At 38.1% G+C, this 72089-nt stretch overlaps 2 pseudogenes and 2 gene segments (V, D, J or C); all 4 read right to left on the bottom strand.

The window, feature by feature from the left end:
* Positions 1-3924: 3924 nt before the first annotated feature.
* LOC138821320 (vacuolar protein sorting-associated protein 29 pseudogene) lies at positions 3925-8927 on the bottom strand (annotated as a pseudogene).
* Positions 8928-18729: 9802 nt separating this feature from the next.
* On the bottom strand, positions 18730-28856 carry LOC138820627 (vacuolar protein sorting-associated protein 29-like; annotated as a pseudogene).
* Positions 28857-32099: 3243 nt separating this feature from the next.
* LOC138819845 (T cell receptor alpha variable 22-like) lies at positions 32100-32764 on the bottom strand. The segment is given in 2 exon segments: positions 32100-32524; positions 32713-32764. Coding segments are annotated over 2 exon segments (477 nt in total).
* A 9145-nt stretch (positions 32765-41909) lies between these two features.
* Positions 41910-42502, bottom strand: LOC138840815 (T cell receptor alpha variable 9-1-like). The segment is given in 2 exon segments: positions 41910-42277; positions 42421-42502. Coding segments are annotated over 2 exon segments (381 nt in total).
* Positions 42503-72089: the final 29587 nt, after the last annotated feature.

Below are 72089 nucleotides of genomic sequence, written 5' to 3'. Positions count from 1 at the left end.
CAAATGCATGAAAGAAAAAAACCATTTGAATACATATCTTAGGGTTCATTTTCCTAACATCACCTTGTCTGCCCTTTTCTGCTTGACTCATACATATACTAGAAGAGGCAATCCAAAAATTCATATGGAACAATAAAAGACCCCAATAGAAAAAACGCTCCTCAATGGAAAGAACACTGATGGAGGAATATCAATACCAAATTTTAAACTCTAGTATAAAGCCATCGTAATCAAAACAGCTTAGTACTGGCACAAGAACAGACCTCATGACCCTGATTTTTTTTTATTTCCCTTATGAATGGGAGGTAAGTTCCAAGGCCTCCCGTCTATGCCAGAAACCATTAGTAGTACTTGACTCTATGTATGATACGTTTTACCACACAAATACATATATATGTAGACATACACATAAGATTTACTTATAAAGTTAAGTATTTTGCTACAACAGGTTGCTGTCTACCAGGACACATGCTATATTCAAATCACCCACAGAGTAGAACATTTTCCATCTGACTAAGCACTCACTATGATCTGCAACAGTAAGTTTTTCAGTGAGAGTTACAACCAAAAGAACTGGCACATATTTACTTGACAAAGTACTTAGCAAGGTCTAGTGATACAGCTCAATGATGGAGCACCTATCAAAATATTCAAGACCCTGAGTTTGATTCCCCATCTCCACAAAAACAAATAAAACAAAGAGTAAACAGTGACTAAAGGGTAGCTAGTTGTGCCCTAGGGACATTTTGTACAGGATGGTTCTCTCCTGAGTGGCAGAGCACAGGGGTGCAAGATTTCACTACAATGCAGGGTGGCATGACACTGAAAACTCATAAACTTTTTATTTCTGGAACTTTCTGTGTAGTACTTTTGTATTTTAATTGATGGCAGGTGATTAAAAACCATGTGAAGCAAAGCATCCAATGCAGGAACTGCTATAAGACAGCTCCGGGGAAGGTATATGCAGAAGGAAAACAGAATCAAATTTCAAGAAGAAAGCCATGGATATGTGCTTTACATATTTACAAGCGTACTTAGGATGCTATGCAATTATTCAGAAATTCATTAGTCATGCAATTAACCCAAATCCATAAGATCTGCTCACATGAGGCACGCCAAGACTTCTCCACTCTAGACCTCCAAGACTCAGCCATCTCTTGAGAAAAGCCAATCATCTATCCATGGGGCAGTGCCATGGGGAGTTGTTTATCTCTAAAAAGCTCTGTCTCCCACCAGGACCACACTAGGGATCCAGCCTCATCACAGGCCTTAGTGAGTCAGACCCCATTCAAACCACAGCACTGCTTATGTTGCTTAAATGTTGTAATACAGAAAAAGCTAACTGCAGTTGCCTGAAGGGTGAGAAAAGTCACATTACACAAAGAATCAAAGCTAATAATAACAATTAACTTTTAAACAAAAACAATGCAGGACAGAACACAACTAAATGACCAAAAGAAAAATATTTTAAATGGATCATGGTTTAAAGGTAAAACTATAAAACTCTTTTGGTGTTTTGTGTTGAATAAAATATGTGACAGCAGTAACACTAAGGTGGAGGAATATGGTAAGTTCCCTTTGACCCAGATCAATTCTGCATTAGAGATACTATAAGGAAGGTCAGGGTCTCAGTGATGTGGATATAGGAATGTTTCAGGAAGAAGGATCACTAGGAAGCAGCAGGACCTGGATCCTGACTGACATTATCAATCATCTTATTCACAGTGGGTGGAATATGTCTTTGCTATGTTGCAGGTTGTAATGGTTTCATAACCCCAACCAATAAGCTCCTTGAACTACATCTCCTGGTTTGGTCCTGATCTCCTGTAATAACTATGTTGTCCGGGAGACATCAGTAAACAAAACAGACAAGCCTTTATGGGCACCAAATTCAAGGGAGTGAGATGAAGCTGTTAATTCATATAGTGAAGTAAAGAGATCTAATTTAAATAAAAATTTGAGTTAAAATGACTATAATCAGTGTATGTCTAAGCAGAAGGCTAGATCTCAGCACCAGAGGATCTAGTGTTCTCAGATATTCCTATTTTTGGGGGGGGTGTCCGGTGTGGGGCCTGAACTATGGGCCTAGGCTCTTTCTCTCAGCTATTCAGCTCAAGGCTAGTGCTCTACCACTTGAGCCACAGCGCCACTTCTGGCTTTTTTCTTTTTGCTTATATGGTGCTGAGGAATTGAACCCAGGGTCTCATGCATGCAAGGCAAGCGCTCTACTAGTGAGCCACCTTCCCAGCCCCATTTTTCTATTTTTTGTACACCTTATTCTGAGAAATATGTGTGTGTGTGTATATATATAGGTCACATGACATTTCTTATTCAATACTATTAATAAGGACATGACCTATCATGCAGAAAAAGTTAAGATTCCAAAAACATGTTTCTCGACAGAAACCTTAAAAGCCAAGAGGGTATGTAATGATCTGTAACAGTCAACCTAGATTAATCTACTCAGCAAAGCTCTCATTCTGAAGTGAAGAAGAACAAACTTTCAATATTAACCAAAAGCAAGAATAAGTCTTTATTCTCTAGATCAAATCCTTCTTTTGGTGCCTATGCTGTGTTATACCCTTTCTCTAGGAAACCAGAATCACTGTGCTCCCATCTCAGCTGGGTCAGGGGCTCCTGTGGTCGATGCTCCCCATATCTCCATGCTATACTTATTATGGCTTAGGAAAGGAATTCCAAGGCCTACTCAGACCTTACACCAGTACACCAATTTAGATCCACTCTGATTTTTTACCTTTTCCATATCACATTTTTTGCTTTAATTTGTGTCTTTTACTACTCCAGACCTGGTTGCAACTGAGAGTACAGCTAAGTTTTAAACTTGTAATAAAATAACTTAAGACTAAAAGTCTCTTTCAAAGTAGATTGTTATTGGGTGTCTAGTCCTAGATAGATTTGAAAATTGCAGTTCAAAGCCAGCCCAGGAAAGGTGAGTCCACAAAACTCTTCAGAAGCAGAGCTGTGACTCCAGATAGAGCACTAGGTGTGAATGCACAGGTCCTGAGTTTAAGCCCCAGTGCTGGCACAATAAAAGCAAAGTAGAGTATTATGAAGCCTTTATCTCATTTGCATTTCTGTTTTGCTATTACATTCATCTTGAAATGAATGAACATCTTGAAAAGCATAATGGAAAAAGCAAGGCATGTTAATCACTGAAAGAGAATATCTATTATCATATAACATTTACTTTTATACATAAAAGTATCAAAAACTATGGTTAGTAAAACTGTGGTATTAGACTGGGTTAGACATCAAGATGGATGAACAAAGTTGGTGTACATTTATGCTTGTCAATAACATCTCATTTTTTTAAAAAAAAGAAGATAGAGAAGGAGGCATAATGTATACTGCTTATGGTAACAGTTTCATAGAGGTTTCATATGCATCTTCTTGTCAAGACATATGCATTAATTGTGTGAACATTTTGTGCATATTTTGAAAGTTTAGAATTGAAAGAAAAAACTGGAAAACATGTCAACTGTAGAATTTTAGACAGGTTTCTTTACAGGATAGTGTGCTTGTGTGCACACAATTTGAGGGTGGATTCTTCAATACAAGCTGGGCACAGCCTGAAAGCATTTGTTCCATCCAGGCCTTCAGTCTATTGGATCTGTCCTGCCCACTTTTAGAGGAGCTTTTCACACTGTGCAGAGTGCTAATCACCTATGGATATAGCTTCACACACACATAGAAATGTGCATTACAAATTGAGACATCAATCTACTCAGACTGATAGTCAAAGTTAACCATGACAGAAAACAGTATTGTGTCTTTAATTTCCCTTCAGGCTCAAGTATTTTCACAATGATAAGATAGTAAAATAATCAACCCCTGCCTGCTATTACTCTTAGCTTCCATCACATCTAGGGCACAGAATAATTGCCCTGTGCTACAGCTCAGGCCTTACTGGGGCCCCCATAGGTTTGGGTGCAGACTGCAGGTGTTGGGGGAGCACTGTGCACTTACTGCACAGAGGTAGGTGGCTGAGTCACTGAGCTGGGAGCCTCTAATGTGCAGGGAAAGATGAAGGCTGGCTCTATTGAGATGCGCTGTGAATCTTCCTTCATGTTTATCACCATTGGAGTATGTAGACATCAGCAGCTCAGGTCCCTTCCCAGAATACTGTCTGTACCACATGAAGTTCTGAGAAGCACTGTTCTTGTAAGTGCAGTTGAGAGAAGCAGTGGCTCCCTCTGGAACACTGAGGGACTCAGGATGCTGCTCCACCTCCTTTTGTTGGCTGTTCACCCCTGTTCAGAAAGACAAAGGGCAGACAAAGACAATGGTTGAATAGTGGATGCTTTCTCTACAGGCTTCTTACCCTCTCTCACTGACTAGTGAGCACTTTTGTGTTTCTCCTTGCAGACCTGAAATATAAAACAACTACCAACACTGGACTTCATAGTCCCATAAAAATGTTAAACTCACAGTTCATGTGAAGATACAGAATCACTAGTAAGACACTCAGGGATCTCATCATTCTTTCCCTTGGATTCACTGAGGACTCAGAGAATAAACTGTAAAGGAAAATGTGTCTCACTGAGATATTCTCAGTACTGTGCTTTTGGAAACATAAAAAGACTCTTTTACCAATCAGAAGAACAAGCTTCTTTTCTTCACCCCCCACATCACCAACTAGCTCCTCCCAGCATCCCCTTCACATGCATTCACTCCCCAACATACAGTGCACTTGAGAAGGTCCCTTGGGATCCTTGAGAAGATGCTGCCCTCTAATGGTTTCTCAATAATGACTAAAGAATTATTCAGCATCCAGACCCATTTTATGTGAACCATTGAAAGTAAACCCCATGTTTTAGTGTATAGTAATTGTGCTATGGCTTTCCCTATGGTATTGCCAATGGGCATATATTATATTTTAGTTGGATGAACTTTTTACATTTTTCTCTCTGCCTATCCCCCTTTCCTACTACTGTTTGACAACTCTGTTTTTTATGCCTTCATCATGCATGAATGCTTATATTTCACTATATTATCACCATCTTTTATTATCTTTTACTCTCCCTCTCCCAGTTGTTCTTGTGAGACAATCCCACAGGAATAATTATGTTATATATAGATTATGTATAGAGATAATAGATAGATAGACAGATAGATTGATCAGATGGAAAATTTTGGCAAAAAATTTTGGTGCCAGTCCTGGGGCTTGGACTCAGAACCTGGGCACTGTCCCTGAGGTATTTTTGCTCAAGGCTAGCACTCTACCACTTGAGCTACAGCTCAACTTCTGATTTTTTTCTGGGAAATTGGAGACAACAGGCTCACAGTCTTGTCTTGCCTAGGCTGGCTTTGAACTACTATCTGAAGATATTAGCCTCCTGAGTAGCTCGAATAACAGGTATGAGCCACCTATGTCTGGTATGAAGTCCTTTTAAGAGAGAGGATGGGAGGGAGAATGACAGAAAAAATGAGTTTGATAAGGGTACAATGAATGTTTGTCTGAAATTCTCAGAAGGAAAACCCATGTAGAACTAGTATTTGCCAACAAAAATGTGAAAAGATAAGGCTAACACTAACTTATTAACAGTAAAAGACTAACACATTTTTGCAAACACTAACACTCAAGTTAAATAAATATTTGAGACTCAACTGCTGAATATTATTGTGTGAAATTATTGTTGGATCTAAACTTCTTGAGTATCAAGAGTATCTAGAGTAGGCATGAGCCACTTTATCTGTTTACTTAGTGGCTCTTTTTTACATTTTTCTATTGCAAAAAAGCTGTACAGAGGAGTTACAGTTACATGAGCAAGGTAATGAGTACATTTTCTATTGAGTACTGTTGTCTCCTCATTTGTTTTCCCCCTACCATCCCTTCCCTCCCACCTCCACAACTATCCTCCCCCACCCCGCTGCCTCAAGTTGTAAAGTTCATTTTCAATATAATGTTTTGTACATCTCGATGTTTTTAATGGGTCAACCTGTATCCGTATTTAGTATTTTGTTTTTTTCCTTCCCCTTCCCGAATTAGAGAAGTCTAAATACAAGACTCAGGGCACCGAAATCAAATACAGTGAAAATGGGTTATACATGGGGGAGGAACATACAAGCATACAAGCAACAAAAAAATCACATGGTACATTAAAAATACGTTAGAAACAATACCAAGAAAGAAAAAAGATATTAGTACACCTATCTTGGATTTCATTCCGCTTTACAGCATTTTATATTGTCATTTGTACATAGCTTTTGGCCTTTTCTGCTTGACCTACATATGTACTAGTTATTGCAAATAAGGGGAACCATGGGATCTATGTTTCTTTGTGCCCAGCTTACTTCACTTTACTTAATATAATTTTCCCAAGTATTTCCATTTCCTCACAAATGGGGCAATACCATTCTTTCAGATGGAGGCATAGAATTCATGTGTGTGTGTGTGTGTGTGTGTGTGTGTGTGTGTGTGTGTGTGTGTGTGTGTGTGTGTGTGTGTGTGTGTGTGTATCACATTTTCTTGATCTACTCATCTACTGAAGAGCATCTGGGTTGGTTCCATATCTTAGCTATGGTAAATAATGCTGCAATAAATATAGATGTGCTAGTAGCTAGTCTTGGTATGGTCTTGTTTTTGATCATTTGGGTAAATGTCCAAAAGTAGGATTTCATGGTCATAGGGGAGTTCTCTGTGGAGTCTTTTTTTAAAACAATTACATTTCTTATCAAGCATTGTTGCCTTCTCCTTTGTTTCCCCATACTATCCCTTCCCTTCTCCACTCCTCCACCCCCACACCTCCCTACCACCACTCCTCCAGCCCCCACCCTGCCAAAGTTGTAAAGTTTATTTTTTGAAGTAAGGTCTTGTACATCTCATTGTTGTAATGGGTCCACCTATAACCCTATTTAAACTTTGTTTTTTCCCTTCCGCTCTACAAATTATACCAACATCAAATACAGTGAAAGCAAGGCTTATAACCTGGTGAAAGTACATACAAAGCAACAAAGAAATCATCTTATAAATATGTTGGAAACAAAAACAAGAAAGAAAAAAAACATTTGAATCCTTATCTTAGGGTTCATTTCACCTAACATCAACTTGTCTGACTGTACTGTTTCTGTTTGTCTCAGATATATACTAGTTATTGCAAATAAGGGAAACAATGGGACCTATATTTCTTCTTTTTACATGAAAAGTAAACATTTATTACTGGAGAAGAGAAAAATGTACACAGAAAGTCTATATTCTTTGTGTTCAAGCACTGGTTGTAAAATAAGGTCCAAATGCCAACTTTGAAGATATTTACAAGAATAACTTTTTCTGAATACATAACCATTTCCTGTGAGGTGGACTTCTTAAAATACAAAGTCTATACTGCAAACTAACTACAGTTTCTAAGAAGATTAGAGGAAATAGTAACAGAAGATGTATTACATTTTACTGCTAAATATAAAAGGGATACAGTTATGTGACTCTTAAATGTTTAATTGCTTGATTTGAACAGAATAATGAAAAAAATCAAGACAGACTGGCTTTAAGATTTTTTTGTATTCAATTCTTTCTACTTTCACATCATCTCCAATTAGGTGATAGATGTATGTGACCACTGTATAAGCCTGAATGTCCATCAACACAAACGATGGAATAATATATGTGTCCAAGGCATTATATGCCTCAGTGGCAGAACCTGGGTTAAAGTAGAATTTATTTTCATGCTCAAGTACTTCACATTTGTGAGTGTGTCCTGAGATAAGAATGTCCACATCGAACTGCCTCTGCAGCAGGGCCAGGCTGGCCATGTCTCCCCACCAAATGACCTGATGTCCGTGGATCAAACCGATTTGGGGCTGTCCCACAGTCACAAATTTCTGTTCCGGGTAATTCAGGTTGTCATCGAAGTGTCCTCTTACGATATGGAAGTCACCAGGCAGTCTTGAGATAGTCATAACTCTCTTTGGTGCAAAGGTTTCCAGTGCAGATAATGTGCTGTATCTTCCCCGGTGCCAGCAGTTTTTGGAAATTAGCCGGCAAACTGTTACACCGGTGAGGGATATGCAGATCTCCTAACACCAACACCAACGTGGCATACAAAGAGCAATCTTCACTCTATGGAGATTCTCTTCAGATATGGATTGAAGTACAGTTATTGTGGGAAGCATCCTGTCATGCTGCTTCGCTGGCTCACCGCTAGCACCCCAGCCCTCTTCCTCTAACTTGACCTGTATTTCTTTGGGCCTGGCTTACTTTACTTAATATAATTTTTTCCAATTCTTTCCATTCCCTAACAAATGTGTCAATGCCATTCTTTCTGCTGGAGGCATACAATTCCATTGTGTATATATACCACATTTTCTTGATCCATTCATCTACTGAGGGGCATCTGGGTTGGTTCCATATCTTAGCTATGGTAAATAATGCTGCAATAAACATAGTCGTGCTGGTAGCTTTACTACGATCTTGTTTGTGTTCATTTGGGTAAATGCCCAAAAGTGGGAATGCTGGGTAATAGGGGAGCTCTATGTGGAGTCTTTTGAAGAACCTCTATACTGCTTTCCAAAGTGGTTGAACAAGTTTACACTCCCACCAACAATGTAGTGAGGTTCCCTTCTGTCCACATCTCCTTCAGCATCTGTTGTTATTAGAGTTCTTGATTATAGCCATTCTAACTGGGGTGAGGTGGTATCTCAATGCTGTTTTGATTTGCATTTCTTTTATAGCTAGAGAGGTTGAGCATTTCTTCATGTGTCTATTGGCCATCCTTCTTTCCTCTTCAGAGAAGTTTCTCTTTAAGTCTTTAGCCCACTTATTTATTGGGTAGTTGTTTCTTTGAAGATTTGTTTTTGGGAATACCTGGATATTTGAAATAGCTCACTTTGGTGATTTGTCCCATGTCATGGGAAATGTTGACTGGGATTTCCTCTTCTTGGGAAAGAGTGGGGCCTTTTTGACTGAGCATTGACACTTCTGGAGATCACAAGCTTGTGACAGTCATCCTATCTTGCCTCAGAGTGATTCATAAGCTCCTAGGAGTCTATGAATTCCACCTGAGATTGGATCTCATTCTGGACGATGCTACATCAACTCTACCTGGAGAATATTTTCTCCTCCCAGGACTGTGCCTATCAGCACCCTGGTTTATGAACAGCTGAACCTACAGATTTCTCACTGTGTCTCCCAGAGCGCAGTGGTACAGAGCTGAGTCTGACAGCTGGAGTGAAGATTTCTGCAGGTGGAAGGAGTTGTCACTCTTAACAAGAGTTGCCTGGAAACCCCGGTTCTCTGACCTCAGGCTTTGTGTTGAACTCTTCAGGAGTAGCTGAGGGGCTTTATTGAGATATTGGACATACCAGAAAATAAAGACATTTGAGTAAGTGCTCTGGTAAGTACAGTTGAGGATCAGAGGTGCCCCCTCTGTGAAAGTAACCAAGCCTTCTGTCTGGGTCACTGAGTCTCCACTGGTCCTCCCTGAAAAGATAAGTAACATTGTTATATGAAGAAAAAGGCTAAATATTATCAAGATTGTAGGACAAGGACATATTGTTAATATATAGGATAAAATGTTACTTACTGCACACTAAAAGGATCACAAGAACAGAGCAGGTGACAGAAAGCATGTTGTTAGAAGGAAATGATTCTTGCTCCTTGTGATTCACCCAGTCGTACAGAGCCCTTTACTAGCAGGATTATATTGAAACTCCTCACTCATGAATAAAACCTTCTTTCTGCACATCACTCTGACTTGTGACCACAAAGGGAGTAGGGATGTTATACCACCTGAATGCAAATGCGACCTACATTTGAGAGTGCAGCGCCTTTTGGTGGTTTTCTGGAAAACTGCAATACAGTATGGCTGGCCCTGATTTTTCTATTTCAGTAGACTCCTTACATGCAGGAGATAAGTTCCAAGGCATTCCCGTCCATGTCAGAAATCAGCAATAGTACTGGACTCTATGTATGATATGTTTTCTCACACACATAAATATATATGCATACATACACATAAGATTTACTTATAAAGTTAGGCATTTTGTTACAATACATTGCTGTCTACCAGGACACATGCTATACTCATATCACCCACGGAGTAGAACATTTTTCCATCTGTCTAAGCACTCACCATGATCTGCAGCAGTAAGTTTTTCAGTGAGAGTTACAACCAAAAGAACTGGCACATATTTACTTGACAAAGTACTTAGCAAGGTCTAATGATACAGCTCAATGATGGAACACCTATAAAAATATGCAAGGCCCTGAGTTTGATTCCCCATCTCCACAAAAACAAATAAAACAAAGAGGAAACAGTGACTAAAGGGTGTCTAGTTGTGCCCCATGGACACTTTTTACAGGGATGGTTCTCTTCTGAGTGTCAGAGCACAGGGGTACAAGATTTCACTACAGTGCAGAGTGGCATGACAGTGAAAACTCATAAACTTTTTATTTCTGGAACTTTCTGTGTAATACTTTTGTATTTTAATTGATGGCAGGTGATTAAAAACCATGTAAAGCAAAGCATCCAATGTAGGAACTGCTATAAGACAGCTCCGGGGAAGGTATATGCAGAAGGAAAACAGAATCAAATTTCAAGAAGATAGCCATGGATATGTGCTTTACATATTTACAAGTGTACTTAGGATGCTATGCAATTATTCAGAAATTCATTAACCATGTAATTAACCCAACTCCATAAGATCTGCTCACACCAGGCAAGCCAAGATTTCTCCACTCTAGACCTCCAAGACTCAGCCACCTCTTGAGAAAAGCCAATCATCTATCCATGGGGCAGTGCCATGGGGAGTTGTTTATCTCTAAAAAGCTCTGTCTCCCATCAAGACCACACTAGGTATCAAGCACTGCTTATGTTGCTTAAATGTTGTAATACAGAAAAACCTAACTGCAGTTGCCTGAAGGGTGAGAAAAGTCACATTACACAAAGAATCAATTAACTTTTAAACAAAAACAATGCAGGGCATAACACAACTAAATGATTAAAAGAAATCTATTTTAATGGATCATGGTTTAAAGGCAAAACTATAAAACTCTTTTGGTGTTTTATGTTGAATAAAATATGTGACAGCAGTAGCACTAAGGTGGAGGAATATGGTAAGTTCCTTTTGACCAATGTGAGCTGGCAGAAAGATTTTAAAATCAGGCTGTGATTAGTTAAATATGTCTTCTACAAACCATTCGTTCCAAAAGTTAGTGGCCTCAGAACTACATGTATGGTCCAGAGGAAAACTCCAAGGAATAGAGAAATGTAGAGGGCTATCAGTTAATAAAAATATTTATAAAGTCCACTAACCACCACACATCACATATCACATAGGCGCTGAAATTCTTCAACAGCTCTGTGCTTATGATAGTGAAAAAGACAAACGATGCTTCATCCCTTACACACAGAGTTCCTATAGGTCAAGCTTCATGAGAAAAGGCTACATTTGGATGACAAAAGTCTGAGCATATTGAACTTAGGACATGTAGGTGAACTTGCTCAAGTAACACAGTTCTTGAAATGCCATCTTTTCATTTGTTGATACATATGTTGTAATTGTTTTAAACCTAGTATTTCTTTTGGAAGCCCAGTTCTATGTGCTCAACTTTACTAGCCAGTCTTTCTTTACTCTAGAGATTCTAATATTTGTCTCTTGGCTATGTATTTCACTAAGGAGTATAGGAATCTGTTTAAGATGCTGTTTACTCTGTGTATGCTGGCCTGTTTTATCAACTTCCTTTTAATATTTGTGTTAGTGAAACAAAGACCTGCATGTGGAAATGGGCAGTTTTCATGGCTTATTGTTTTAAGTAATGTTTTGACTTAATACAAGGCATGCTGGTAGAAAGGAAGTAGTTCTCTGCTACCTGCCTGGATTTTATTACTGTTGCTTATATAGGCCTTTATAGGCTATGATATTCCTGTAAACAATATGACCATTACTAAAATGAGAATGTTAGTAATAATCCAATCATGACTAAAATTATGACTAAAATCATGACTAAATCCAATATGGGCAACTATTATAAGATACCTTGAGGAAAAGTGTATGCAGAAAGAAAATAGAATGTGATTCCATAGAAAAAGACCTGAACATAAGAATAATCTTCAGAGGATAGATGTTCACTCTAGTAGCCTTATCACCAGTTAAAATGCATTTACACTGTTTAACTCAATAAAATTTATGTGATTCTTTGTATTAAAATATTGAACAATTGTTCAGAAGCTATGATTAAATGACTAGAAATTCACTGTCCCTGGAGATGTTGAGGTGCCAGGAGAGACTAACTGACTTTACACGCAGCAAAAATGGTTGAGATCATCTCCAGGATTGGGAGATAGGAATGAAAAGTTAAGATATCAGAAGATGGTGGGAGCTTCCCAATTTTATTCTTGAAATAGACTGTGTATGCTAAAGTACAAAGTCAGGATAAGTGGCACATAAGAGCCACATCAAGAAATTCACCTGCAAAATGATTTCACTGAAGTGAAATCCTCTGGGAACAGAGGTGACCAAGGCTGTGTCTTGTAGGAGGGCAAGTTGCACTTTGGGAAATGAGATAGATTATGGGGAGGGGACCTTGGGAACAGAGAGGCAGTTAAAATGCTCTCAAAAGAAACCACATGTGAGGTGCTGTTCTCAACTGAGGACAGACTCAACAGGTGACAACAACAAATTCAGTCCCACCTCATTACATACTGCACTCTTGGCACTGGGAGCAGAGCATCTTGGTGAAGACATACAAAAGTAGCCAAGCCCTTTACTGAAGGATTATATTTACATAGCATCTCTAAATGAGGGCACAGCATCAGAGGCACTGGGGATAATAAGGATGATGTGAAATGTCTTCTCAGAAGAAGATAATAAGATACATAGGACAAGATTTGAAACTTTACTGAAGTATAATGTATATTCAGAGAAATGCATAAAGCCTTAGTGCAGAACTTGTGAATTTTCATAAATTAACTCACCCATGTAACCAGCATGCTGATAATAAAGCTAAGCATTACCAACATCCTATAATCTTTGTTTGTTTTAACTCCTAGCCCCATCTCTTTATGGAAATAACCTCTGTCCCCAGTCTCATAATTTATAACTTGACAGATGAGTTTTACCTATTATTTAATGTCTTTTCTATCTGACACTTTCACTTTATAATGTTTGTGAAATATATTCCACATTGAGTATACATAAAGTTTATTAATCTTTGTTGCTTCGTTGTCCCCCATTTTCATTAGTTAAAGGTCCTCAAAACTGCCAGTGGGCACCTGGGTTGTTCTTCCCATTTTAAAAACTATAATTATTGATACAATAAATATCTTCACTCTACACATTTTATATCTATAGGGTAACTGTTACATATTATTGAGAATATGCCTAGAAGAAGAATTTCTGGGCCATGGGGAATATATACACTCATATTTAATAGATACCGACAAATGGTTTTAAAACTTCTATCAATTCACATTCGCTGTAGCATTACATGTAAATACTTTTGGCCTTATGTTTCATCAACATTTAAGGTTGATTGTATGTTTCATTGTAACCATGCTGTTCATGATATAGTTATAGATAAGAATTTTGTCAGACATACCACAATGCACCAAACAGCAAGTACCACTCAAGGATAGAAAGTGATTGGGAAGCTGAAAGAGGAAGCATATCATCTGCTGTGTCAGATCTTGGGAAACAAGGGTGGTGACTTTACAACTTCCAGAACCACAGTACATTTCCTAGATCTGCTTATAAATTATGAAATGGAAATATTTAGAGATTTAGGTATTTCTCAGACTCCCAAGCACAGAAAAAGAATCCATTCCTCACCTGCTATGCCCCCTTTTTCTCTAGGAAGTGAGTTCAGTCAGAACCTTAGCCTGCAGAGATGGAGAGAGGTCCTCTGTGTAGTCCCTGGAAGAGACTTGGATCTGTGAGGGACTTGGGAGCTCCTGTGCCCTATGGGCAGAAGGCAAGGAGGAGTCTGTGATCAGCAATGGGCAGCACTTTCTCCTTACTTCCCAGACTGGCTTGTAAATTTCAAATCTAAGACAACTGTGTTTGAACCTGAGTATGGGATAGGACTGTCCTCTTCGCTGTTACCTCACTTTACAAATGAAAGGAATTGAATTAGTGACCTGTCCTGCTTTAAGGATATTGAAAATGTATTCATCTCTCTTTTCTGTTTATGTGGTACTGAGGAATCAAACCCAGGGCTTCATGAAAGCTAGGCAAGCACTCTACCACTCAGCTTCATTCCCAACTCATTCTCTCTTAAGAGTTGAAAACTCTACAACATACAGAGATTTAGTGTCTCAAAACATCTAGTAGTTATATGCTTCTCAAGGGAAAGATTCTTGTTATTGGGAAGCTTTGCTGGGTTGTTTCCTTCTAAAATATGAAAACGCTGCAACCAAACCAGTTGAAGGTTGGCATGGATATTGATAGGGATTTGGAGCATTGCTTGTTGGTCTTCCAGCAAATATAAGAAATTTTGTCTTAAGTTACCTGGCCAGGGGATTAAAACAGCCTGCTGACCCTGAGAACAGCACCTACATGCTAACAGCTGTCTGTTTTGGTCTATTTGGGGCGTGTCAGGAGGGTGAATGTAGGCAGAGGGGCAGCTGATATGGGGCCATTTACCACACAGTTGAGTTTGTAGGTAGTGACAGGATGCTGCATGGTTCAGGTGGTTTTGATTCTCCCTCTGAAAGCATGGCAAGGAGAGGTATATTGTTATGGAAAGAGTACAGGATTGAGAATGTGACACTGGCCCACTAAGCTCTACCTGTGTCTTAACAATGAGTGGTGTGAACTGACTCTATTGTGTCAGGAGTCAAGCTCTAAACCTGGGTAATACTCTGTGTGTGTGTGTGTGTGTGTGTGTGTGTGTGTGTGTGTGTGTGTGTGTGTGTGTGTGTAAGTTTATATTTATATGTAATTTTATTTAATTCTTGAATCCACAAGCCATTTTACAAATGATAACACTAAGGCACTAACAGGTTAAAGAAGAGGTCAAAGGTCAGCCGATATCTGACAGGTTTCAAATTATTCAATTCTAGAAGTTCAATGAGCTATCCACTGCACAACAGAGCCTCTGCTATTCACTGGCAACACAAAACCAAACACTCTCCATTGGGTATAGGACTAATGGGAGGTTTATCCTGCACTATGAAATGCCAGTTTGTCACTGACAATTTTTTGATTTGTTATCCATCTATGAGTTACACATTGTGGTTGGTATCTCTCTCTCTCTCTCTCTCTCTTTATATATATATATATATATATATATATATATATATACACATATATATATGTATATGTGTGTGTGTGTGTGTGTATTGCCTTTTTAATCTGTCAGTTCCCCAGCTAGTTTCATTTTATTTCTTTTGTTTATTGGCTTCTGGCAACATAGAAGGATACAAAATTAACACACAAAAACCAGTAGCCTTTCTGTACACCAACAATAATGAAAGGAAAATTGGTAAACACCCCTTTACAGTAGCTGCAATAAAGACCAGCAGGTACTAGTGGTTTATATCTGTAATCCTAGTTTTTTAGGAAGCTGAGATCAGGGGATCATGGTTTTAAGCCAGACCCAGCAAGAAAGTTCACAAGATTCCAATTTACCAGCAAAGGACCAGAAGTGAAGCTGTGATTCAAGTCATAGAGTGTTAGCCTTGAACAAATAAGCTACCCAGGCTCTGAGTTCAAGTCCCAGTATCAGCACACAGAGACACAGACACAGACACAGACACAGACACAGACACACACAGTACCACCTGTAGGGATAAACTAACCAAGAGGTAAAGTATCTCTAGAATAGAAGTTAGGGAATCATAGTGGTTCAGGAACCTAGACAACTCTTCTATTTTTCTATTTCGTTTTATTACTTGTTTATTTTGTTTCTCCTCTTGTTTTGTTAGAACTTCAGTTTTGATTTTGAATTCATCTCTAGGCAAGGGATACTAGACCAATTCTGCATTAGAGACACTATGAAGAAGGTCAGGGTCTCAGTGATGGTGGATGTAGGAATGATTCATTTTAAAGGCCACTTAGACAGGAAGAAGGATCACTAGGAAGCAGCAGGACCTGGATCCTGACTGACATTATCAATCATCTTATTCACAGTAGGTAGAATATGTCTTTGTTATGTTGCAGGTTGTAATGGTTTATTCATAACCCCAACCAATAAGCTCCTTGAACTACACCTCCTGGGTTTGGGACTGATCTCCTGTAATAAGTATGTTGTCTGGAAAGACATCAGTTAACAAAACAGAAAAGACTTTATGGGCACCAAATTCAAGGGAGTAAAATGAAGCTGTTAATTCATAGAGTAAAGTAAAAAGATTTAATTTAAATAAAAATTTGAGTTAAAATGACTATAATCATTGTATGTCTAAGCAGAAGGCTAGACCTCAGCACCAGAGGATCTAGTGTTCTCAATTATTCCTATTTTTTGTACATCTTATTCTGAGAAATGTGTGTGTGTGTGTGTGTGTGTGTGTGTGTGTGTGTGTATTTGTGTATGTGTGTAGACAAGAAGTCAACATTGGAAAACAACATGGGTGTTGGTGGCCATTGCATCTGTCATTGTGGCACTGACCCTTTCTTACTTTCAAACTGGCCTGAACCAGATAAACAGAGTAAGGGAGACTCAATAGCTCTGGAAAAATTCTTACCTTAAAAAGGTAAGGCTTACCTTAAAAAGGCTTGGAAGGTGGCTCAGTGGTAGAATAATTGCCTTGAATTCATGAGGCCTTCAGCACCACATAAGCAGAAAAAGCCGAAAATGGCACTGTGGCTCAAATGGTAGAGTGTTAGTCTTGAGCTGAAGAGCTGAGGGACAGCACCCAGGCCCAGAGTTCAGGCCCCACAACCAGCAAAAAAAAAATCAATTTGAAGACTATAATTTACTTCACTTAGGCTTGTCACAGACATTATTAAACACTGGAATTCCATTGAGATGCTCTAGCCTTCCACAGGTAGACAGAATGGGATCGGTGGTCTCAGGCAGGGATGAATCTTCACTGTCTCAGGCTGCTGGAGGTAAGTATTACAGAGGGAACAAAGGGAGCTGGCACTTTAATTTTGGTAAAAAAGTGAGTTATATGAGACTTATATATATATATATATATATAAATCTACAAGGTCACATGACATTTCTTATTCAATACTATGAATAAGGACATTACCTATCACGCAGAAAGAGTTAAGATTCCAACAACATGTTTCTTGAAAGAAACCTTAAAAGCCAAGAGGGTATGTAATGATCTGTTGTAGTCAACCTAGATTAATCTACTCAGCTAAGCTCTCATTCTGAAGTGAAGAAAAACAAACTTTCAATATTAACCATAAGCAAGAATAAGTCTTTATTCTCTAGATCAAAGTCTTCCTTTGGTGCCCATGCTGTTTTACACCCTTTCTCAAAAATCTTTCTCAAGGAAACCAGAATCACTGTGCTCCCCTGTCAGCGAGCCCCCATTTCAGAGGCTCTTTGTGTCTGTGGTCGATGTTCCCCACATCTCCATGCTACACTTAGTATGGCTCAGGAAAGGAATTCCAAGATCTACTCAGCCCTTACACCAATACACCAATTTAGATCCACTCTGATTTTTTTTATCTTTTCTATATCACATGTTCGCTTTAATTTGTGTCCTTTACTAATCCAGACCTAGTTGCAACTGAGAGTACAGATAAGTTTTAAGACTTTAATAATATAACTTGACTAAAATCTCTTTCAAAGTAGAATGTTATTGGGTGTCTAGTCCTAGATAGATTTGAAGATCGCAGTTCAAAGACAGCCCAGTAAAGATGAGTCCACAAAACTCTCCAGAAGCAGAGCTGTGACTCTAGATAGAGCACTAGGTGTAAATGCACAGGTCCTGAGTTTAAACACCAGTGCTGGCACAAAAAAAGCAGAGTATTATCAAGTCTTTATCTCATTTGCATTTCTGTTTTGCTATTACATTCCTCTTGAAATGAATGAACATCTTGAAAAGCTTAATGGAAAAAAAAGGCATGTTAATCACTGAAAGAAAATATCTATTATCATATTACATTTACTTTTATACATACAAGTGTCAAAAACCATAGTTAGTAAGACTGTGGTATTAGACTGGATTAGACATCAAGATGGATGGACAAAGTTGGTGCACATTTTTGCTTGTCAATTGCACCTCATTCTTTTCAAAAAAGAACATAGAGAAGTAGGCATAATGTACACTGCTTATGATAATAGTTTCATAGATCTTTCATACACACTTTCTTGTCAAGACATATGCTTTAATTGTGTGAACTTTTTGTGTATATTTAGAAAGTTTAGAATTGAAAGAAAAAACTGGAAAACATGTCAACTGTAGAATTTTAGACAGGTTTCTTTACAGGATAGTGTGCTTGTGTGCACACAATTTGAGACGGGATTCTTCAATACAAGCTGGGCACAGCCTGAAAGCATTTGTTCCATCCAGGACTTCAGTCTATTGGATCTGTCCTGCTCACCTTTAGAGGAGCTTTTCATACTGTGAAGAGTGCTAATCACCTACAGAAATAGCTTCACACACACATAGAAATGTGCATCACAAATTGAGACATCAATCTACTCAGACTGATAGTCAAAGTTAACCATGACAGAGAACAGTATTGCCTCTTTAATTTCCCTTCAGGCTCAAGTATTTTCACAATGATAAGATAGTAAAATAATCAACCCCTGCCTGCTATTGCTCTTAGCTTCCATCACATCTAGGGCACAGAATAGTTGCCCCGTGCTACAGCTCAGGCCTTACTGGGGCCCCCATAGGTTTGGTGCAGACTGCAGGTGTTGGGGGAGCACTGTGCACTTACTGCACAGAGGTAGGTGGCTGAGTCACTGAGCTGGGAGCCTCTAATGTGCAGGGAAAGATAAAGGCTGGCTCTATTGAGATGCGCTGTGAATCTTCCTTCATGTTTATCACCATTGGAGTATGTAGACATCAGCAGCTCAGGTCCCTTCCCAGAATACTGTCTGTACCACACGAAGTACTGAGAACCACTGTTCTTGTAAGTGCAGTTGAGAGAAGCAGTGGCTCCCTCTGGAACACTGAGGGACTCAGGATGCTGCTCCACCTCCTTTTGTTGGCTGTTCACCCCTGTGCAGAAAGACAAAGGTCAGACAAAGGACAATGGTTGAATAGTGGATGCTTTCTCCACAGGCCTCTTACCCTCTCTCATCAACTAGTGTTTCTCCTCACAGACCTGTAATATAAAACAACTACCAACACTGGACTTTATATCCCCATAAAAATGTTAAACTCACAGTTCATGTGAAGATACAGAATCACTAGTAAGACACTCAGGGATCTCATCATTCTTTCCCTTGGATTCACTGATTACTCAGAGAATAAACTGAAAGGAAAATGTGTCTCATTGAGATATTCTCAGTACTGTGCTTTTGGAAACATAAAAAGACTCTTTTTTTCCAATCAGAAAAACAAGGTTCTTTTCTTCACCTCCCTCTCCCCCCCCCCCCCACTTCACCAACAAGCTCCTCCCACATGCAGTCATTTCCCACCACACAGTGCACTTGAGAAGGTCCCTTGGGATCCTTGAGAAGATGCTGCCCTCTAATGGTTTCTCAATAATGACTAAAGAATTATTCAGCATCCAGACCCATTTTATGTGAACCATTGAAAGTAAACCCCATGTTTTAGTGTATAGTAATTGTGCTATGGCTTTCCCTATGGTATTGCCAATGGGCATATATTATATTTTAGTTGGATGAACTTTTTACATTTTTCTCTCTGCCTATCCCCCTTTCCTACTACTGTTTGACAACTCTGTTTTTTATGCCTTCATCATGCATGAATGCTTATATTTCACTATATTATCACCATCTTTTATTATCTTTTACTCTCCCTCTCCCAGTTGTTCTTGTGAGACAATCCCACAGGAATAATTATGTTATATATAGATTATGTATAGAGATAATAGATAAATAGGTTAGATAGAACATTTTGGCAAAAAATTTTGGTGCTAGTCCTGGTGTTTGGACTCAGAACCTGGGCACTGTCCCTGAGGTATTTTTGCTCAAGGCTAGCACTCTACCACTTGATTCACAGCTCAACTTCTTAATTTTTTCTGAGAAATTGGAGACATGAGGCTCACAGTCTTGTCTTGCCTAGGCTGTCTTTGAACTGCCATCTGCAGATATTAGCCTCCTGAGTAGCTAGAATAACAGGTGTGAGCCACCTATGTCTGGTTTGCAATGATTTTAAGAGAGGATGGGAGGGAGAATGAAAAAAATGAGTTTGATAAGGGTACAATGAATGTTTGTCTGAAATTCTCAGAAGGAAAACCCATGTAGAACTAGTATTTGCCAACAAAAATGTGAAAAGCTAAGACTAACACTAACTTTTTAACAGTAAAAGACTAACACATTTTTTACAAACACTAACACTCTAAATAAATATTTGACACAACTGCTGAATATTATTGTGTGAATATTATTGTTGGACCTAAACTTCTTGAATATCAAGAGTATATAGGCATGAGCCACTTTATCTCCTTACTTAGTGGTTCTTTCTATGTTTTTTATTGCAAAAATGCTGTACAGAGGAGTTACAGTTACATGAGCAAGGTAATGAGTACATTTTCTATTGAGTACTATTGCCTCATCATTTGTTTTCCCCCTACCATCCCTTCCCTCCCACCTCCACAACTATCCTCCCCCACCCCCCTGCCCGAAGTTGTAAAGTTCATTTTCAATATAGTATTTTGTATATCGCGGTTTTACAATGGGTCAACCTGTACCTTTATTTAGAATTTTGTTTTTTTCCTTCCTCTTTCCGAATTAGAGAAGTGTATATACAAGACTTGAGGCATCGAAATCAAATACAATGAAAACGGGTTATACGATGGGGGAACAACATACAAAGCCACAAAAAAAATCACATGGTACATCCAAAATATGTTAGAAACAATACCAAGAAAGAAAAAAGATATTTGTATCCCTATTTTGGTTTTCATTCACTTGACATTATCTTATATGGTATATGTGCATAGCTTTTGGCCTTTTCTGCTTGACCTACATATGTACTAGTTATTGCAAATAAGGGAAACCATGGGACCTATGTTTCTTTGTGCCTGGCTTACTTCACTTCACTTAATATAATTTTTTCCAAGTCTTTCCATTTCCTCACAAATGGGGCAATGCTATTCTTTCAGATGGAGACATAGAATTCGTGTGTGTGTGTGTGTGTGTGTGTGTGTGTGTGTGTGTGTGTGTGTATCACATTTTCTTGATCTATTCATCTACTGATGGGCATCTGGGTTGGTTCCATATCTTAGCTATGGTAAATAATGCTGCAATAAATATAGATGTGCTGGTAGCTAGCCTTAGTATGGTCTTGTTTGTGATCATTTGCGTAAATGTCCAAAAGTAGGATTTCAGTGTCATAGGGGATTTCTATGTGGAGGCTTTTAAAAAAATTATTATTATTATTATGGAAATACCATACAGAGGGGTTACAATTACATGGGCAAGATAGTGAGTACATTTCTTATCAAGCATTGTTGCCTCCTCCTTTGTTTCCCCATACCATCCCTTCCCTTCTCCACTCCCCCACCACCCCACCCCCCCTACTACCACTCCCCCAGCCCACACCCTGCCTAAGCTTTAAAGTTCGTTTTTCAACATAATATCTTGTACATCTCATTGTTGTAAAAGGTCCACCTGTAACCCTATTTAAACATTTTTTTCCTTTCTCCTCTACAAATTATATCAACATCAAATACAGTGAAAGCAAGGCTTATACCCTGGTGAAAGTACATACAAAGCAACAAAGAAATTATCTTATAAATATGTTGGAAACAATCACAAGAAAGAAAAAAGAACACTTGAATCATTATCTTGGGGTTCATTTCACCTAACATCAACTTGTCTGAGAGTTTCTGTTTGTCTCAGACATATACTAGTTATTGCAAATAAGGGAAACAATGGGACCTATGTTTCTTCTTTTTACATGAAAAATAAACATTTATTATTGGAGAAGAGAAAAATGTACACAGAAAGTCTATATTCTTTGTGTTCAAGCACTGGTTGTAAAATAAGGTCCAAATGCCAACTTTGAAGATATTTACAAGAATAACTTTGTCTGAATACATAACCATTTCCTGTGAGGTGGACTTTTTAAAATACAAAGTCTATACTGCAAACTAACTACAGTTTCTAAGAAGATTAGAGGAAATAGTAACAGAAGATGTATTACATTTTACTGCTAAATATAAAAGGGATACAGTTATGTGATTCTTAAATGTTTAATTGCTTGATTTGAACAGAGTAATGAAAAAAATCAAGACAGACTGGCTTTAAGATTTTTTTGTATTCAATTCTTTCTACTTTCACATCATCTCCAATTAGCTGATAGATGTATGTGACCACTGTGGCAGCCTGGATGTCCATCAACACAAACGATGGAATAATATTTGTGTCCAAGGCATTATATGTCTCAGTGGCAGAACCTGGGTTAAAGTAGAATTTATTTTCATGCTCAAATGCTTCACATTTGTGAGTGTGTCCTGAGATAAGAATGTCCACATCGGACCTGTTGCAACAATGAGAAGTACAAAATGTCATGTCAAAACCAGCTTTACAATGTCGTTGTGGGTGGGGGGAGTGGGGTATGATTGGGTGGGGGGTAGGGGGGAGGCTGGGAAGGGAGGTGAAGGGTAAACAAAGGAGGAGGCTGCAATGCTTGGTAAGAAATGTATGCATTATCCTGCCCATGTAATTTTACCCCCTCTGTACAGTATGTTCTCAAATAAAATAAAATAAAATAAAATAAAATAAAAAAAAGAATGTCCACTTCGAACTGCCTCTAGAGCAGGGCCAGGCTGGCCATGTCTCCCCACCAAATGACCGGATGTCCCTGGATCAAACCGATTTTGAGCTGTCCCACAGTCACAAATTTCTGTTCCGGGTAATTCAGGTTCTCATCGAAGTCTCCACTCACGATATGGACATCACCAGCCAGAGTCTTGAGATAGTCATAACTCTCTTTGGTGCAAAGGTTTCCAGTGCAGATAATGTGCTGTATCTTCCCCGGTACCAGCAGGTTTTGGAAATTAGCCGGCAAACTGTTGCACCGGTGAGGGATATGCAGACCACTTAACACCAACACCAACTTGACATACAAAGAGCAATCTTCACTCTACAGAGATTCTCTTCAGATATAGATTGAAGTACAGTTCTTGTGGGAAGCATCCTGTCATGCCGTTTCGCTCCCTCACCCGCAGCAATGCAGCCCTCTTCCTCTGACTTGACCTGTATTTCTTTGGGCCTGGCTTACATTACTTAATATAATTTTTACAATTCTTTCCACTTCATAACAAATGGGGCAATGTCATTCTTTCTGATGGAGGCATAGAATTTCATTGAGTATATATACCACATTTTCTTGATCCGTTCATCTACTGAGAGGCATCTGGGTTGGTTCCATATCTTAGCTATGGTAAATAATGCTGCAATAAACATATTTGTGCTGGTAGCTTTACTATGGTCTTGTTTATGATCATTTGGGTAAATGCCCAAAAGTGGGAATGCTGGGTAATAGGGGAGCTCTATGTGGAGTCTTTTGAGGAACCTTCATACTACTTTCCAAAGTAGTTGAACAAGTTTGCATTCCTATCAACAATGCAGTGAGGTTCCCTTCTGTCCACATCCCCTCCAGCATCTGTTGTTATTAGAGTTCTTGATTTTAGTCATTCTAACTGGGGTGAGGTGGTATCTCAATGTTGTTTTGATTTGCATTTCTTTTATAGCTAGAGAGGTTGAACATTTCTTCATGTGTCTATTGGCCATCTTTCTTTCCTCTTCAGAGAAGTTTTTCAAGTCCTTAACCCACTTATTTATTGGGCTATTTATTTGTTGGGGGATTTAATTTTTTGAGTTCCAGGTATATTTTAGATATAAGACTCTTGTCTTTTGTATGGCTAGTGAAGATCTTCGAATCTGTGGGCTTTCTATTGATCTTGCTAGCTATGTCCTGTGCCATTCAGAAGCTCTGTAATTTCATGAAATCCCATTTGTCCAACCTTTCTTTGATTTGTTGTGTTTCTGGGTCCCTATTAAGAAAATTTCGGCCTGTCCCAAGGAGACCTAGGATTTCTCGTATTCCATCCTGTAATGTTTTCAGAGTGTCTGCTTTGACTCCGAGGTCTTTGAAGTTGATTCTGGTGCAGGGTGATATATAAGGATTTAGCTTGAGTTTTCTACAAGTGATTAACCAGTTTTGCCAGCACCATATACTGAAGAAGCTGTCTTTCTTCCATTCTATTCTTTTACCTCCCTTATCGAAGATTAGATGGCTATATGTCTGTAGGTACATTGCTGGGTTTTCAGTTATTTTTCATTGGTCCTGAGGTCTGTTCTTGTGCCAGTACCAAGTTGTTTTTATTACTATGGCTTGGTAGTAGAGTTTGAAATTTGGTCTTGATGTTCCTCCAGCAATTTCTTTCTGTTAAGGATCGTTTTTGTTATTTGGGGTCTTTTATTGTTGCATATGAATTTTTGGATTGCCTCTTCTATTTCCTTGAAGAATGAGGTTGGAATATTGATAGGTATTGCATTGAATTTGTAGATAGGCTTGGGAAATATTGCCATTTTCATGATGTTGATCCTTCCAATCCAGGAGCATGGGAGGTTTTTCCACTTTCTACAGTCTGTTTTTATTTCTTTTTTCAGGTTTTTAAAGTTTTCATCATAGAGGTCCTTCACTTCTTTGGTTAAGTTAATTCCTAGGTATTTTATTTTTTGTGGGGCTCTTACAAATGGAGTTGCTTTCCTGATTTCAGCCACACTTTCTCTTTGTTTTTATACAGAAAAGCCATTGATTTTGGAGGGTTAATTTTATACCCTACTACTTTGCCAAAGTTTTGAATCAGCTTGAGTAATTTGGGAGTGGAGTCTGTGGGATTGTTTAAATATAAGATCATGTCATCTGCACAGAGGGAGAATTTTACTTCATCTTTCCCTATTTGTATCCCTTTTATGTTTGTATCTTGTCTTATTGCTGTAGCTAGGCATTCTAATACTAAATTGAAGAGAAGTGGAGAGAGTGGACATCCTTGTCTCATTCCTGAGTTAAGAGGCAATGGCTTTAGTTTTTCACCATTAAGTATAATGCTGGCAGCTGGGCGCTGGTGGCTCACGCCTGTAATCCTAGCTACTCAGGAGGCTGAGATCTGAGAATCGCGGTTCAAAGCCAGCCTGGGCAGGAAAGACCGTGAGACTCCTATCTCCAATAAACCACTAGAAAACCGGAAGAGGTGCTGTAGCTCAAGTGGTAGAGCGCTCTCCTTGAGCTGAAGAGCTGAGGGACAGTGCCCAGTCCCAGAGTTCAAGCCCCATGACCGACAAAAAAAAATAAAGTATAATGCTGGCTGTAGGTTTGTCATATACAGTCTTTATTGTATAGAGGAATGTTCCCTGGATTCCTAAGTTTTCCAGAGCCTTCATAATAAAGGGGTGTTGGAACTTGTCAAATGCTTTTTCTGCATCTAGTGAGATGATCATGTGCTTCTTATTCTTGCTCTTGTTGATATGCTGAATTATGTTAATTGATTTGCATATATTAAACCAGCTTTGCATCCCTGAAATGAATCCTGTTTGATTGTGATGTATGATTTTTTGGATGAATTGTTGAAGTCGATTGGTCAAAATTTTGTTGAGAAGTTTTGCATCAATGTTCATCAAAGAAATGGGTCAATAGTTCTCTTTCTTTGATGAGTCCCTGCCTGGTTTTGGGATGATGTTATGATGGCTTCACAGAATGAGTTTGGTAGTAATCTTTGTCTTTCAATTTCATTGAAGAGTTGGAAGAGAATTGGTGTGAGCTCTACTTTGAAGGCCTTCTAGAATTCCGGTGTAAAAACATCTGGTCCTGGGCTTTTCATAGATGGGATGTCTCTTACTGCAGTTTCTATTTCAATGCTTGATATGCACCTTTAAGATGGTTTAACTCATCTTGATTTAGTTTTGACATGTTGATATTTTCTAGGAAAAGGTCCATTTCTGCCAAGTTCTCAAATTATTAGCATAAATATTTGAGAAGTATTCCCTGATAATGTTCTGAATCTTGTTTGTTTCTGTGGTGATGTTTCCATTCTAATCTCTGAGTTTATTTATTTGTGTGTGTTCTCTTCTTTTTCTGATAAGATTTGCTAACGGCCTGTCAATTTTGTTATTTTTTTTGAGGAACTAACTCTTTGTTTTCTTGATTCTTTCTATGTTTTTTTAAAATTCTAATTCGTTTCATTCTGATTTAATTTTAATTATTTGTTTCTGCCTACTTGATTGGGGTTTATCTTGCTGGTCTTTTTCAAGGAGGTTCAGATGTCTCATTAAACTGTTGGTTTCAGATCTCTCTAATTTGTTGATGTAGGAAGTCAGAGCTATAAATTTGCCTCTGAGTACTGCCTTTGCTCTGTCCCAGAGGAGCTGGTAATTTCTGTGTTCATTTTTTTTTTTTTGGTGGTGGGGCTTGAACTCTGGGCCTCAGCACTGTCCCTACACTCAAGCTCAAGGCTAGCACTCTACCACTTGAGCTACAGCATCACTTCCAATTTTCTGGTGGTTTATTGGAGATGAATTTCATGGACTTTCCTACCCGGGCTTGCTTTGAACCGAAATCCTCAGATTTCAACCTCCTGAGTAGCTAGGGTTACAGGCGTGAGCCACCATGTGCCCCGCTCTGTGTTCATTTTTTGTTGAATATTATGAACATTTGAATTTCCTTTCCAATCTCTTCCATCAACCACTGGTGGTTGAACAGTCTGTTCTTCAGTCTCCCTGTGATACAAGACTTCTTTGGTGGCTTTTGGTGTTGAATTCTAATTTTATTCCTTTGTGGACTGAGAGAATGCAGGGAATAATTTCATTGTTTCTGAAATTGGACAAATTTACTTTGTGACATAAAATGTGGTCTACTTTGGAGAATGTTCCATTGTGTTGCTTTGAAGAACGTGTATTCTGATGCTGCTGGATGAAATATTTGGTAGATGTCTGTGAAATCTAGAGCTATGTTTAGATCTGTGGTTTCTCTGTTGAATTTTTGCCGAGTTGGTCTATCCAGTGGGGATAGTGGTGTGTTAAAGTCCCCAACAATTAATGTCTTTGAGTCTATGTATGATTTGAGGGAAAGTAGTATTTCTTGGATAAATTTTAGTGCTCCATTGTTTGTAGAAAAGATATTTAGAATTTTAATGTCCTCCTGAAGGAGCGATCCTTTAATTAGTATGTAGGGACCTTCTTATCTCTTCCCACTAATTTTAATTTGAAGTTTATTTTTTTCTGATATTAGGATTGCAACTCCTGCCTATTTATGGGGGTCATTAGCTTGGTAGATTTTATTCCTGCTTTTTACTTTCAAAATATGTTTGTTTTATGGGAAAGGTGTGACTCTTGAAGGCAGCAGATAGAAGGATCTTAATTTTTAATTCAACTAGACATTCTATATTGCTTAATTGGAGAGCTAAGTCCTTTAATTATGAGAGATAGGACTGAGAGGTATTTGGGAGTTCCTGCTATGTTATCCACCTTCTTGGGGACTGAGAAAACTGGGTTCTTCCTATGGTTCCTGGATTCTCAGTTTGGGCATGGTTTCTTGGCCTTTATACTGGCCTTTTTGGTTTTCAATGTTTAGGACATCTTTATGTATCTTTTGTAGGGCTAGTTTGGTGGAGATATATTGTTACAGTTTTTCTTTGCTATGAAGGAGAATTTAATTGGGTACAGTATTTTTGGTTGATAGTTGTTTGTCTTTAGGGCGTGGCATACATGATTCTAATTAGTTTCCCTTTATAGGTGATTGATCTTTTCCCCTTGACAACTTTAAAGATCTTTTCCTTGGTCTGAATTGATCCTGTGTGGATTATAACATAACCGTGCAATATCCTGTTCTGGTCTGCTATATTTGGGTTTCTAAAAGCTTCTTGTATTTGAATAGGCCTATCTTTTTACATGTTTGGGAAGTTCTCTGCCTGGATTCTGCTAAATAAATTTCCTATACCATTAGTTTTTGTCTCTAGATGCTCCTCTACACCCATTATCCTCAGATTAGGCCTTCTGATAGTGTCTTCTAAATGTTGAATAGATCTATCATATTTCTTGGATCTATCATATGTCTTGGATAATTGTATATTCTTTCTCTATAATATCTAGGCTGTCTTAATCTCCAAGACTCGATCTTCTGCATGGTCTAACCTATTGTCAAGACTTTCTACTTTGTTTTTTTATTTCCTTGCCTTCTAAGCAGTCAGCTTTGATGGCTTCAGATTCTTTGTTTGAGCTTTATGTGGAATTCTTCACTTCCTTAATTTGGTTTTCAAATTTATTCTCATCTCCCTTACTTGATGGCTACGGTTTCAATGGACTCCCTTTCCTTCTGATGGGCTCCATTCAGCACTCCTTTTGTGGCCTCCCTGGGTTCCTTAAGCTGTCTGTTTTTGGATTCCATTAATGCCCCATTGATCCTTGTATATTCTCATCCTGCTCACACAATTCCTGTATTGCTCTTTGATTAGCTTTCTCATGCTCATGCAATTCCTGTTTTACTCTGACTATTCTCAGCCTGTTCATGCAATTCCTGTATTAATCTTTGATCAGCTTCCTCACGCTCACGAGATACCTGCATTAATTTTTGGTTAGCCTCATTATGCTCATGAAGTTCCTGTATTATTCTTTGGTTAGCCTAGTCTTGCTTCCTGTCATGCTCACACCAAGTCCTTTGCAGGCTTTCAATCTTTTCATTCACCATGTTTACCAGTAGTGTTTGTAGAGCTTTTTGGGAATTCTCCTCTAGTTTACTCTTCAACTGTTCTGTTGCCTGATTATCATAAGTGGGAGTTGAGAAACCTGTACTTGCCATTTTTCTTGTGTTTATCCAGCTTGTTATGCCCATTTGGTATGAAAATAACACCAATTTCATGCTAGAGCACTATTTTAAGGTCAGCATCAACCAGAGTCCTGTAGTTGCACAAATAGATTGGTGCAGTCAAAATGGCTGCAGATACAATCTATTTCAGCAGATACAATCTACTTCAATATCAAACAACTATGGACTAATGGGCTAAGAATGTCAAAGAGGGATTCAGCAAAGCAGAAATTAATAGTTTTAGGGAGAGTTGTGGGGAAAAATAGGATTAGAAGAATGTGGAGAGGTAAAAGGAAAGAGTGATTTTAACCAAGCTCTAATTTAGAGAGGAACTGGATATAACATAATGAAAGGAGGAGAGAGATAAAGAAACAAGAAAAAAGAAAAACCCCAAATTTTAATTTAAAAAATGAAACACTTAAAAATTATATAAGTATAAAAAAACAATACTGATAGAAGAAAGGATAGAATGAGAAGAGAGAGATAAAAAGGAAAAATGAAAAAATAAAGAATAAAAATTTAAAAATGGAATACTTAAAAATTATATAAGTGTAAAGGAGTTATGCCTAAGAAGTTGTGAATTGAGTAATCAATTTCTGAATTAAGTATGCACACAATGATGGATAAGGTCTAATAATTGACAATGGGTGTATATCTGGAGATGAGCAGAACACAAATTAAATCGTGCAAAAAATAATGACCAAAAGTTTAAAGGAGATTTTTAAAAAACCAAACATACACATACACACCTAATGTAAAAATTGTGAAAGAAAAATATAGAAAACAATTTTTTAAATTAAATAATTAGGTAGAAAAAAGAGTTCTTTGATTTTTTTTGTGGCGGGGAGGATCTTGTACCTCTCCTGTGTCCATAATCAGTCTCTTGTTGGCATCTCTGGTTTGCTTATAGTGTTTTGTTTTCCTGTGGCTTGATTGGTTTCTTAAGTCAGTTTGTTTGAGCAGGCAGAAAGCTCTGCCTTACCCAGTACTTTGTGATCCACCTCCCAGGCTAGTTCCGTGGGAGGTAGATGACTATTTTCTCTAGTTTGGAGATGCTGTGATGAGGCTAGGTTCTGTGTAGGGTTGAGGCCTTTCAGCAAACAGTAGCTTTTCCCTGAGGGGCTAGCTCCTGAGACAGTCACAGAACCCAGCCTAGAGACATTCTCAGGATTTATGTTTACTGAGTTTCAATTGTTTTTCTTTTTTTTCCTTTATTTTGGGGGGCGGGGTCCGGTTGTGGGGCCTGAACTCTGGGCTTGGGCACTTCCCTCAGCTCTTCAGCTCAAGGCTAGCACTCTACCACTTGAGCCACAGTGCCAATTCTGGCTTTTTTTCTTTTTGCTTATGTGGTGCTGAGGAATCAAACCAGGGCCTCTTGCATGCAAGGCAAGTGCTCGCTCTACCACTGAGCCACCTTCCCAGCCCCATCAATTGTTTTTCTTTTATCCCTCCTACTGCTGGATCAGCAGCTTGTGCTGCAGTGGGGAGGGGCAGCCTCTGCCTCTTTTACCCAGTGAAGAAAGTCATTCCTCTGGGGGTGAATCTTCCTCTGCCTGAGAATGGCAACTTTCCCATGGGTGTAAGTGAGCAGGTCAGGTCAGGTTCCTATGACCTATAGAATGGCCCCTACTGCTTTCTTTCAAGGCTTGAGTTGGTGTATAGTGACTTTTAAATAGGCCAATCCTGGGACACCTGGTGTTATATGTTAATCTTGTGGTTTTTGCCTTTAAGAATGCCTGTAACCGTTCCTCCGGGCTCTCTCCCTTGCTGAGGCAGAGAGACCATTTGCACAAATGCTGAATAAACTCCTCTTGCTTGTTGCATCTCCTGGCCTGGAGTCTGAGTTTCTGGGGTGCCCTCCCGTTGACGAAGGTATCCTAGGGGACTAGGTCTTTCATTAACCAGTGTGTATTTTTCAAGTCTATTCCTTCTTAGTAATATATGTGTACAATAATTTCACGGTTTTGCTAGGGGACATGTTTTCCCAGTATATTGGGATCTGACATCTTTATCAATTGTTCACATCTTCCAGATGAGAACATTTTTCTGCAAAAGGATTTCTGGGGGAAAAGAAGAAAGCAAGTGAAATGAAAGTCCTAAATGATATGACATCTGGAGGTGACAAGGATTTGAGGTGATGCAGGAACGCTACACATGAGTGAATGCTGCTGTGCACCTACCCTGATGAGGTGACACTCCCACCCACCAAAATTACTGCATCTGAGCTACTGTTTACTGGCAGGAAATCCTTCCTGCTGTCTGGCCACAGTCCTTCTTGCTGCAGGGAACTTACCCTCTCTCCTGAGCCCTTCTCCCTTGGGAGAGGAAGAGTGCATGACCCCAGAGCTTAGTAGCCTATGAGCCTGCAAGCTCTCAAGCGTACCCCAATTAATATCATCAATCATTGTCCCCTTTGAACCGCCACCACATACAGTAGGGATAGGAAAAGCATTAAAAGCAGGCCTCTTACAGAGAAACTCCAGGTTAATTATTAAAGGAACTTCTCAGAAGTAGAGACTCAGAGAAAATTAGGGAATTAGATATGCTAAGTGTAGGTATTTAAATAATAGTGAAACTCAGAAAGAGACAGGAAACCTTGAAGGTAGTTTGATTTTGGATGTGATAAGAAGTTTGGAATGTGTTTTGGTAAATGTCAGCTAAATCAATGTTGGGAACGAAACAAAGGGGGAGCCTGGAAGTGTAACTTGCCTTTATAACTTATTGCTTTGTTTACTGAAATTGTAATTGTTATTTGTGATCACTAACTCCTAGTTTTGTTTCTGTAAACCTGCTTGCTATCAGGTACACTGTCACCTGTGTGTGACCTGCTTGTCCCTTTAAAGACCTGTCACAGGAGAGCTTGGTTGCAGGTTTTCACTGTCTTGGTATAACGTAGGTCATATACCACCAGGGCTAATAAAGGTTCCTAGCCCAATTGACTGAGTGTTGGTGACTCCCTTCATTGGTTGTGGGTTCAAGTCCCACTATCTCCAGGAAACTGGGATATTTCACTTGAGGATGGCTCTGGGGCTGCAACCCCAGTACATGAACCATGACCGATCAAAACAATGATCTATTTTTAAAACATGTGTTCCATAACAGTAATTCCTGTGTAATTGATGAAGTCTGTCAGGAGACTTGTGTTCCCATTACTTTCAGTCACTGGTTCCACGAGGGACTTTTCTTATAAAAGAATTCCCGGATGGTAAATGGAACAAATCAAATGAATGACAGTCCTCAGATCAGAAGAGCTGACAGCGACTCGAGGTGAATCAGGAACCCACAGCTGGGGAATGCTGCTGTGCACCCTCCCTGAGGCAGAGGCTGGGGCTGCAGCCCAGCTGCACTTTGGGCCAGGCTGCAGGGTGTCTGGGAGCACTGTGCCTCTGCTGCACACAGGTAGGTGCCCGAGTCTTCCAGCTGGCAGGCAGAGATGTGCAGGCTGCTGTAGCGTTCCTTAGAATCCAGTGTTGACTGCAGCCTTCCCTTCTGCTTTGTCCCTGGAGTCATGAAGAACAGGCTGAGGAGGCCTCCGCCAGGATTCTGTCGAAACCACTGCACATTGGACACCGTGGTAGAGAAATTGCACCTCAGGGTCGAGCTGGCTCCATCCTGGAGTCTCTGGACTGAAGGGCTCTGCTCCACCTGCAGCCCTCTCAACCCTGGTGGAAAGAGAACAGCAGGCACAGATGTGTCACAGGGAAATCACTGAGGCAGCTTCCCCATTTGAGAACACCCCGGGAAATGTCCAGGATGAGGAGGACACACAGGAGCTTTGTGGTAGCTGTCCCGCATTCCTCCCTGTCAGCTCTGGAGCTCCCTGACCCCGCTTGTGATGGCCCCAACTCACAGCAAATCTGTACCCACAGAAGTCCCAGAGCAGCCCCCAGCCTGTTCCCCATGGCTCCTGGAATTCGTTGGGGTGACTTCTCCCCAGCTCCGGAGGCAGCCAAGTCGTCAGCCCACACACACTTCTTCCCACAGGCAGCAGGTTCCTCCTGCTCACCAGATCCAGTCACCTCTGAGCTCTCTAACAGCAAGCCAGCCTCACTGCTTGAAAGATGCTCTCCTGCAGAGCTGCGGTGAGGGCTGGTCAGATTTTCAAGCAATGCTTCCTACACAGGAGAATTACAAGAATTTTCTCCTCAAGTTTATGTTACAAGTTTGTGGGAAAATGTATGAGAAAGGAAAAGTTAATACTCCACAGATCCTTCCCAAAGTTAATGAAGTCACTGATCAGGGATTCTTCCTCACACGGCTGTACATACTCTGTCCCAACTATCTGAGGCTTTATACACGATGCCAGAGTGGATACCTGAGATGACCTTTGTCTTTTGTGACTTGACTGATTTATATACTTTCTGGTTTCTGGACCATCAGGAAGGTTCTGGTCATTTCTTCAAAATTTGGAGGGCCCCCTAGTGGACAGAAGCCATAACTTCTCACAACAGCCACAAAACTCAACTTCCCCTCTGTATTCCCTATATTGTTTTTTGTTTGTCTGTGTAGTATTGGGGCTTGCCCTCAGGATCTGGCCACTGTGCCTGAATATTTTTGGTTAAGGCTAGCACTTTATTTATTACATCACAGTTCCACTTTTGGCTTCTTTTTCTGGTTAACTGGAGATAAAAGTCTCAGAGACTTTCCTTCCCTGGCTTTACACCACAATTGATAAGTGTCATTCTCAATATTTTGTTGTTGTTGTTGATTGTGGGGCTTGAAATCTGGGCTTGGGTGCTGTCCCTGTGCTCTTCAGCTCAAGGCGAACACTCTACCACTTGAGCCACAGCACCACTTTTGATTTTCTAGTAGTTAATTGGAGATAAGAATCTCATGTAGTTTTCTGCCCTGGCTGACTTTGAACCGTGATCCTCAGATCTCAGCCTCCTCAGTAGATAGGATTACAGGTGTGAGCCACGGGCGCCAGGCTTTATTCTCAATTTTTAATGAGGAAATAAAGATACAAATCAAAATCACAGTACAGATATAGTTGAGATTAAAACGAACAGTTTTAATAAGGCATTCCACAGAAAGTTAATTTGAAAAACAATTTGATAATTTTCAGTTTTTGGTGTTTATTGGATTTCTGTCATGTTGTTAAGATAACCTATAAATGTTTATTGAAGTTTGATAAGAGCAAGAGAAATATATAAAAAAGAAGAAGAAACTGGTGTATTGAATCTCCTTAACTCTAATGGAAAGGACACAATACACATATATACGCACAATAGAAAAAAGGACTGTGAGAAAAAAGTAGACTGAATGCTCTAGACTTTCAGAGACCAGGGGTAGAGATAAAATGGGTAAATATTTAGGGTAGCTATTATGACTACTTTAGTTTTAATATTAGGAAACTGTAAGAGCATATGAGTTGTTAAAAGTTATGGCTCACATCTCTAACACTAACCACTCATCAAGGCTGAAATCTGAGGAACAGTTTGAAGCCAGCCCAAGCAGAAAAGACTATGAGACTGTTACTGCCAAGCTAAGGGGCAGTGTGCAGGCTCTGAGTTCAAGCCCCAATGCCGGTACAAAAGTAAAAAGAATGATATAGTCTAAAGTACCCATTGGTTTTCCTACCATCCTAGCTTTTTCCTCAAACATTATCCTGACTCTCTTGCTGCATCTTCTCATTTGGAGGTGATGCTTGCAGAGCTTTGCTATGGATTTACAATTTTATACTCAAATGATAAATGTGCTCACATGTATACACTTGTAGTTGTTGTTTGATAGAAAATGGTACTACTTGTTTATACATTTTGGTTAACATGCTTCATAAACTCAATAGTAATTGTGTGGCTCTATCAGATTAGGCCTGCTAGAGTCTGCTGCTTCCTTATTATGGGCATCTTGAACTTGTACAGCACTTTCTCCTATTGATGAATATAGAGATGTGTTTGTTAGTAACTCTGAATTAGTTCAATATATATCTACTAAATATATATTTGATAATATGGAAAACATTTCACAGGATAGTCTCTGACTCAGGGTTTATGCTGAATCTAACAAAACAAAGCCTTCATAGTTTTTGTTGTGATTTTTTTTTTATTGACATAGATTCTTTCTGATTTGGTCTTAAGGTTTCTCCCCTTAGAATAATCATAAATCATGGATTCTCTGATAGGTTTTCAAGATGAGACACAATGAGAAATTCAAAACAAAGTGCATGGAACATATGAAATTTGTTACAAAACAAATGGTACCAATTAGTTACAGATCTTAAAGAGGGTAATGTACAGAGAGGGTGACAACAGGCAACAGAGGTTTATGGTCATTGTCCCTCAGGCTCTCCCTCATATATTAGGCCTTAGATTGGCTAGTTAAAAGAAAACACATGCATAAATAGGAAGAATAAACACACTCACAGAAGGGAACTAGTGCACAAGATCCTAGGGTTGACCATTAGACTTTGTCCTGGTTAGCAGTTGTGAGACATGGTGGGTTTTATGTCAAGAAGATGAGAAATAAGCAGACCATATTAAAAGCTTTCAGAAAATGAACTTTTGCTATTGTCAAAGATGACATGGTATAACAGTTTCAATCCATTTAGGTTAAGATTAGGATGAGCTGCTGAGGCAGCTACTATATTAAACAGATTTCTGAAAATACTGTCTCAAATTAGCACATACTGGAACTCAGCCCACAGCTGTTCTGCCTTAATGGTAAAATAGCAGCTCCTGCATGATGGGATCTGTGGTAAGATCAGAGTTATATGAAGAGTGGGAATTATTCATTTCATTGATAAAATAACCAGAATTAAGCCAGGTGCCAGTGGCTCATGCCTGTAATCCTAGCTACTCAAGAGGCTGAGATCAAGGATCACTGTTCAAAGCCAGCCCTGGCAGGAAAGCCCATGAGACTCTTATCTCCAACAAACTACCAGAAAACTGGAAGTGGCACTGTGGCTCAAGTTGTAGAGTGCTAGCTTTGAGATGAAGAGCAACAGGGACAGCTCCCAGGCCCGGAGTTCAAGCCCCACAACTGAGAAAACAAAAATAGCCAGGATATTTTCAATATCTTAGTTTGTGTGTGTTTTGTGTGTGTGTGTGTGTGTGTGTGTGTGTGTGTGTGTGTGTGTGAGTGTGTGTGTGTGTGTGTGTGTGTTATGTATTTACCAGTACTAGAATTTCAAATCAGAGCCTGTCACTCTTGCTTTTTTTTTTCACTCAAAGTGAGTACTCTACTACTTGGCCCACACCTCTACTTCTGGCTTTTTGCTGGTTAATCTGAGATAAGAATATCTGAGATTTGTCTGCACAAGCTGGTTTCTAGCCAGTGTTCTAGATCTGAATCTCTTGAGTAGCTAGGATTATAGGTATGAGTCACTGGCACCAGGCTTTATTTCTTAATATAAGTTCTTATTGTCCAGAAAGTCACATAATCATATAAAACACAAATAATAAAATAAAGAAAAACAAAAGACCTGAATACAAATACAGTCACATATTGTGTAGACTTTTGTGTGTGGCTTCCTCTTAATTTTGTATAGTTTTGGAATTCATCCATATCATGTGTACATATGGCATTCCATTTGGTACATAATATTACCCTGTGTGTAACATTGTATTTTATTGTTCTAATCATCAATTGATAGACATTGTGTTACTTGTAAGTCTTTGCCTTTCCAAGACCAAGCATTTATGTACAACTTATCTTTATCAATATATGTTTTCATTACTCATTACTACTGCTGTTTTCCAAAGCAGCTGTATCATGTTTCCTATCATCAATGCAGGAGGACCTCAGTTTCTGCACAGCTCTGCCAACACGTGTTACATTCCCTGTGTCTTATGTTGCCTATGTTAATGGGGCAAAGTAACATCCTAGAATAGTTTTTTTATTTGCATTTCCATAAACACTAGTGATATTGACTATCTTTGCAGTCATTAGTCACTTGTACATCATCTTTGGAGTAATGCCTATTTAACTTTCTTCTCATTTCTAAAAATATACATTGTCTTTTTCATATTACACTCATTTTCATTTGTTTTTAATACCTATGTTACCATATATTAACTGTACAACAGGATTTCATTGTTTCATTTCCATATATACATATATCCCAATCAAGCTTACCTCATCCTTCATTCTCCTTTGTGTATTTGTGTCTTAAATTAGTTTACACAGGGGCTGGGAAGGTGGCTCAGTGGTCGAGTGCTTGCCTCGCAAGCATGAGGCCCTGGGTTCAATTCCTTAGCACCACATAAACAGAAGAAGCCGGAAAAAGTGCTATGGCTTAAGTGGTAGAGCTCTAGCCTTGAACTGAAGAGTGCCCAGGTCCAAAGATCAAGATTCACGACTGACAAAAAAATAGTTTAAACAGATTCAATTATTCTATTTTCATGCATGAATTTGAGCTAATTTAACAACACTCATTCTTAGCCTTTCCATGCTACTCCATGCTTCATCCCTCCTTCTGGTACCTACCTCTCAACCGAGCCGGTCTTAATCTCATATCATTCAATTTCTTCGTATATATGATTTGTATCAAAGGGTGTTTTAATTTTTTTCACTAAGTTGTAAAAACTATTTTCATATATTCATTGGAAGTGCTTTATCAGATATATGATTTAAAAATATTTCTCTCAGTTTGAGGATTTCTTTTTACTTTTGAAGTAGCATGAAGCTGAAACATCTATATTTGTGATGAAGACAAATTTATCCATTTTCATTTTGTTGCCTGGCAGTTCAGTATCATGTCTAAGGATTTACCCAAATCAGTATTATGAAGGCTTTTATATTTTATATTTATTTTTATAATATTGCTAGCACATATTTAATTTATTGTCCATTTATATTTGATTTTATGTATGGCAGAAGGTAGGGTCAGTTTCTTTCTTTTACATATGGAAAGCAATTTGTCCCTATTTTCTTTCTCTCTCTGTGTGTAATAATATGCAACTTGTGAAAATTGTCTTTTGTTGGCATCTACTTTTAATGTGACAAACTTACGTGTAAATGTATATGTGCTCTGTTCAATCATGGAATGAAATCAGAAGAGCTGTGACTATACACAATTTAAATTTGGTAAAACATTTAGAAGAATCATAAGGACAACTCCCTGATGGACCTTGGGAGGTGTAAGGGTTAATTTTGGAAAAGTTGTTAAATTGAGGGACTAAAATACTCATTTTAGTGACCACAAAAAAGAAAATAGCTGAAAATACTCTTTTAGAATTTGATCTTAGCAGATAAACAAGTAGCTAAAAGCATTAGCTCATTTTTAAATATTTTTTCTTGTTTTTAAAATTTAATTTAATTTTGTTGTAAAGGTGATGTACAGAGGGGTTTCAGTTGCATAAGTAATAAGTACATTTCTTGTTAAACATTGTTACCCCCTTCATATTTTTTCTCCCACTTTCTCTCACTCCCAGCTCCGCACCCCCAAGTTGTAAGGTTCATTTCCACCATAGTTTCTTTTGAGTATAGCTGTTGTATTGGTTCTTCCTTTATCCTTAGTCTCACCATTTTATTATTCCTCTTCACTTCCCAAATCAGATTAACATATATACAAGACTCTGGCTACCAAAATAAAAAACAGTGATGACAGGGGATAATCCAAAGGGGAAAAAAAAGTAAAAAAAAATAAGTTCACATTAAAAACAACAGGGCTGGGAAGGTGGCTCAGTGGTAGAGTGCTAGCCTTGCATGCATGAGGCCCTGGGTTCGATTCCTCAGCACTACATAAGCAGAAAAAGCCAGAAGTGGTGCTGTGGCTCAAGTGGTAGAGCGCTAGCCTTGAACTGAAAAGCTGAGGGACAATGCTCAAGCCCAGAGTTCAGGCCCCACGACTGACCAAAACAATAACAACAACAACAACAAAACCCTCTTGTTTCCATATCTTGGAGTTTATTTCAGTTAGCATCATTTTATATGGTCAAGTGTACATGGCCATTGAGCTATTGTGTGATATTCTGTTAGAACTAACGTAGACATATATTAATTATTACAAATTAGGGAAACCTTGGGACCTATGTTTCTTTGGGTCTGTCTTACTTCACTTAATGTGAGTTTTTCCAAGGCTTTCCATTTCTTTATGAATGTGGCAATGTCATTCTTTCTGATAGAAGCATAGAATTCCATTGTATATGTATATATACCCCATATTTTCTTAGTATACTCATGTACTGAGGGGGCATCTAGGTTGTTTCCATATCTTAGCTATGGTAAACAATGCTGCCATGAACATGGATGTGCTGTGAGCTTCAGTGTGGCCTTGTTTGTGATTGTTTAAGTGTTACAATTTCAAGAGAACGTTCAATAACAAATGACTCAATTTCACATTTATTCATAGTTATTTTATAAAATTTAAAAGTAACTTATATTGTAAATAAAAAATACCCAGATAGTTTTTGAGAAAAACTATCAGGGTTGAGTTGATTAGAAAATGTGTACCCTGAACTCAGAGTTGCAGCTAATGCTTATAATCACAGAATTTGGCAGGAAAAGATCAGGAGGGTCATGGCTTTGAGGTCACATGGGGCTATGTAGTGAGAAATGATCTCAAAAAAGTTTGTATATATACATATAAATCATGTATGTATATAGATTAGTAGTAATTATTATATTTATGTTTTAGCCACTTAAACCACCAATATGAAAAAGGGTTTTGAACCATATTACAACATATATGGATTTATTTTATTTGTACTTTTTTCAAACATGCTTTTATAGTTGTTATACTGGTGCCTGGCTGCTACTCGAAGTTTATGAGTTTGCTAGACTAAGGAAGGGCTGCTTTGTTACAAGTTTTTGAAGAAAAGAATATGCACTCACTTAGTCATAGCCAACTAAAAGATGAGTGTAAAATTCTTGCAAGAGGGGCTGGGAAGGTAGCTCAGTGTAGAGTGCATGCCTTGCAAGCATGAGGCCCTGGGTTCAATTCCTCAGCACCACATAAACAGAAAAAGCCGGAAGTGGCGCTGTGGCTCCAGTGGTAGAGCACTAGTCTTGAGCTGAAGAACTGAGGGACAGTGCCCAGACCCAGAGTTCGGGCCCATGACCAGCAAAAAAAAAAAAAATTCTTGCAAGAATCTACTTTCAACTTTTAGCTCATGGCACCCTCTGATTTACAGACTGTCCCCCAAATCAGAGACCATTCCAGAGAGTAAGCCTTTACTTTTGATCATGTTTGGTTCATAGGAATAGCTGTCATCAGAGTGGTTGAGGATGTGAGGATCAAACTTGTAATCTTTTCAGCAATGCCAAACACCCCTCCAAGATGCATCTTCTCCCAATATTTGAAAGTCTGGGAATTGCAGCAACTGATTCCTCATTCTTGGTGGAAAGGTGAAGCAGAATATGTGAGGAGAGCTATACGTCTGATTAAAATAGAGAGAGAGAGAGAGCTTTAAAAAATTAAGCTGTCAAAAAAATCAACAACCCAATTAATTAACAGTCAAAGGTGATGAACAAAAAAGGTAAAATTGCCAACAAATATATGAAGAACCGTTCAACATTCCCAGCCATAAAATAAACGCAAACCAGATCAATATTGAGAGCCTGGGTTTAACACTTGTAATTCTAGCTAGTTGGAAATCTGAGATGTGTATTTACAGTTCAAAGTCAACCAAGTGCAAAATTCCTGAGACACTTTTCTTCAATTAACCACCACAAAACTAAACAGCCTGAAGCCGAACTGTGCTTCAAGTGGTAGTTGCTACCCTTGCGTTCAAGGGCCAGTACCAGCACACAGACACACACAGACACACACAGACACAGACACACACACAGACACACACACAGACACACACACACACACAGAATATGAATGACCAATAATAAGTATACAAGCAAAAATGCTGAGGATATGAATAAAAAGGAACCCTAAACCTTTGAAACCCCTATCAAAATCAGTATGAAATTTTAACAAAAACTATAAGCAAATAGAATTATTGTATGACGCAGACATATTCCTCAAACATTTATACAGTAGAATATAAGTCAGAATGTAAGACACCTGCATACCTATGTCCATTGTTGCACTTGCTACAATAACCAAACAATGGAAATGGTCCAACTTTGTTATAGCCAATGAAGATAGATAGAGAGATAGATAGATGCATGATAGATTGATAAATAGATGATAGATGATAGAGAAACATAGATATAGGTCACTAAGGCATTTCCCTACAGACTGTGAGACAGTGAATGAGTATATATTTCCCTTCTCTTTTACTTTTTGTGCCATGAATACTTCTCACAAGGAAAAATGTACTACATGGCCAAAGAAAACCTGATAAATAGGTAATGCCTAAAATAGACAATCCAAGACAAGTGTATATTCTTTTTTTGCCATCCATTCTGTCTTGTAGCCATGGTCATCTCGTCCCCATTTTGGCTTGGCAGATATTAGGAAAGCCATGCTTCACTAGGATCACTACCTCCAAGCTACCAGGATAGAAATTCAATTTCTTTTGTTAAGAACATGTTATGTATTGAGATAAACTCAGCTTTATGATTTGTCCTTCTGGAATAACCTTCTTTAGATCATCAACTTATGAGGAAGACATTAATATTTACATTTTCAGCTGTGCATCTAAACACAAAACTTTGTGACCTTAGCCAATTTCAGGGTGATAGAATGATATCAGAGGATGAACATACACAAGCCAGGTGTGGGTATACATGCCATAATCCCAGAAAGTTGGAAGGTATAGGGAGTAGGATCATGGCCTTGGAAAAAGTTCAAGACTTTATCTGAAAAACAATCTAAAAGCAAGAAGACTGCAGCATAAGATTCAAATGCTAGACTTGCTTAGCAAGTATAAAGCCCTGAATTCAATCCGTTACCACAGAGCATAAGAATTAAAAAACAAAAACCAAAACAAAACTTGAATATATAGAACATTTCATTCATCTCTGAGTTTTGTAATTCTAAAATTAAAAGTTTCACACTCATTCTTGGAACTACAGTACAGACTGTTTTTCCTTCTCACTGTGAAAGCTCTGTGAGGCATGTCTTTTCCATGTTCTCCTATTGTGATTCTAGTGCTGGATGTGTTGATGGCAACAGTTGTAGTCTGGTTCCTCTCCCTGAAGCAGAGCTATCACAGCAGGGGCTCAGAAGCCAGGCTGTTGTCACTGTTTGTGCTCAGCTCCCCCTGTGGTTTCTGCCACTGTGTCTCTCAGAGCACAGTAGTACACAGCCGAGTCTGACATTAGTACCTTGGCTTTCTTCAAGTGGAATGAGGTGTTTTCTTTATCATACGTGGCTTCAAATCCTTTATGGCTTCCCATCTCATTGGCCTTGGCGACTTTAATAAGAAGCTGCAGACCTTCTCCAGGGTATTGGACATACCAGAATAGGGTGGGGTACTGTTTGGTTTCATAGGAACAGTTCACAGTCAGGGAAGCCCCTTCTAACACCGCCACTTGACCTTGTGTCTGGGTCACCGAGTCTCCATTGCTTCCTCCTGAAAACAAAATATGAGAATTCAGCGAGAATTACCTTGATATGCTCCATTATGACCCTCCTGTTTCTTAGAGAAACCATGGTTAAAGATTCCCTCAGCATCATGAACAGAAGAATCATTTTTTTGTGTGCCATATCACTCACCAAACAATAAGAGCAGTGTAATCACTGGTCCTGGGGAGCAGCTCATTTTCAGAGCTTCTGCAGTCTGTGAATCTTGACCTCTTGTTCTAAGGAAAGGTGAAGACATAGGGAAAGATTAATGTGAGCTGAGGATGACAGCAGGAAGTTGGTGTGTGTTTGGAAGATGCGCCCCCTTGTGGACATGATCCAAATCTCAGAGGACTGTTAACCTCTCAAAGGCCAGTTCTATAACTCCATTTCTGGATCTCCCTCTCCCTCTCCCTCCTCTCCCCTCCTCTCTACCTCCCCACAGCTACTTGTAGCTTTCTGGTGATTAATTCTGTTTTCTTTTTTTTATTTTGAGCCATTACATTGCCTTATTTGGGAACACTACTCCAAACATTTGTAAGAAGAATTTATCTTTACTACTTGACTTTATTTTTTGGTCACCCGTGAGTCACTGAAAAATTAGAAAAACAAGTTTTAGGATAGAATTGCAAAAATGTCATCATCTAGTCATTAGGTCAGTTTGGATAGCAGAGACTTAAATTTTACTATTCCCACACTTCAAACAATATCAGAAATCTGCCAGGTAATTAATAAATACATATCAATGCAAATTAAATGAATAAATGGTAGTTTAATCATAGCACTTAGGAGGCTAAGGCATGATGTGTAACAGTTCTAGGCTAGCATGGGCTACATAGAACCTTTTAAGCAACCTGAATTACATAGACAGTGACCTTGTCCCAACAAAAATACATTAGTGAGAAGTTTCAATACCTTGCTTTCACCAATAGATAGGTAAGTCAAGCAAAAAAAAAAAATCAACAAAGAAAACTCAGAACTAAACAAAAACAGATAAAATGGACTTAAGGAACATCAATAAAGTATTTCATACAGCAGCTGAGATATACACGTGCTTTTCTGCAGTCTACTGAACATTCTCTAAAATACATAACATTTTATTTCATAAAGAAATCTTAGCAAATGCAGAAAAAATTAAAAATCCCCTGCATTCTATTAGATGACAAGCAATTAAAAAACTCAGTTTGGTAAAAGATACTACAAATATTTAAACACTTGAAGATTGAGTAAACACATTGTGAATGACAAATGGATCAATAAAGAAATAAAAGAAAAAATCTAAAAGGTTCTGGAATCTAATCAAAATAAAAAACACAAGCTACTAGAATCTCGGGGAAACAGCAAAGGACATGATGTCAGTTGTAATTAAAAGTGCCCAGATTCTATATCAAAAAAATAAAAGCCACATAAAACTTCCAAATACAAAGACTAACATACACACCAAACTTCTAGAAAAACAAAAGCAAACAAAATCTTGAATTATTGGACAGGAATAAATAATAAAGATTAGGGAAGAAGTTAATAAAATCATAATTTAAAATATACACAAACCAGGTGATGGTGGCTCACATCTGTAATTCTAACTACTCAGGAAGCTGATATCTGAGGACCTTGGTTCAAAGCCATCCCAGGCAGGAAAGTACTTGAAACTCTTATCTTCAATTAACCACCAGAAAACCAGAAGTGTTACTGAGGTTCAATCTGGTAAACCACTAGCTTTGAGCAAAAGAGCTCAGAGACAGTGCACAGGCCATGAGTTCAAGCTCCATGACAAGCAATAAAATAACAACAATAAAATAAATAAATATCACAAACACCAAAGAATAAAGAAGATCATGTTGGAAAACTTTAAAAATCTATGTTTAGATAAACTGGAAACTCCAGAAAGAATTAACAAATTTTCAAATATAATTTATCGACCCAAATTCAATCGAGGATATGTCACTTAAGCAGATCTGACATAAAGAATGAAATTAAAAATGTAATAAAGAATATTCCAACAAAGTAAAGCTCAGGACTGTATGAATTAAAAGCCAAACTCTATCAGACCTTCTAAAAAGAAATAATCCCAATAGTTATCAAGCTTTGCAATAAAATAGGAAAGAAAAAAAATACTACTGAACTCATTTTATAAAGCCAATATTGTACTTTTCCCAATCTAGACAGAGACCCAATCAAAAAAGAGAGAATTATAAATCAATCTCCTGATGAACATTTCTGGAAAAATACTCACTAAAATACAAACAATTCAACAATACATTAAAAAGATCATACACCACGAACAATTTGGAATATAAGGAAATAGAAGGAATATAAACAATATAAAGCAATATAAGGAAAGCTCAGCATACATAAATCAATAAATATATCACATTACATAAGTACTATCACAAAAAAAATCACAAGATCATTTCAACTGACACATAAAAAGCCGTTAACCAAATTCAACTTTATTTATGATAAAAGCTCTGAAAAAAACTTAGAAAAGAATTCACTGAATTCTATATATGAGAAATGTATCCAACATCATTACCTGTGTACAAATAGCATATACTAATAAAAATAAGTAGATAAAGTTGGGCACTGGGGGATAATGCTTATAATCCTAGCTACTCAGAAAGCTCACATGTGAGGATCGTGGTTTGAAGCCAGCTCAGGAAGGAAATTTTGTGAGGCTCTTATCTCCAATTAACCACTAAAAATCAGAGGTGGTGCTGTGCTCAAATGGTAGTGATAGACTTGCATGAAAAAGCTCAAGGACGGAACTCAGGCCCCAAGTTCAAGCCCCACAACTAATGGGGAGAACAAGCAGTAGATAAATACAGTAAATAAGAAATATCTTTATTTATTTTATTTTATTTTATTTTATTTTATTTGAGAACATACTGTACAGAGGGGCTACAATTACATGGGCAGGATAATGCATACATTTCTTACCAAGCATTGCAGCCTCCTCCTTTGTTTACCCTTCACCTCCCTTCCCAGCCTCCCCCCTCCCCCCACCCAATTATACCCTCCTCCCCCCCACACCGACATTGTAAAGCTGGTTTTGACATGACATTTTGTACTTCTCATTGTTGCAACAGGTCCACCTGAATCCTTAAACGACTTGTTTGTCCCCATCTCCTCCACATGTTATACTGACATCAAATATAGTGAAAGCGGGGGTTACACTGTGGGGGAGGGACATACAAAGCAACAAAGACATAATCTTATAAATGTGTTAGAAACACATGCATGAAAGAAACGAAAACTTTAAAATACATATTTAAGGGTTCATTTTCCTAACATCACATTATCTGACCTTTTCCGCTTGACTCATACCTATACTATATATTGCAAATAAGGGAAACCATGGGACCTATGCTTCTTTAGGCCTGGCTTACTTCACTTAATATAATTTTTTCCAAACCTTTCCATTTCCTAACAAATGGGGAAATGTCATTCTTTCTGATGGAGGCATAGAATTCCATTGTGTATATATACCACATTTTCTTGATCCATTCATCTACTGAGGGGCATCTGGGTTGGTTCCATATCTTAGCTATGGTAAATAATGCTGCAATAAACATAGTTGTGCTGGTAGCTTTAGTGTGGTCTTGTTTGGAAACATTTGGGTAAATGCCCAAAAGTGGGATTGCTGGATCATAGGGGAGATCTATGTGAAGTCTTTTGAGGAACCTCCATACTGCTTTCAAAAGTGGTTGGACAAGTTTACATTCCCACCAACAATGAAGTAAGGTTCCTTTCTGTCCACATGCCCTCCAGCATCTGTTGTTGTTAGAGTTCTTGATTTTTGCTGTTCTAACTGGAGTGAGGTGATATCTCAATGTTGTTTTGATTTGCATTTCTTTTATGGCTAGGGATGTTGAACATTTCTTCATGTGTCTATTGGCCATCCTTCTTTCTTCTTCAGAGAAGCTTCTCTTTAAGTCTTTCGCCAACTTACTTATTGGGCAGTAGTTTCTTTGAGGATTTGTTGTTGGGTGGTTTAATTTTTTGAGTTCCAAGTATATTTTAGATATGAGACCCTTGTCCGTTGTATGGCTAGTAAAGATCTTCTCCCAATCGGTGGGCTTTCTATTGATCTTGCCAGCTATGTCATTTGCCCTGCAGAAGCTCTGCAATCTTATGCAATCCCATTTGTCCAACCTTTCTTTGATTTGTTGTGCTTCCGGGTCTCTATTCAGAAAATTTCGGCCTGAGCCAAGGAGACCTAGGGTTTCTCCTATTCCATCCTGTAATGTTTTCAGAGTGTCTGCTTTGACTTGGAGGTCTTTGATCCACTTGGAGTTGATTCTGGTGCAGGGTGATATATAAGGATCTAGCTTTAGTTTTCTACATGTAGTTAACCAATTTTGCCAGCACCATTTACTGAAGAGGCTGTCTTTCTTCCATTCTATTGTTTTAGCTTCCTTATCGAAGATTAGATGGCTATAGGTCTGTAGGTTCATTTCTAGGTTTTCAATTCTATTCCATTGGTCCTGAGGTCTGTTCTTATGCCAATACCAAGCTGTTTTGATTACTATGGCTTTATAGTAGAGTTTGAAATTTGGTATTGATATTCCTCCAGCAGTATTCTTTCCGTTGAGGAGCGTTTTTGCTATTCGGGGTCTTTTATTGTTCCATATGAATTTTTGGATTGCCTCTTCTATTTCCTTGAAGAATCAGGGTGGAATTTTGATAGGTATCGCGTTGAATTTGTAGATAGCCTTGGGAAGTATTGCCATTTTCACGATGTTAATCTTGCCAGTCCAGGAGCATGGGAGGTTTTGCCATTTTTTAAGTTCTGTGTTGATTTCCTTTTACAAGATTTTAAAGTTTTCATCATAGAGATCCTTCACTTCTTTGGTTAAGTTAATTCCTAGGTATTTTATTTTTTGTGGGGCTATTACAAATGGAGTTGCTTTCCTAATTTCAGCCACACTTTTCTCATTGTTGGCATATAGAAAAGCCATTGATTTTTGGGGGTTAATTTTATAACTTGCTACTTTGCCAAAGTTTTGAATCAGCTTGAGTAATTTGGGAGTGGAGTCTATGGGATTCTTTAAATACAAGATCATGTCATCTGCAAAGAAGGAGAGTTTTATTTCTTCTTTCCCTATTTGGATCCCCTTTATGTCTGCATCTTGTCTTATTGCTGTAGCTAGGCATTCTAATACTAGATTGAAGAGAAGTGGAGAGAGTGGGCATCCTTGTCTTGTTCCTGAGTTAAGAGGAAATGGCTTTAGTTTTTCACCATTGAGTATAATGCTGGCTGTAGGTTTGTCATATACAGCCTTTATTGTATTGAGGAATGTTCCATGGATTCCTAATTTTTCCAGAACCTTCATCATAAAGGGGTGTTGGATCTTGTCAAATGCTTTTTCTGCATCTATTGAGATAACCATGTGGTTCTTATTCTTGCTCCTGTTGATGTGATGAATAATATTAATTGATTTGCGTATATTGAACCAGCTTTGCATTCCTGAAATGAATCCTGTTTGATCATGGCGTATGATTTTTTGGATGAATTGTTGAAGTCGATTGGCCAAAATTTTGTTGAGAAGTTTTGCATCAATGTTCATCAAAGAAATGGGTCTATAGTTCTCTTTCTTTGATGAGTCCCTGCCTGGTTTTGGGATGAGGGTTATGATGGCTTCATAGAATGTGTTCGGTAGTGAGCTTTCTCTTTCAATTTCATTGAAGAGTTGGAGGAGTATTGGTGTGAGCTCTGCTTTGAAGGCCTTGTAAAATTCCGCTGTAAAACCATCTGGTCCTGGACTTTTCTTAGCTGGGAGGTCTCTTATTGCTGTTTCTATTTCAATGCTTGATATGGGCCTATTAAGCTGGTTTAATTCGTCTTGGTTTAGTTTTGGCATGTCAATATTTGCTAGGAAAAGGTCCATTTCTGTCAAGTTCTCAAACTTATTAGCATAAAGTTTTGAGAAGTATTCCCTTATAATGTTCTGAATTTTGGTTGTTTCCGTAGTGATGTTTCCATTCTCATCTCTGAGTTTATTAATTTGGGTGTGTTCTCTCCTTTTTCTGATAAGGTTTGCTAAGGGTCTGTCAATTTTGTTAAGTTTTTCGAAGAACCAACTCTTTGTTTTGTTGATTCTTTCTATAGTTTTTTTGGATTCTAATTCATTTAATTCTGATTTAATTTTGATTATTTCTTTCCGTCTATTGGATTGGGGTTTATCTTGCTGCTCATTTTCAAGGAGGTTTAGATGTGTCATTAAATTGTTAGTTTCCGATCTCTCCAATTTGTTGATGTAGGAGCTCAGAGCTATAAACTTGCCTCTGAGTACTGCCTTTGCTGTGTCCCAGAGGAGCTGGTAATTTGTGTGTTCATTTTTGTTGAATAGCATGAACATTTGAATTTCCTTTCTAATCTCTTCCATGACCCACTCCTGATTCAGCAGTGTGTTGTTCAGCCTCCATGTGATACCGGACTTTCTTTGGTGGCTTTTGGTGTTGAGTTCTAATTTTATTCCCTTGTGGTCAGAGAGAATGCAAGGTATAACGCCGATGTTTCTGAATTTAGACAAGTTTGCTTTGTGGCCTAAAATGTGGTCTATTTTAGAAAACGTTCCATGTGCTGCTGAGAAGAACGTGTATTCTGATGCTGCTGGGTGAAATGTTCGGTAAATGTCTGTTAAGTCTAGTTGATCTATGCAGCTGTTTAGATCTGCGGTTTCTCTGTTGAGTTTTTGCCGAGTTGATCTATCTAGTGGGGAGAGTGGTGTGTTAAAATCCCCAACAATTAATGTCTTTGGATCTATATGGGATTTGAGGGAAAGTAGTGTTTCTTTGATAAATTTGGGTGCTCCATTGTTTGGCGAATAGATATTTAGAATTGTAATATCCTCCTGAAGGAGAGATCCTTTAATTAGTATGTAGCGACCTTCTTTATCTCTTCTCACGAATTTTAATTTGAAGTCTATTTTATCTGATATTAGGATTGCAACTCCCGCCTGTTTATGAGGGCGGTTTGCTTGGTAGATTTTGTTCCAGCCTTTAACCTTGAAAATGTGTTTGTTTTTACGGGCAAGATGTGACTCCTGCAGGCAGCAGATAGAAGGGTCTTGTTTTTTAATCCAACTAGACAGTCTATGTCGCTTAATTGGAGAGTTCAGTCCGTTAACGTTAAGAGATAGGACTGAGAGGTATTTGGGAGTTCCTGCCATGTTATCCACCTTCTTGGGGGCTGTGAAACCTGGGTTCTTCCTAAGGTTCTTGGATTCTCGGTTTGTGTGCAGTTTCTTGGCCTTTGTTGCGTTCTTGTTGGTTTTCTATGTGTAGGACATCTTTGAGAATCTTTTGCAGGGCTGGTTTGGTGGAGATGTATTGTTTCAATTTTTCTTTGCTATGGAAGGTTTTTATTTGGCCTTCAGTTATGAAGGAGAGTTTAGCTGGGTACAGTATTCTTGGTTGATAGTTGTTTGTTTTTAGGGCATGGCATACGTCATTCCAGGCTCTTCTTGCTTTGATTGTCTCTGCTGAGAAATCTGAGGTAATTCTAATTGGTTTCCCTTTATAGGTGATTAACCTTTTCTCCCTGACAGCTTTAAGGATCTTTTCCTTGGTCTGGGTTGATCCTGTGTGGATTATAATGTGACGGTGGGATGTCCTATTCTGGTCTGGTCTATTTGGGGTTCTAAAAGCTTCTTGTATCTGAATAGGCCTATCTTTTTGTATGTTTGGGAAGTTCTCTGCTAGGATCCTGTTAAACAAATTTCCTAGACCATTAACTTCTGTTTCTAGGTGCTCCTCTACACCCATTATCCTTAGATTGGGCCTTCTGATAGTGTCTTCCAGGTGTTGGATAGACCTATCATATTTCTTGGACTTGTCTTGGATGGTTGTATGTTCTTTCTCTATAATATCTAGGCTGTCTTCAATCCCTGACATTCGATGTTCTGCATGGTCTAACCTGCTGTCAAGACTCTCTACTTTGTTTTTTATCTCTTTTCCTTCTAATTGGTCAGCTTTGATGGCTTCAAGTTCTTTGTTGAAGCTCTGTTTTAGGTCTTGTATGAATTTCTTTACTTCCTTAATTTGGTGTTCAGTGTTTGTTCTCAAATCACTTAGTTGATTGGTTATGGTTTCTTTGGACTCCCATTCCTTCTGTTGGGTTCCATTCAGCATTCCCTTTGTGGTCTCCCTGACTTCCTTCAGCTCTTTGTTAATGGGTTCCATGAATGCCTTTAGTGATCTTTGTGTATTCTCTACCTGGTCTCTCAATTCCTGAATTACTCATTGATTAGCTTCCTCCCGTCTGTGGGATTCCTGCAGTTCTCTTTCTTCCCGTTCGTGGGATTCCTGCAGTTCTCTTTGAGTGTTCTCTGCCTGCTCACGCCATTCCTCCCTTTCTCTTTGAGTATTCTCAAGTTGTTCACGCAAATCCTGTATCAGTTTTTGAGTAGCTTCCTCACGCTTATGATATTCCTGTATAAACTTCTGGGATGCCTCCTCTCTCTCCCTATCACGCTCATACAGAGTCCTTTGTACATTGTCAAACTTCTCATTTATCATGTTTGCTATTAGTGTTTGTAGAGCTATTTGGGAACTCTCCTCTGGATTATTCTTTATCTGTTCTAATCCCTGATTATCAAGATTGGGAATTGAGATAGCTGAATTTGCCATTTTTCTTGTGTTTTTCCGGCTTACTCGGCCCATTTGAGATGAAGATTGCACCAGTTTTATGCTAGAACACTATCTTAAGGCAACCATCAACCAAAGTTTGCGTTTGTACAGTCAATAGTCTACAGATACAATCTAGTTCAACAGATACATCTATTCAACATCAAACAACTATATGTTAAAGTACTTCGAACCGCAGAAAAGAATTTGGAAAACCAGAAATTATTAGGATTAGGGAGAGATGTGGGTAAAAAATAGGAATAGATTGGTGTGGGGAGGCACAGGGAGAGTTAACTATGTCCTAATCACAATGCAGGAAATGGGTTGGGTAGGATGCAAGTAGAGAGAGAGAGAGACCAGAAAAAAAATAGAAACGTAAAAATTAATGTTATTATAGAAGTTAAAAGACCATCTATTTAGAGAGGAATGTGAATATGTTCCGAGAAGGGGATGGACATAGAGGAGATGTGAAGAACTTTAAGGATGGGAAAGGGAGAAGAAAAGATCAGAAGTTCAGTAGAGCTAGACAAAAAACAAAAAGATTATTAAGAAAGAAAGAAAAAGAGAAAGAAGACCAGAAAAGAAAGGAAAACGCTCATTCACATATTCCTAAAATAAAAATTATAAGATGAGAAAAAAAAAAAGTTACTGGAAAACAATTATTTTTTCAGAAGAGGCAAAAATTAAAGATTAATAAAAGTTTTAGAAGGGAAAAAATTTATATATATATATATATATAAGGTAACAAAAAACAAAAAACAAGCAAAAAAAAAAAGAAGAAGAAGAAGAAAAAAAAAGAAAAAAAAAAGTCTTTTGATTTTTTTTTTTGGGGGGGGGAGGAGTGGGAAGAATCCTGTATCTCCCTTTTGTCTGTAACCAGTCTCTTGTTGGAGTCTCTGGTCAGCTTGAGGTCCTGTGGCTTGATTGGTTTCTTAAGTCGGTTGGTTGGAAGAGGCAGAAAAATGCTCTGCTTTACCCAAGATTTTGACATCCCCCTCCCAGGTTAGTTTTCTGGGAGGGTGTTCTGCTTTGAGAATCACAAAGGAGGGGGATGTGGTGGTGAGGCTAGGTTCTGGGTAGAGTTGAGGCCTTTCAACAAACAGTAGCTTTTCCCTGGGGCTATTTTGCGATAAAGCTCACAGCGCCCAGCCTGGAGCCATTCTCAGGGTTTCTGTTTTTCAATTGATTGTGGTGGCTGCTAGAGGGAGGGGCAGCCTCTGGCTCTGGTTACCCAGTGAGGCAAGCCACTCCGATGGCTGGCGCCTGAGCTGGGTGACTTTTCCCTGGATGGAGCTGAGTCTGGCAGGTCACTTCGCCGTTAAGTTCTTGTGACCTGCTAAATGACTCGTTTTATTCCAAGGCCTGAGCTGGAGCAAGCAGCTCCTCCGAGCTTTGTCGGTATCCAAGATGGAGATCACTGGTGCTGGGGGGGGAGCGGTGGCCTTCCCTCCTCTGCTCCCTGAGGAGTGAGGATGTCGGGCTTGTACTCATGCCGAGTCTTGGATCCTGGGTCGTCTCTGGTCAGGAAACAGCAGGATGAAGATGTTCGCTCCTTGTCGGTTCTTGTTGGTGTTGAGTAGAATCCGCTCGTCCGCTGCGTCTGGCTCCTTCGTCCCCGACTCTCTGTGTCTCAGGTATGATCCCGTGGTGGTGGTCACCGCCGCGACCCTGCTGCCGCAGCGACCCTGCCGCAGCAGCGGCAGCTGCTGGCAGGCGCTCAGATGTTTCTTTTTGCCTTGGCTTCCCCTCTCTTGTCTAACTCTCTGTCCTGTGATGGCACACTTGGTGTGATTCTCTGGCTTAGGACTGTTCACTGGAACTCTATAACTGCTTTCTATGCGAGAGCTTGTTCAGATTCCAGCTTCTCCTCCGCCATCTTCCCGGAGCTCAGAAATATCTTTATTTTAATTTACATGGTGAATAGTGTGGTTGAAGAAATGGCCTAGCCTTAAAAGTCAAATTCTTTGATGAAAATATCATAATTTCTGACTTCATTCAAAAGAACCATAATAGCAAAATGATCATAGTCTTGGCACAAAAACAGACACATTGACCAATGGAACAGAATAGAGGACTCAGAACTGGGACATGAGTGTTTCTGGGGAGTTGTAACAGGGCTATGAGTGGAATGTGGAAGAACTTAGAAATCAATGAGAAAAATCACACAAGCTAATTTCCAGCTAGTAATAGACTCACATGTCCTAATTTTAAGAACTCAACTTGCTTCAGGGCCTTGGATTTAACAGTCAAGAATCTTAAGACAAACAAGTGAATTAAGTTATTGTTACTATGTGAAATACAGGTAAAACTCAGGGAATGTAGCAGAAATATATTTTGCCATTAGAAGACATCAGTAATAATTGTAGCAGACAGTGGCTGAACTGAGAGTATAAACACTGTAATGTCTTATACAGTCTCCTTAGATATTTTGCCATTTTTTCCCAGAATGGCTTGAACATAGAAAGAAACATACAAAACATGAAAATTTAGGCTAATTCTTAACATTTGTCTATCTTTCTTATATGAGTCTTAAGGTATTTTGAGACCTCACTAGGAGTGCCATCTATGTTCAATACAAAATAAATTCATAAGTTTGATAAATATCATTGAATGTGCAATAGATGACACAGGAAAATTTCTTTGTCATTGAGATGAAAACTAAAAGTCTCCTAGCATAAATCTGTGGCTCACCTATTCTCAGTAAATGTGCTTTTAAAAATTCATAAATCTATGCTTTCTAGTTTAATTTTCTTATCCAAGATCTCTCATTTCCAATAGTAACAGGCTCCTAACATACAAACTTGGAACTCCAAATGCTTCTAGAATGTTAAAGATTTCACATAAACTACTTCAACAACTTGGCCCTGAATCCTTAGCAATCACCATGGTGATTAGCATGTGTGATACTGTACCCTTTCAGCACCCTTCACTTCCTTCTAATATTGAGATCCTGCTGTTATGACCCATTAAGTTATAGAATCACAATCTGTGTATGTGTTTCCTAGGACCAATATTACATTATCTCTTACCCCGAATTTTTCTAGATACCAACACTGGAAAAGTGACTGAATGCAAACAGTTTATTTGGGGAATGCAGAAGATACAGATAGAAAGAAAAGGGAAAAATCATCAGTTCACAAGGATGTGAGGAAATGTAGTTTCTTTAAAGATGGCTTTTGATTTTTTTCTATAAAATATTCTCTATAAAAAGTTAAGAAATGTATGCATTATCCTACCCATGTAATTGTAACCCCTCTGTACAGTATGTTCACAAATAAAATAAAATAAAATTTAAAAAAAAGTTCAGAAAAGAAATATCTGCTTTCCTACAAATTTTTTGTCCTGGAAACAATACAGTTTGCTTATATGCCATTAAAATGACATCAAGCAGCATTACTATCTGGCATAAGGAGAGAAACCAGCTGTGCTCAGTCACCGAGTGCTCTCTCTCTCCCAATTATGCTGAAGCTGTCACACAGGAGGCAGAAGTAACTGGATATTTCAGGCATGGAGAAGACTGCTCTGGGAGATCATCCAGTGAAAGTCACTGCCATAGCTGTGGTATCAACATGGGAAGGGACCATCCCTATCAGCATCTGATGTGTTGACCTTTGGAAGGGAACTATGACCTCCCTGTCTGCCTTGAAAGAATGTTTAATGAATCTGTGTCCATCAGTGATATGAGTAACCTCAGATTATGGTGTTGTCAATATAAAATCTACTTTCATTAGGATTGGGAGTGTGGCTCAAGCAGTTAGAGGGCTTACTTAGCAGGTGAAAGCCCCTGAGTTCAAAAATCAATACTTCAAAAAATATACCTTTATAAATATTATGAAAATACAAAAAGTATAAGAATAAAAAGACTCAACATCTCAAGAATGATGAGACAGCTGGAGAAACGGCACATGCACAATGAAGTGCATTGTCCTATACTAGAAGAAATGTAAAACAGCCTATTTAAGAAGCTAATCATGTAGGTAAAGAGCAACATCTAACTTCAGGAATAAAAAAAGGTCTTCCATGCAAACACAAGATGATGAATATAAGAGATTAAATTGTGACTTGGAAAACCATTCTTTCAATCATTAAAATTTAAGTTTATAAGATTGGACAATTGTGAAATACTGTGTTAAAATATATTAAGAGGAAATAAATAAAAGTATCAGAATGTGTGAACCTATTTGAATAATAAATTAATATAGAACAAAATGTCAGCCATGACTTATTGGTATGAAAGCTTTGTAAGGTATTTAAATATTCTTCCTGATATTTTACATTCCTGATATTTCTAGCATGTAAGTTAGATATAATTAACTCTCAGAGTTTATTCAAAATGTCCTAACTACTCCAAACTGACATCCTTTCAGGATATATGACCCTACACCAGAATCAATCACAAATGAATTAAAGACTTCAGTGTAAGACCAAATACCCTGAAAATATTAAAGGAAGGGATAAGAAAAATACTAAGGCTCCTTGGAACAGGTCAAAACATCTTTTTTTCACAAGTAAAGAACAAGAAACACAACAAATTAAAGAAAGGCTGGATAAATGGAATTGCATTAAACTGAAGAGTTTCTGCATGGCAAAGGAGATATATACCAGGATAAATAGAAAGCCCACAGGTTGGGAGAAGATATTTACTAGCCATACATCAGACAAAGGCCACATCTATAAAATTTACTTAGAGCTCAAAAAATTAACTCCCTCAAAAATATCCTTAAAGAAACAACAATCCCCATCAATAAGTGGGCTAAAGACTTAAAGAGATACTTCCTAAAGAAGAAATAAGAATGGCCAATAGACACATGAAGAAATATTCAACACCTCTTACCATAAAAGAAATGCAAATCAAAACAACACTGAGATACCAAGTCATCCTAGTTATAATGGCCATTATCAAGAAAACTAATAATAACAGTTGATGACATGGATGTGGCCATGATTTATGAGAACTTAATTAAATGAGGTTTTAAACTTGTTTGATCACTCTGGAAAGCAGTATGGATATTCCTGAAAAGGCTAAACATACAGCTTCCCTAAAACCTAGCAATCCAACTCCTTGGCATTTACACAAATGACCACAAACCAGCCTGCACTAATGCCACCAGCACAAGTATGTTCATTGAAACATTATTTACCATAATCAAGATATGGAATCAACCCAGATGCCCCTCACTGGATGAACGGATCAAGAAAATGAGATATATATACACAATGGAATTCTATGTTTCCATCAGAAAGAATGATGTGGCCCATTTGTAAGGAAATGGATGGACTTGGAAAGAAATATATTAAGTGAAGTAAGACAGACCCAAAGAAACATAGAATGCTTGGTTTCCCCCAAGTTAATCCAATGTTAAGACAATTACACTTGGACATGATTAACTAAACATAACTTGAAGTATGGCACAGTGAGAACAAAGGAGGATATTCTTAGGAAAGGACCACAATGGCTATGTGCATATGACCATATAAAATGATGCTTATCAAAATGAACTCCAAGAAATGGAAACAGAACTTTTTTATTTACTGTTTTCAGTCCTTCCTTCCTTCCTTCCTTCCTTCCTTCCTTCCTTCCTTCCTTCCTTCCTTCCTTTCTTTCTTTCTTTCTTTCTTTCTTTCTTTCTTTCTTTCTTTCTTTCATTTTTCTTTCTTTCATCTTTCTTTCTTTCTTTCTTTCTTTCTTTCTTTCTTTCTTTCTTTCTTTCTTTCTTCCTTTCTTTCTTTCTTTCTTCCTTTCTTTTTTTCATTGTCATTGTTTTCTATTTCAGTACCCTTTATCTTGTATATAAGTTTATCTGATTTGGGGAAGGGAAGGGCATCACAGAAACAGTGTGACAAAGGGTGAACCAATTCAAAGCTATACTTATTAGAAATTATATTATAAATAACCTTACAACTTATGGGAAAGGAGGTAGGGGAAGGGGGAAAGTGGGAGAAAATGAGGGCTGGGTCACAGTGTTCAAAAAGAAATGTACTCACTACCTTATTTATGTAACTGTAGCCCATCTGTACATCACATTTACAATAATATTTAAATTTAAATTAAGAACAAGATTGTGTAAGGGGTTTAGAATTTACCATCTCATGTAAGTGTAAATGTCCAGATTGGGATCACAACTTTTGGCATTATGAATGTATCCTTTCTTCAGCCTCATCTCATATTTCCCACTTCTTTTATCATATGTGTACAGTGAATATTCTTTAAACTTTTTGAACTATTAACAATTTAACAAAATTAACACCAGGAAGATGGGACATGATGTAATGTTATATTTCATAACTCAGTAGTTAAACTATAGGATTTCAGTAGAGAGTGTGAATCATCTAGAAATGTAAGAAATATATCTCATATTTGGGAAATGAGCTCATCATCCTATTTGTGGAAGAGGGTTAGGGAGTTTGTGTTTGAATGAAGAGTACTGTATCATATTAGGAAGAAGTATGATTGTACTAATGGCTTTATTTGAACTTGGAATTCAAGTAGGTGAAGACAGAACTCAAAGTGACAAATAAGTGATGTGGTAGCTGTACAATGTCTCCACATAACTATGACTGTATACAGCTACCACATCACCTGTTGGTCACCTTGAGTTCTGTCTGCACCTACTTTCCTGCGTGGTTTAGCTTGTAGAAGTTATGCACAAGATTTGTAATGTAATTGTGATTCAGTAACTATGTCAAGTATTTGCAGATTTCCAGTTCCAGGCACTAAGAACCTCTCAGGCATTGCCCTTGATCTCCCTGTTGACTCACAATCCCACCACCTCCCACATTGCCTCCTTGTTCACATTGTCTTGTTTTGTGTCAAGGATGTCTGAAGAATGAGGCAAATAACATTGCTTTTGCTGAAGTCATTCCTCAAGTGGTATGGAAGATAGTGTGTATAGACAAGATTGCTTTGCCTTTTAGGTTCTGATGTAGAGAATCTTTTCATCTGTGATTTGGTCATTCCTATAATTTTTTGGTGAACAGTCTGTTCAAAAATATTTCTCACCTTAAATTTTTCTCTTTTATTGAGTTGTAAAGCTCTATATATGTTCTGTAAAAACAATCATTTCACAACTTATGTGCTTCATAGCTTTTATCCTTGCTAATGGTTTATCTTTTTATTTCCTTAAAGATTTACAAATTACTGTACAGAAAAGTTGAAAGTAATGCTAAAAAATAAAGAAACTTCAACAAACAGGAAATAAAACTATTAGCTTTAATTCCCACAAATTGTACATTACATAATGCTGCTCACATAAGGAGCAGATCTACTTTTGCTTAAGTAGATATAGTGACTCACATCATGAAAAGATGTTCATATAATGAAAAGAAATTTTGAAAGGATTAATATGGAGAACTCACCCTATCAGGATCTACTAGAAAGAAGAGTGAAACAGATGGTGTTGGTGAAAATGTGACACAGAGGCTAATGTAGATATTGTATCAGTATAGAAAAAGTAGGTAGTAGAGAAATAATCTTACATATATATGTTCAACAATTTTCAGTTAGGTAAGAAACATTTTAATGAAAAAAGAAAAAAATGACTTAAAGAAATCAAGTGACCATCCATATCTAGCAAATAAAAATGAACAGCAGGTTCAACTTTTAAATACTTTCAACATGGGCTGGGAAGGTGGTTCAGTGGTAGAGCGCTTGGCTTGCATGCCTGAGGCCCTGGGTTCCATTCCTCAGCACCACATAAGCAAAAAGAAAAAAAACGGAAGTGGCGCTGTGGCTCAAGTGGTAGAATGCTAGCTTTGAGCTGACGAGCTGAGGGACAGCGCCCAGGCCCAGAGTTCAGGCCCCACGACCGGACCAAAAAAAAAAAACAACAAAAAAAAACTTTCAACTTACCTTCATTTAGACAGCAATTTCAGACTGTAAAGCAGTACTTTTTAAGAAAGCACATTTAAATTTTTTTACTTAATTCAAATTTACAAGTTATTGAATCATTTAAAATCCAAATCAAGCAAACAGAAATAAGATAAAGGATGGAAAATGTATCGTGCACATACAGTTAGAAAGATGGAATTGCCATAACATTATTTGATAAAATACATTTTAATCAAATAAGCAGTCCAAAGTTAAGGACTACTTTTAATAATAAAAGGTCAATACATTAGAAAAATATAATACTTATAGCTTTCAGAATTGCAGGGGGAAATAGATTTCAATAATAATATTTGGGAGTTTAATACTTTGCCTTCAGTAAAAGCTAGGACAACTTAGTAGATTAACAGCAACATTATAAAGCAAGTAACTCTGACACATCTCCACCCAACCGGAGAACACACATCCATTTCAATTGAGCAAGAAGCCGGCTATAGTGTAAGCAGACCATTCAAGACGCAAAAGCATGAATGGGAATTAGATGAATGCAACATATATGTGGACACTCTCCTCAGACATTGTTCTATTTCTGCTTCACTGATATTTTAGGCTGCAAGAAATGGAGAATGGCCTTTGCCCCTGGGGCATGTGGTGAATGAAATTAAAAGTAACCCAAGCAGAAAGTATCCAAAAGACCACTTGGACAAAAGTCACATAGAGGAAAAGATTTATTGCCAATAGAGCAGCCAAGGCTAAGTTGTCTCTAGGGAAGGGAGAAGATGGCGTCATCTGGCTCCTTGGAGAACCCTTTATATACAGCTGGGGGCTGGAGGTGTTACCTGTGGCTGAAGGTGGGAGGTGCCTCACCTGTGGAGCTTAGGCCTGTGAAGGCCTAAGCTGACTTAGAGTGAAAATGCCTGAATGTTCCGGAAATGCTAAACTGAGCTGCACTGCTGTCAATAACGTCTTTATCTCAACTTTTTTTTCTTTTTATTGCTCTTACATTTTGTCCTGTGGGGATCCAACACACTGCAGTTAATTTATTTTGATACCATCTTGTATCAGCCACTTGGCTCATTCCAAGTAAGTTATTTGTAGTGAAAGATGAGGTATAGACTGAGAAGAGAAGAAAAGACCAAACCCATGGAGCAACTGTGGGTGAAACTGCCAATGTAGGAAAGAGACATGAAACTGTTTAAAGGGGCTACACCAGGCTGAGGGTTTGTGTAGAGTCTGCAGGTGCCTAGGGAGTACTGTGTCTCTCACAGCACAGAAGTAAGTGGCAGAGTCTGTATTCTGGGCAGAGGAGATGTACAGCAAGCTGCGGCGTTCCCTGGTGTCTATCGTAGCTACGAGTCTCCCATTGTGCTTTGTTCCTGTAGCAAGGTAAAACAGGCTGATGAGGCCTCCTCTTGGATGTTGCTGAAACCATTGCACAATGGTTACTGTGCTAGAAAAGTTGCACTGCAGCGTGGAGTTCTCTCCCTCCTGGAGAAGCAAGGCTGGAGGACTCTGCTCAACCTGATTTCCTCTTACACCTGAATAAAAGAGAGAAATGATCATTTATGTGATCGTCATTACCACAACTGCAGAGTTCTGAAAGTGCTGCCATAGATTATGAATGAGAAGGACACATCTTCCTGCTTCTCCTCAACATGCTACAGCTGAGAAACCCTCTGTGTACCGTAGATGTGGGACAGCCCAACTCTCAGCAAATCTGGACGCACAAAAGTCCCAACAGAGTGCTCAATAGCCCTTTCATGTTGCCTGCCTGGTTATGTGAGATAGGTATATATAATTCAACTGGGCCAGGTGTGTCAGAGCTTGACTGTGGCACTGTTCCTCCTACTGCAACCAATCAGCTGAGTTCCTTTACAGCCTCTGTGCAGGAAGCCCCTCCCCCACACCTAGCTGAGTGTCTTCATGGAGTGGAGGGGGAGAGGGAGAGTGTGATTCTGATGTTTTCTTAGAACATTGAAAATGCTATTAGGAAGAAATAATCTATTGAAAATGTACATATTTCTGACACCTTAGTTTATGATTCTGAATAAACAAATGTTTAGTCAGAACTCCTCCTTTAGCTGCAGAGTAGGAAGGTTAATTTTAATCTACAGAAAAGCTATTTCCTTTATAGCCAACAGTGCCCTCTTATGACAAAAAGTATACACAGTATAGGCACCATTTCAGCGAACTTTATTTTTTATGTTCTTCCAGGGTTCAATATTATAACTCATAGAGAAATATTTATGTTTTGTGAAGACAAAAATTATCAGGCAACTTTTAAAATTTGGAAACACTATTAAAAATTGAAAATGGACATAAAATTATGTCTGGCTTGGCTTCAAATTGTGATCTTAAGAACTTGGTTTCCTGAATAGCTTATATTAAAGGTATGAACCACCATTGCCTAGTTATATTTATGGTACTTTAAAATGTAGGCTTATGATCCAAATTAATGCATTAGGCTTCAAATCATTCTTGTTGCATGGGTAATTCAGGACATACAAATTATTATCAACAAGAATGAATACATGATGTCATATATTCATGCGTCCTTTTTGGGAGGTTGTACAATGATTTGAACTCATGACCTAAAGATTGCTAAGTAAGCACTCTATCACTTGAACCACACTTTCAGCTCCTTGTAGTTTATTTTTCAGATACAGTATGATATATTTGCTATGGACAATCTCATATTGTGATCTCACCAATGCCTATAGCATAATACATGACAGGAGTAAACCACAACACTTCCACTCTGTTTGTTTTTTGAGATGAGGTCTCACTAATTCTACCTATGCTACCTCAATTCATGATTCTCCCAATCTCTACCTCCCATGTCATTGCACCAGATTCTCAAGGACATTTAAGTCCACCATATGCCTTCTTTTCTTTGGACAGAACCAAGCTTGAAAAGGAAGCAATGACTTTTCTTCCAGTTTGTGTTCCTACTTTAACAGTCACAGGATTTAGTAAAAATCACTATGAGAAATGTTGTTCATAAATGATTTCAAAACATGCCTTCTGATCTAAAAATCTTTCATGTGTGTGCCATATCTAGGGACCACAGAAAAGAGAAAACATTCATGAATGTATTTAATGACACAAGTAATTTAAAAGTTCAGAAACCTCCTCAGTTATGTACTAAGAAAAGCCTTGTGGCTCCCTTAAAACATGCACCCTAACTTTTGAGGATATTACCAAAGTGAGAAGATCAAAATAAATCATTTGCAACGAGAGCACTAGCAAAGACAATAGAAACTCTATTAAACTTTACCAGTAGAGGAAGACAAGCAAGTTAGACGCTTGTTATCCCCACACTAAGAAAATGGAAGTAGAAAGTTCATGATTTTTAGAGCATGAAATTTTGTCTACAAAAAAAGTTACCTGTAGGAATGAAGCTCTGTTGGTATTTGACTCTGGAATTTGGCTCTGGAGAGCCAGGGGACTGCTGGTGGACTCTTGTCTCAAAGACCAGCAGCCAGCTAGCAAAAAGCGTATATATGTCAAAATCACCTAAGGTGTAAGGAATTTATCCTAACAAAATTGTTCTCCATAAGCAAAGAAAACCATATGGCCACTTAAATATAATAAAAGTTTTAAATCTAAGCAAATCTAAGGAAAAATATCAGAGGAAATCAAGAGCCCATTATTTGAGGGAAGAAAGACTTTCCTGGAGCTTAACAACTCAGGACACATTTGTGATCCAAAAATGTCCTCTATTACCTCTAGAGTTTTTCACAGCTATGTAGAAAGCCTGCTCCACCCAGCAAGGCACCAACATGGCAGTAAGGACAAGGCATATTACTGAGACCCAGTTTCCTTACTTCACATGGACACACTGGACAGTGATTACGGTTGTCCTGGATGGGACAACAGAGGTGAGGTCACTGATGTTATCATGCTACTCAGCATGGTGTACACTTTACAGCTTACTAATTATTTATGGCTGAATTCTTCATTTACTATTATCAGATTATGAGATTATGATTGGCTTCAGGTCCTGATATAGTGAAAATGAACATAAGGATGACAGGGAAGTATTGTGTATTTAACAAATGCCTCCCGGATGGGCAGTATATGGGTCTTGTTCACAAAAGAAACAGTCCCTGACTTCAGTCACCTGAGTCATAGTGCTATATGACAGCAAAATAAGGCAACCAGAGAGATCTGTGTGTCCAGACTATTAGAAAAATAAGAGAAGAATAAACTCTGCTTTAGGTTTCAGTCAGAGAAGGGTCTTCTGGAGGAGATGCTTGAATTGGGTCTTAAACTGTGCTTAGATTTCCCAGTGGAAAGGGTGGACAACAGATTTCTGGAAAAAGTTGAGCGAGAGATGGGTCATTTATTGGAGAAAGCATAATAAATGCATTTAGATAAGTTAATGTGGCTCTAGCCTTGAAGGATTAATATGTATCTTAATAGAAATTTCTCAATCAAAGTAACAATGTCAACTCTAAGCTACTGATTAAGTAGACAGCTCTTAGATATACCCTTGACGTCTACATTAATTGAACCATAGTGAAAGACAGTAATTTACTAGATGTTAAAGGATAGTCTCCTGCTAATTATTGGATATGGATGAGAGAAATTAAGTTTGATCACTGAGGTAGCGTTGCCTTTTCATGGTCATAAAGAAAGATAACATGGGATAATTTCCTACAGCCTCAGCAAAGTTTGTCCTTTACAAGAAAGTGTTTGGTCTTCTACTGTGGCCAATGATCTCCTCAGGTTAAGAGAGACTTCCATTGTTCTATAAGTGGGTCTATAGGAACTATTTGGTAGGCTGTTATTGCTAGGGGAGAGCAAGATTACAAAAATTTAGCATATGTACCACATTTCAGTTGGGTTCCTTTGAGAGTGGATGTTGGTCCTGAGGCTAAGATACTGCATGTGCTCTTCTCCCTTCCCTATCAACATCAGATCAGTGTGAAGTATTTTTATCTTTTTTGAATTATTTTTAATTTATTTATTTTTATTTTATAGGCGATGTATAGAGGGGTTACAGTTACATAAGTCAGGTAATGAATACATTTCTTTTCTTTTTTTTTAACAGTGTCACTCTTCCCTCATTTTCTCCCAGCGTTTTCCCTCCTAATCCCCAACCCCACAATTTGTATAGTTCATTTTCAACATAGCATCTAGTGAGTACCACTGCTGCATTAGTTCACCCATTGTCCCAACATTTCTATGTTTCCTCTTACCCTCCTCAAAACAGATAAACTTACATACAAGGTAAAATGTATATAAATAAAAACTAGTGACAAAGGGAGAAAAAAGTAAAACAATAAAAACTATTGCATCTATTTCTTAGAGTGCATTTAACTAAACATCATTTTATATGACTATATGGACATAGCTATTGAGCCTATATGATCCTCTCCCTTTGGTCTCACTGTGTGAATGTTTAGAGTCCTGTATAATTTATCATATCTAAGTGTAACATTTTTTTGTCTTTTACCATCATGTTTACTTGTGGACTTATAGGAACATCTAATTATTACACATAAGGGAAACCATGCAACTTATGTTTCTCTTAGTCTGGCTTATTTCACTTAATATAATTTTTTTCCACATTCTTGCATTGCTTTAATGGGGAAATGTCATTCTTTCTGATGGAAGCATAGAATACCATTGTGTATATGTGTGTGTATGTATGTATATATGTATCAGCTTTTCTTGTTCAATTCATCTATTGAAGGGCATCTGGGTTGATTCTGTGTCTTGGCTATGGTAACAACGCTGCAATGAACATAGATGTACTGGTAGTTTTAGTGTTTGTGATCTATTGGATAATAGATCTGGGATTGCTGGGTCATGGGGGAGCTCTGTGCTTAGTATTTTGAGGAACTTCCATATTGCTTTCCAGGTTGGTTGAACAAGTTTATATTCCCACCAACAGTGTAATAACATTCCATTTTAGCCACATCTCCACCAGCATCTGTTATTGTTAGTTTTCTTCATAATGGTTATTCTACCTGAGATGAGGTAGAATCTCAATGTTGTTTTGATTTCCATTTCTTTTTTCTTCAGAGATGTTGAACATTTCTTCATGTGTGTATTGGCCATACTTACTTCTGAGAAGTCTGTCTTAAAGTCTGTAGGGCACTTATTGTGGGGTAGTTGTTTCTTGGAGGGTTTCTTTTTTTCAAAATTTTTTTATTGTGAAAATACCGTACAGAGGGGTTACAATTACATGGTCAAGGTAATGAGTACATTTCTTATCAAGCATTGTTGCCTCCTCCTTTCTTTCCCCTTCCCATCCCTTCCCATCTCCCCCAAGGATTTCTTTTTAAGAGGTTAATATTTTGAGCTCTAAGTGCATTTTACATATGAAACCCTTTCCTGATACATAGCTGGTAAAGATTGTTTCTCATTCTGTGGGCTTTCTATATTTATCTTGTCCTTTGCAGAATCTCTTAGATTTGAATCCCATTTATCCCTCTTTGATCAGTTGTAATTCTGGGTCTTTATTTAGAAAGTTTTGGCATATGCCTAGGAGCCCCAGTGCTTTCAATATCCTTTCTTTTAGTATAGAGGCATCTGGTCTCACATTCTTGTGCAGGGTGACATGTAAGTCTAGCTCAGTTTTCTAAAGGTATATAGTCAATTCTACCAGCACCATTTGTTGAAATGATGGTCCTTCAATCCTGTGTTTTTGACATTCTTATCAAATGATAGGTTGCTGTAGGTCTGCCTGTGGGTTAATTTCTGGGTCTTTGATTCTATTCCATTCATCTTCAGGCCTATTCTTATGTTAGTAACAACTTTGTAATAAAGTTTGAACTTGATATTCTTCCAGCGCTGTTTGTTCTTCCTGCAGAGGATTGTTTTTGCTATTTGGGATCTTTTATTATGCCATATGAATTTGTGAATTGTTTTCTCTATATCATTGAAGAATGTTGTTGGGATTTTGATGGGTTTAGCTTTCGGCAGTATTGCCATTTTCACTATATCAATCCTTCCAACCTAGGAGCATGAGAAGTTTCTCCATTTCCTTAAATCTGCTTTTATTTCCTTTTTCAGATTTTAGAGATGTCATAACTGAGGTCCTTCATATCTTTGGTTAAGTTAATTCCTAGGTATAATTTTTTGAGACTATTGCTTTCATGCTTTGAGCCTTACTCTTCTCATTGTTGTCATACAGAAAAGCTGTTGATTTTTTGTGGGTTAATTTTATACCCTGCTACTTTGCCAAGGTTTGATATTAGCTCAAGTAACTTGGGAGAGGACTCTATAGGATTCTATAAATACAGGATCATATCATCTTCAAAGAGGGAGAGTTTTACTTCTTTGTTCCCTTTTTGAATCCCCTTTACCCTATTTGAATCTCTTTTACGTTTGTCTCTTCCCTTATTGCTCTGGCTAGAAATTCCAACACTGTATTGAACAAGAGTAGAGAGAATGGACATCTTTGTCTCATTCCTGATTTTAGAGGAAATGGTTTTAGCATTTCATCATTAAGTATAATACTGGCTCTAGGCTTGTCATATATTCCCTTTATTATATTAAGGAATGCCCCATGGAATACTAGCTTCTCCAGAGCTTTTATCATAAAGGGTTATTGAATCTTGTCAAGTGCTTTTCTGTATCTATTGAGATGATCATGTGGATATTGTCCTTATTTCTGTTGTTGAATTACACTAATTTACTTGCATATATTGAACCAGCTTTGGTAATAGTGTATGATTTGTTTGGTAATAGTGTATGATTTTTTTTGTTAGTTGTTGAATTTGGTTGGCCAGAATTTTATTCAGAGTTTTTGCATCTATGTTTATTCAGGAAATGGGTCTACAGTACTTTCTTTGATGAGCCCCTAATGTAGATATTCGCTTAATGTAAAAGAAGTAGATATTAGATAAAGAGGTATGCAATTACATAGTCAATAATTTTCAGTTAAGATAAAAAACACTTCAATGATGGAAAATGATTTAAAGTAAGCATCCAAATCTATTAAATGAAAATGAATTGTGGGTCTACTTTTCTTTTTTATTTTTTTAATTGTGAAAATACTGTACAGAGGGGTTACAATTACATGGGTAAGGTAATGAATACATTTCTTATCAAGCATTGTTGCCTCCTCCTTTGTTTCCCCTAACCATTCTATCCCTCCTCCAGCTCACTCCCCCCTCCCCACGCCAAAGTCGTTTTTCGACATATTGTCTTGTACAGCTCATTGTTGCAATGGGTCCACCTTCCCCTCTACAAATTATACCTACATTAAATACAGTGAAAACAGGGGTTATACCATGGGGGAGGGATATACAAAGCAACAAAGAAATATCGTATAAATCATTTAGAAAAAATAACAAGCAAGAAAGAAACTTTAAACCCTTTCTATTATTTTGTGGTTTGGAAATGTAAGGAAAACTTTCTGAGAAAGGATATTTTTATTTTTATATAATCCAATTTACAATAATCAGAATATTCCATTTCCAAAACAAGCAGACAGAAATTGGGTAAGCAATGAAAAATGTATACTATATGTAGAGCCAGAGAAATGGAATTGTTGTATTATTATTTGATGGAACAGACTTTAAATGAAATAGAGGGCCAAAAATAAGAGCAACTATTTTTAATAATAAAATTTCAATTATTTCAACAAACCCTTATAAATACATATGCTCCTAACACCAGCCCCCAAAATGGAGAGTAAAAACTAGTAGAATTGCAGGGAGAAATAGCCATTTCAACAATAATAGCTGGGACTTCAGTACTTTGTGTTTAATAAAGATAGGACAACTGGACACCTATCAGAAACACTATAAAGAGAGAAACTCTGACTCACCTCCACTTGACAGTATGATACACATAATCTCATGCAAGCAGGGAGACCTCTCCAGAGTTACCAGTTCATTCAAGACTCAAAACCATGAATGGGAAATAGACAAGTAGAACAAACAAATTGAACTTTTCCCCAACATTTATTCATCATACATGGGCATTCAGTGAAGTTTTTCTGTTTCTTTTTCACTGGAAATGTGAACATGGACTTTGCCCCTGTAGCACATGATAAAAATGCCTGAATGCATGCCTCACTAACCTGAATGAATGTCAATAACTTCTTTATCTTTCTTTTCATTTTATTGCTTTAAATTTTTATCCTCTTGGAATACAATGCACAATAGTTAATTTATTTTGATCTATTTTCTATTTTGATCTATTTTCTATTAGTTCCAAAAGTTACAAGACACATTCTTGTAAAAAAATAAAAATATTATAAATTGAAAATAGATATTTATGCCTAGATTAGCTTCAATTGTGATCCTCAGATGTCTGCCTCCTGAGTACCTAGGTGTCAGCCACCAGTACATAGCTATCTTTTTTTAAATTTTATTTTATTTTATTTTATTTTATTTTATTTGTGAACACACTATACAGAGGAGTTACAATTACATGGGCAGGATAATGTGTATATTTCTTACCAAGCATTGCAGCCTCCTCCTTTGTTTATCCTTCACATCCCTTCGCAGCCTCCCCCTTCCCTCCCCCCCAGTCCCAATCCTTCCCCCCCCAAGAACCAACATTGTTAAGCTCATTTTTGACATGACAACTTGTACTTCTCATTGTTGCAACAGTTCCACCTGTATCCTTAAACGACTTGTTTTTCCCCATCTCCTCCACAAGTTATACTGACATCAAATATAGAGAAAGCAGGGGTTATATTGTGAGGGAGGAACATGCAAAGCAACAAAGAAATAATCTTATAAATGCGTTAGAAACACATGCATGAAAGAAAAAAAAACATTAAAATACATATCTAAGGGTTCATTTTCCTAACATCACATTATCTGACCTTTTCCGCTTGACTCATACATATACTAGATATTGCAAATAAGGGAAACCATGGGACCTATGTTTCTTTGGGCCTGGATTACTTCGCTTAATATAATTTTTTCCAAGTCTTTCCATTTCCTAAAAAATGGGGCAATGTTATTCTTTCTGATGGAGGCATAGAATTCCATTGTGTATATATACCACATTTTCTTGATCCATTCATCTACTGAGGGGCATCTGGGTTGGTTCCATATCTTAGCTATGGTAAATAATGCTGCAATAAACATAGTTGTGCTGGTAGCTATAGCGTGATCTTGTTTGTAAACATTTGGGTAAATGCCCAAAAGTGGGATTGCTGGGTCATAGGGGAGTTCTATGTGGACTCTTTTGAGGAACCTCCATACTGCTTTCCAAAGTGGTTGAACAAGTTTACATTCCCACCAACAATGAAGTAAGGTTCCCTTCTGTCCACATCCCCTCCAGCATCTGTTGTTGTTAGAGTTCTTGATTTTTGCCATTCTAACTGGAGTGAGGTGGTATCTCAATGCTGTTTTGATTTACATTTCTTTTATGGCTAGGGATGTTGAGCATTTCTTCATGTGTCTATTGGCCATCCTTCTTTCTTCTTCAGAGAAGTTTCTCTTTAAGTCTTTAGCGCACTTGTTTATTGGGCAGTTGTTTCTTTCAGGATTTGTTGTTGGGGGATTTAATTTTTTGAGTTCCAAGTATATTTTAGATATGAGACCCTTGTCCATTGTATGGCTAGAAAAGATCTTCTCCCAATCCGTGGTCTTTCTATTGATCTTGCTAGCTATGTCCTTTGCCATGCAGAAGCTCTGCAACTTTATGCAATCCCAGTTGTCCAAGCTTTCTTTGATTTGTTGTGTTTCCAGGTCTCTATTCAGAAAATTTCGGGCTGAGCCAAGGAGATCTAGGGTTTCGCCTATTCCATCCTGTAACGTTTTCAGAGTGTCTGCTTTGACTTGGAGGTCTTTGATCCATTTGGAGTTGATTCTGGTGCAGGGTGATATATAAGGATCTAGCTTTAGTTTTCTACAAGTAGTTAACCAGTTTTGCCAGCACCATTTACTGAAGAGGCTGTCTTTGTTCCATTCTATTGTTTTAGCTCCCTTATGGAAGATTAGATGGCTATAGGTCTGTAGGTTCATTTCTGGGTTTTCAATTCTATTCCATTGGTCCTGAGGTCTGTTCTTATGCCAATACCAATCTGTTTTGATTACTATGGCTTTATAGTAGAGTTTGAAATTTGGTATTGATATTCCTCCAGCAGTGTTTTTTCCGTTGAGGAGCATTTTTGCTATTTGGGGTCTTTTATTGTTGCATATGAATTTTTGAATTGCCTCTTCTATTTCCTTGAAGAATAAGCTTGGAATTTTGATAGGTATTGCGTTGAATTTGTAGATAGCCTTGGGAAGTATTGCCATTTTCACGATGTTCATCTTTCCATTCCAGGAGCATTGGAGATTTTGCCAGTTTTTAAGTTCTGTGTTGATTTCCTTTTTCAAGATTTTAAAGTTTTCATCATAGAGGTCCTTCACTTCTTTGGTTAAGTTAATTCCTAGGTATTTTATTTTTTGTGGGGCTATTACAAATTGAGTTGCTTTCCTAACTTCAGCCACACTTTTCTCATTGTTGGCATACAGAAAGACCATTGATTTTTGGGGGTTAATTTTATACCCTGCTACTTTGCCAAAGTTAGGATCAGCTTGAGTAATTTGGGAGTGGAGTCTATGGGATTCTTTAAATACAAGATCATGTCGTCTGCAAAGAGGGAGAGTTTTATTGCTTCTTTCCCTATTTGGATCCCCTTTATGTCTGCATCTTGTCTTATTGCTGTAGCTAGGCATTCTAATACTAGATTGAAGAGAAGTGGAGAGAGTGAACATCTATGTCTTGTTCCTGAGTTAAGAGGAAATGGCTTTAGTTTTTCACCATTAAGGATAATGCTGGCTGTAGGTTTGTCATATACAGCCTTTATTGTATTGAGGAATGTTCCATGGATTCCTAATTTTTCCAAAACCTTCATCATAAAGGGGTGTTGGATCTTGTCGAATGCTTTTTCTGCATCTATTGAGATAACCATGTGGTTCTTATTCTTGCTCCTGTTGATGTGATGAATAATATTAATTGATTTGCGTATATTGAACCAGCTTTGCATTCCTGAAATGAATCCTGTTTGATCATGGTGTATGATTTTTGGGATGAATTGTTGAAGTCGTTTGGCCAAAATTTGTTGAGAAGTTTTGCATCAATGTTCATCAATGAAATGGGTCTATAGTTCTCTTTCTTTGATGAGTCCCTGCCTGGTTTTCAGATGAGGGTTATAATGGCTTCATAGAATGTGTTCGGTAGTGAACTTTCTCTTTCAATTTCTTTGAAGAGTTGGAGGAGTATTGGTGTGAGCTCTGCTTTGACGGCCTTGTAGAATTCCGCTGTAAAACCATCTGGTCCTGGACTTTTCTTAGCTGGAAGGTCTCTTATTGCTGTTTCTATTTCAACGATTGATATGGGTCTGTTAAGCTGGTTTAACTCATGTTGGTTTAGTTTTGGCATGTCAATATTTGCTAGGAAAAGGTCCATTTCTGTCAAGTTCTCAAACTTATTGGCATAAAGTTTTGAGAAGTATTCCCTTATAATGTTTTGAATCTTGGTTGTGTCCGTGGTGATGTTTCCATTCTCGTCTCTGAGTTTATTTATTTGGGTGTGTTCTCTTCTTTTTCTGATAAGATTTGCTAAGGGTCTGTCAATTTTGTTAATTTTTTCGAAAAACGAATTCTTTGTTTTGTTGATACTTTCTATAGTTTTTTTTGGATTCTAATTCATTTAATTCTACATCTCCACCAAACCAGCCCTGCAAAAGATTCTTAAAGATGTCCTACACATAGAAAACCAACAAGAACGCAACAAAGGCCAAGAAACTGCACCCAAACTGAGAATCCAAGAACCTTAGGAAGAACCCAGTTTTCACAGCCCCCAAGAAGGTGGATAACATGGCAGGAACCCCCAAATACCTCTCAGTCCTATCTCTTAACGTTAACGGACTGAACTCTCCAATTAAGCGACATAGACTATCTAGTTGGATTAAAAAACAAGACCCTTCTATCTGCTGCCTGCAGGAGTCACATCTTGCCCGTAAAAACAAACATATTTTCAAGGTTAAAGGCTGGAACAAAATCTACCAAGCAAACCGCCCTCATAAACAGGCGGGAGTTGCAATCCTAATATCAGATAAAATAGACTTCAAACTAAAATTCGTGAGAAGAGATAAAGAAGGTCGCTACATACTAATTAAAGGATCTCTCCTTCAGGAGGATATTACAATTCTAAATATCTATTCGCCAAACAATGGAGCACCCAAATTTATCAAAGAAACACTACTTTCCCTCAAATCCCATATAGATCCAAAGACATTAATTGTTGGGGATTTTAACACACCACTCTCCCCACTAGATAGATCAACTCGGCAAAAACTCAACAGAGAAACCGCAGATCTAAACAGCTGCATAGATCAACTAGACTTAACAGACATTTACCGAACATTTCACCCAGCAGCAACAGAATACACATTCTT

This window comes from Dipodomys merriami, unplaced genomic scaffold, assembly GCF_024711535.1.
Source record: "Dipodomys merriami isolate MVZ:Mamm:240054 unplaced genomic scaffold, mDipMer1.0.p SCAF_1, whole genome shotgun sequence".
In the NCBI taxonomy this organism is placed as follows: Eukaryota; Metazoa; Chordata; class Mammalia; order Rodentia; family Heteromyidae; genus Dipodomys; species Dipodomys merriami.
Note: the sequence above shows the minus strand (reverse complement) of the source record. Positions and strands in the feature narration are given on the sequence as shown.